Here is a 72,089-nt window from a genome sequence, read left to right as displayed (position 1 = left end):
TAGGGGGGGTACTGTTTCACTAAGTAATCTATGTGCTTCTGCTCTATAACAGACTCTACGCTATCTACATACGTCTCGTTAGCTTTAGTCATTTTCTAGGAGTAATCGGATGAATACTAACCTTTAAATGGTGGCCGGAATGTTTGATTTTTGATCGGAATTCAAATTGGCAGCGTAACGAGGAAGCTTGATGAAAGAAAGTGGAAGTGAGCTGCAAAATGGGCTATTTATAGGGAAGATTGAGGGTCATGGGATGGAGTGGTGTGATCATGGCTGTACACGTGTAAATCAATCGACGGGTAGCATTTTATTTACGCGCGTGGATGCCAGTTGGGTATGATTACATATACGCGCGTGGTTGGCACGCGCCTGCCACACTGCCACTTTATGTCATGTCAGCCGAATGGGCTTCTACGATTGTGACAGGCATTTATGGCATCGAGACGCACGCGGAATATTAAAGGCTAGCCGTTTTCTTGTTTTTTCTTATTCGCTTAATAGTTTGATATCATACGCCTCGCGCCATATAGCATCAAACTGGGGGGACATAATGATACCGCAACCCGCAGGCGCACCACATATGTATGCGGGCAATCATTATTGTGCGTATGCGTGTTCTTGTGTGCGGTATGCGGCGTGCGACTGCCTTTGTTCCCGGTACGGCGGTTGCTTAACTGTCAAGTAAATATCTTTTCCATAATTATATCCGTGATTCGGGGGAGTCAGTTATGGATGAGATTATCATGATCTGGGACGGTTCTAGAATTAGGGTTTGCCTATAAATACAAACCCTAATCATCATTCACCACAGACGGCACATTACGTAACCATCACATACGATACACATTACGTAAAACAGCATCATTCAGCATCTTTTCAAGGTTAACAGGTTAGTCTTTTGTAAGCTAGTACCTACGACCTTATTTGGGGCCTCTTGATTGACGACCGTTATCGGAGGTGGACTTAATCACTTGGCCACCCCACTGACATCATCATGTCGGCCAGGGTTATTCACGGTAGCCGGACCGGAGAGCCACGTTCTAAGATCTTTAAACCCCTCTTTATGTATTGAGCATGCATATTAAACCCTACGGTTAAAATATGTATGATCAGCCATGATGGTGGCAGTTTGTCTATTATTGAAAACACTGAAATAGATTCATCCATTTTAAGATTATGTTGTGTAAATTGTCCCAAAATTCGAAGAATTTCGTGGAACTGTTCCATAACAGGCCTTGAATTCACCGTTTTGTAAATATTGAAATTACTCACAAGAAACTTCTTGCTTGAAGCATCTTCGGCCACGTATTTGGATTCAAGTGAATCCCATAATTCATTTGCAGTTTCTACAAATTGGTAAACATCAAAATGAGCATCAGACATACCATTTAGAAAAAGCCACGACATATGAAGTCATCGTTATCCCATTTGTTTCTTCTCCTGATTTTTATCCACAGTTGAATCATCAGGAAGTTCTGGCATGGGGGTGGATAGAACATAAACAACCTTCAACGTACTTAACAGAAACCGCATCTTCCATTGCCATCTTCGAAAATTAACTCCTTCAAATTTCTCCACTTTTGCAAACTCGTTTGTCATCTCTTTTACCGTTTCCCCAGACATGATTATAAACAGAATACTTTATAGATTTGTTTAAAATGGGTATGAATTGACTGCCCGGATTGATTATTGAATCGTGTGTTCACTTTCTCTATAAAGTATTTCGACTCAACGATTGTCTCGGTTTCACGAAATCTTTACAGGGATAAGACAAGAATCCAATTAGTGTTTTTGGCAACGAAATCACTAATCAAATTATCAGAGAGATTGTGTGTATTTTCTGTTGGAGTGAATGAATGCAGAATGAACCAGAAACGTTCATAAAAATGTTATAGAAAACAGTTAGGAAATGAAAGGGTGTATCTCTTCATTTTGGCGGGAAAAACTGTTATACCCAAAAGGTATAACTATTCGCTGTAACTATTGGAATGCACCTTTTCTAACATTACATCACTTATGGATATTGACATCCTCTTGTGTGTATGCAATCCGGAAAACCTGTAATCACGTCTTACTCGCCCATTTATCCCATACAACTCACATTGTCTACACGCTTCCACTTTCTTGCACTTGATTAGTAGCACCTATAAATCGAGAGAGCTATTACTTAATCATTAAAAACTTACTTTAACTTCACAATTACTAAGAGAATTAAACTCACAAGAGTCAACCTCCTATACAAATGCCGCTTCCTTCTTTTAACACATATAAGTCTTTCAAAACTTCACTTACTTTTTACTTATAAAGTTATCATAAATCTAAATCTAATCTTACTATTTTCATAAAACTAGAAATGAAGTTTACGCTTCATTTCTCTAACAATCTTTTTACAATCAACAAGGTGATCTTCTAAACCTTTCTTTAATCCACTAAAATCAGCATCATTTACAAAAATTCTTTCATAAAGACATTTCATCATAACAGTTGATGTGCAACCTAATTACATTCTTAAACATCAATATATAACTAACTCCTCTTATACTATTTTTTTACAAATTACTTAACAAATCATAATCCAATCAATCTATGAACTAATGGACTTGGTTTCATACCAAAATCCATTAACATATATAAACTTCAATTAATATACATCAACTATCAAAATCATCATTTACATAAAATTAGAAAGACAACTTGCTATAACCCTTTCACCATCAAAACCCATCACCATTAACCATATTTTTCCCCAAAACAACATAAACATTAAATTTAAGGGAAAATGGCACCAAAATGCATTGAACTTTCATCAAAATCCTATTGTATGCATTCAACTTTCAAAAGTTCTATTGTATGCATTCAACTTTGTATTTTCTCCTATTGTATGCATTTGACTTGTTATAAAATGTAAACTTCCAGTCACCTAGTAGACAAAATTACATTATTAGTCGCTGATGTTTATCAAATAATTACATACTAGTTATTTATGTTTATTTTTGAGGCTATTGGTCCCTCATTTTAACCTTTCATCTTCTTCAACAATTTCATCCTTTTAATTCAATTTATCCTTTAGTCACATGCATGCCAAATAATTCCTTTTAGAAAGCACGTGACATGTTTCTATTGCAAGCAAAAAGTTGCGATTAAATTGATTCACAAAATCACAAATGATCAAATTGATTCACAAAATGATCAAATTGATTCACAAAATCGACTGCATCTGATTCATTATCCCCAACCTTTGACTTCATGAATTCGAACTCGAAACTTCGAATTAGGATCTGTAACTTTGCAGATAGATTCATGAGATGGATCCTAACACTTCTGCAATTTTACTTTTCTCTATAACTTTCTGAATCGATCCGGAGGCCAAAACGGTTAATGATAAACACGAACGAAGAACACGATTCGATCTGTGATGAATTTGTTGTTGTTAATCGATCCTGATGATTTGCGATGGTTAGGATTTAGTAAAGGATCACAAATCTGTACATAATTTATTGTTTGAACATCACATGAAGAATTTGATAATTTTGAGTTCAAGTTGATGAAGATAAACACACTGTACGGAAATGAAAAACTGAATTTAAACGTGAATTGAAGCCGTCTCCTAACATTCATCCAGCTCCATGTCAGTCATCTGCATAGACGGCTTAGGCGGCATCACCGCCTCCAACGCCTTACACTGTTTCGGAGACAATGAATATGGGAAATCAACTGTAAATTGGATGTACAGCTTACCCTTCATGAATGGCTATGTATTAGAAATTGCTTGTTTTGCTATGTATTTATCAATGAATTTGATATCCTTCATTTGGTTTGTTAGAGTTTGATTTGGATTTGAGGTTTGTTGAAGAGTTTAAGATGATGATGTTTTACTCATCAATTATGTTTGTTGAATTTTTGGAAATTAAAATTGCATCTAAACCATTGAAGATTCAATTTTAGACTTAACGAAAAAATTTAACGAGTGTTAAGTCAAGGGACAAACCAGGTAAAGAAACCAAATAGTAACCGGTAACCGGATACAAAGGTGACAGGATGCATACAATAGGAGAAAATAGAAAGTTGAATGTGTGACGACCCGGAAATTTCCGACCAAATTTGAACTTAATCTTTATATGTTTCTGACACGATAAGCAAAGTATGTTATATTAAGTCTCAAAAAGTTTGAATTGTTGTCATACATTCAATTGACCTTAGACTGCTCCCGACGATTCACGCACAATTAATTGTAAATAGATATGTGTGTATGTATATATAAATAATCATTCGAAATATAATTTGAAGTATTATATGTTGATGTTATTAAAAATTAATAAAATAAGAATAGGTTATTATAATAATTATTATTTAAAATATATCTCTATATATAAATAAAATATATTAAAAATAAATATTAAATGATTGTAATACTCGCTTGATGTTTCGATTGATATTAAGCAAGTTAAATTCAAAATTATGTAATTTTAAAATAAACGGTGATACGAAAATGAGTTCTATAAATTTTAGGCTTATTAAAAATGTATTTAGGAACTATTTGTTAAGTTTTAACACTTTTTATATTTTACCCAGAATTGAGAGGGACATTTGATGTAATTTTTATTAACAAATTAAGGATCGAATTTTATACCATAATGACTGAAATAAATAAAGTTAATTACTGTAAAGTTTTGAGATTCTTACGAAGACTTTTATCCGCCACCGATCAACAACGATGTATGAAACAATACCCGTATAATTAGGATGTCGACTGAATAACACCAAAAGTCTGATGACTTTACTATAAGTCACTAATTGGAATTCACTGTGCTAGTACACGTCTTAGTTCATTCAAATAATAATTAATTATTATTATATTAATTATATATATAAAAATTATACAGATTCCAATTTCTTTGTGCATCACTATCTTCTCTTGTAGGGTTGTCTGCTAGATTTAACAGGTGGATTCCATAGTCATTAAAAACAAAATCAATGTTGAATTTAAATCACAAAATGTACGAAATCTGTTACACATCATTTTCTTCCTTTTATTTTTCTTGACTTCTTGTTTGATCCGTGATAGAAGTTATTAAAGGGGAATCCATTGTTTCTTCCTTGTCTCCCATCAACAAATCTATCATAGTATACATATATATGCAGAAGGATAGATAGTTCAATCAACACCTTGTTTTCCTTACGAGAATCGGGAATCGCCACCCTACATTCTCTTCCATGTTTCTTCTCGTTGATAAGTACTATCACCTACAAAACCTATTGTTTCGGTTTTCTAGTTCGAACCACCGGCTACCACTTCCAACCGCCACCTTCATCCTCCATTTAATCACCACTTGCATTATCTTTTATAATAAAACCCACATCACCCATGACCAACACCTCCACCACTTTATCACCATCATAACCATACACCACCAAGCCCACTTTGATTTTTATTCGAAGTATCATCAAAACCCTTTGTTGATTTACCACTGCTTTTCTTTTTCTCGTTTCTGTTTCTGTTGTATACACAAGCCAGACAAGGAAAAACGCTACCAAACTTGCAGGTTTTTTTTTTTTATCCTGTTGAACAATAATGAAATTTAAATGATAGAACATGTTTAAATATTGTCAACTTGATACATGGGGTAATATGCAAAGCATTTTAAAAATGCTGGTGGGACTAAATATAGAAATGATGGCCGACCAATTTGGAGTAGTTTAAGGGATATTATATTTTTTTTTTCTTCCTTTTCTTCTATCCGATGCTTTTTTTTTATGAACAAACACTAGTGGGCTGCAATAATTTTCGTTAATATATAGAACTAAAGCTGCGTGATTTTGTTTTAAGATTGGCCGAACTCCATTGCAAAGTTCATGTTGGACTACGTTTTATTATTTTTCCTTGGGCCGAGATGTTAGGCAAAAAAAAAATAATAATGATGAAGATACATAAATGTTATGGATATTGGAGATGACGAAGAAGGACGATGAAGGTATATGAATCGTGAAAATGATGTTAGGTGATAAGATGGTTATGATATTAGATGATGATTAGATTATGAGTTGATACGGTAACGAGATGATTAGTGATAAAGTTAGGAGGATAATGATCTTGATATATGATAAACGATGATGATGATGATTATGAAAGATTTCAGTTATGTTTGATGATGATATAAATGATGATGATGAGCTACTACGTTTGTTGTTTTGCTCGCTACTATTTTTCTGTTTTTGTTTACGAATGAAATGAAGATGATGACTCACATAATCAAGTCAAAGATATCAAGGTGATAATAATGCAATGAAGGATGTTTTGTTAATGATACAGTAAAATAATTGATGAAGGTTCAGTGATGGATATGTGACAAGATGATGATCGTATGATGTTGTGTTGTTGGAACAAATAACCATGATGAAGAAGAAGTTTACACATATAGATGTAGGGTATGAATTTACACAGAAATGAGATTCAGAGTAGATGGTTGGGCGTTTGGTCGGGTTAGCATGAGGTCGGGAGTTCGAGCCCTGTTTAGGGCATTTCTTTTTGGGAAAGCCTTTTGAAACCTTTGAGGTAGTAGACTTATATTTCATTATTATTATTATTATTATTATTATTATTATTATTATTATTATTATTATTATTATTATTATTATTATTATTACTATATTGCTATTATCAATACTACTATTAAAATTATTACCAATATAACTATAAAAATTAGTCATGTAAAAACATACTTAACAAAATTATATTAATATTTTTATTTCTTTAAAGTATACAAAATAAATACATTTAATTAAGTTACTAAGGAAACACCTAATCTACTAAGATAACACTTATAATATATAAATCTGTTCGATTACAGTTATACGTGTTAATATATATAGGTTCGTGAATCCGATGGCAACCCTGCATTGTTCAATGTCGTTATATGTATTTTTACTACAAAATACATTACTGTGAGTTTCATTACTCCCCTTTTAAATGCTTTTACAATATATATTTTTGGGACTGAGAATGCATGCGCTTTTATAAATGTTTTTACGAAATAGACACAAGTAATCAAAACTACATTATATGGTTGAATGATCGAAATCGAATATGCCCCTTTTTATTAAGTCTGGTAATCTAAGAATTAGGGAACAGACACCTTAATTGAAACGAACTCTAAAGATAGATCTATCGGGCCCAACAAGCCCCATCCAAAGTACCGGATGTTTTAGTACTTCGAAACTTATATCATGTCCGAAGGAGGATCCCGGAATGATGGGGATATTCTTATATGCATATTGTTAATGTCGGTTACCAGGTGTTCAATCCATATGAATGATTATTTTGTCTCTATGCATGGGACGTATATTTTTTTTATGAGAACTGAATATGGAAATCTTGTGGTCTATTAAAATTATGAAATGATTATTTATGTTAAACTAATGAACTCACCAACCTTTTGGCTGACACTTTAAAGCATGTTTATTCTCAGGTATGAAAGAAATCTTCCGCTGTGCATTTGCTCATTTTAAAGATATTACTTGGAGTCATTCATGACACATTTCAAAAGACGTTGCATTCGAGTCATTGAGTTCATCAAGATTATTATTAAGTTAATTATAGTTAGATATATTATGAAATGGTATGCATGCCGTCAACTTTCAATGTAATGAAAGATTGTCTTTTCAAAAACGAATGCAATGTTTGTAAAATGTATCATATAGAGGTCAAGTACCTCGCGATGAAATCAACTGTTGTGAATCGTTTATAATCGATATGGACTTCGTCCGGATGGATTAGGACGGGTCCTTTCAGTTGGTATCAGAGCGGTGGTCGTAGCGAACCAGGTCTGCATTAGGGTGTCTAACTGATAAGTCGTTAGGATGCTTTAGTGAGTCTGGACTTCGACCGTGTCTGCATGTCAAAAGTTTTGCTTATCATTTTTGTCGAAAATCATCTGCTTATCATCCTTAGAAAATTACATGCTCGTTATTCTTAGTCTAGACACGTTTTACTGCATTGACTGCATAAATAGTGTATAGACAAAAATTCATATCTTAGTGTATCTGACAATTCATATCTTAGCGTATCTGTTACTGTAGATCTTGCCTGATATCTTCCGTAAATTTCTCCGTAATTTAAGGGAACCTGGTACTATATATCTATGCATATTATGCATTGAGAATACCATCCAACTATCAATTGCTGTCACTAAACTCTTCATACCAAAAATCTTTTCTGAGATCGCGTAAGATGGCCTCTACGAACCAACCAAGTTCATCTGACTCCGAAGATAGCGTGACAGGAGCATACCAACCAATCAACTACCGTGATTACTGGAGAAAATGGGGGTGGGTTCGCGACATACTCACCCTATGGAGAAGGGAAGAAGGTACTCCATATCATGAATCGAATCTACCACCTAACCTTGGAGTACTCGACCCGCTCACTGGCGAACCTGTTCGCAACACCGTTTATACCCTTTTTGCCAGAATTTTTCGTCTTGAGACTACCATTAATGGAACTAGAAAAGATATCCAATCTCTACCTCACATTGATAACCAACCAGGGTTAGTAGAAGAAGTTAAAGAACTCCGAGCTCGAGTGTTAACTTTAGAGAGCACGGTACACAGTTTGCAAACACCAGCAGTATCACCAACACCAGTCACATCACCAACCTTAGCACCAACAACACTAGTACCACCAACAACAACATCCGCATCACCAGCTTCGACATCTCATTCTATACCCCAAGTATAATCATCGTTCTACGTATCGTTCTATCTATTTTATTTTCGTTCGACATGGCGATTATGTAATCTCTAATGTTTTAGAAATTATATATTCTTGTTCTAATGATAAATCAAATGAGATCAATATCACATTAACTCATTAAATTCATGATTACATCTGAAGAAAATATATACGTATATATGTTTTCATAAAGATTGTAATTAAAAATTCTTTTGTACAAACTGTTAATGGCGAAAATATTTTAACGGGTAGGTAATACCCGAGGAGTATTTAGATTTCACATTAATAAGTTACACTGTACATTCTTCGGAATTGATTCAACGATCATTTACTATCCTATTTACAACCACCGATTTACGTATCCGTTCACCAAAGAATAACTATTTTCATTCAAATTCAATTTCATATTTGGATTTTGATCTATCAGAATCCAACAAGTGGCATAATGAAGAAATAATGGACACAATAAAAATTGATTAGAAACAGACTAATTGACAATATGAAATTTTGTTAAGAAACCACGCTAACAAAATCCTAGCTAACTGTTCCTAGCTAACTGTTAATTCCATATTACATTTTATTTATCGCAATTTATTTTATCGCAATTTTAATTCTCGCAATTTTATTTATCGTTATTTAATTTCTGTTATTTACTTTACGCATTTTATTTATCGTCATTTAATTTCTGTATTTATTTTACGCACTTTAAATATCGGGACACGTATACAAAGTTTTGACATATCATATCGACACATCTATATATATTATTTGGAATCACCATAGACACTCTATATGCAGTAATGATCGAGTTCTCTATACAGGGTTGAGATTGATTCTATAATAATATATATACTTTGAGTTGTGATCGAGTCTGAGACATGTTCACGGGTCACGATACGTATTAATTAATTCGAATATTATATATTAAATTATATATGAATTATTGGACTGTCAACTATGGACTAATAACATTGGACAATTAAAATGAATTAAAATATTGATTATAATATATGAAACTAAATAATTCTTCAAGTTTGCCACTTGATTTCATCTTAAATCCCATTTGTATCTTAATGATTACAATCTGCGTTCAAACCTTTCATAATTCTTGAAAATACCTCAACTGAGAGGATGAACCAACCGCACTTCATCTACAGAAGAAAAGATTGATGTATATAGTTATGCACCTGAAAACACTCGGAACTTGAGTAAACGTTTAACACGTATCTGTACTAACTCTTTTGGAGTTGTTATTACCGAAAATAATTTTACAATCCCTCTCCAAATTAGCCAATTTTGTCACAGCTTTAACAAGTCAACTTCGACTTTTCACTCGGATTAGCTTATTATAACCCTGATATATAATTTGTCTTTCATCATCGATACCGGGAAAACCGTTTATATATCACCACGTTAGCAGTAAATTTACCAACAACTCCGTTGATCTTTGACTTTCCGAAAAATCACTATATTCAGTGAAACCCTATTATTTACTCATTTACACCTTATAACGAGAATACTATACCAACTACCGGGAATTAGCAATCAGTATTTTGAAATCTCGTAGCATTTCTACATCAATAGTTATATGTATACATATGACAATTATCTCCTAGAATTATGATCTTCAATTCTGAAATTTTGAAAAGGCACCCAGTTTACGAATTGATACTCTGAATGTTGAAAAAGCTGAATGAAGCAGCAGAACTGTAGGCAACCGTAAAAGACATTAGTCGTCGGAAGTTTAAGGATAAAGAATAATATGTTGGAAAAGTTCAGAAACGTTGGAACTGGAAAACGGATAGAGTTAACCATGAAGGAGACCAAGGACAAATACAAGGACCATACCCTATATTCAAAGAATCCAGTTAATTCTGGATCCGTTGAAATCTTTAGAGAATATCTTGCTCCGAAGTCATGTTAAAATCTTGCGGAAAAATCTTTCTCCATCATCCATCGATATTAGAAATTCCAAGATATCATTGTATCTTTCATTATAAATATCCTCCATATTTCTGAAGATATTTTCATAACTATTTTATCTGACATCATTAATCTCTTCCTGATATCAGTGTTACATCATATAGAAACTGTAGTTTCTATATTCTGTAAACTTTCGAGCTTAAAATATGAATGTTATTGAAGTAATGTTGGGAACTGATGCATGAGATAGTATAATATAATGACACTTGATCAACGTGATTATATTACAGTAAGTCATGCTGAGTTTCTAAATGGAACATGATGATTCACAGATTATAACGTCATCATGTGTCATGTTACATAACTCTTTCATTTTGATTAACTTCTGAACATATCAAGAAAATATATTCTTGATACTTCTATTCTCAGTGATTCTGGTAATTTGACAAATCAAATCGTGCTATAACGTTCTTTCATGTTTAAAACATTAAAAACTCCATATCTACGAATTCTGGACCATTACCAGAGATGTCCAATCATAAAAAGAAGAAACGAAGGGACAAAGCATCAAAAGAAATAGAAAATTGGAGTATAAATCGCAGCAAAATGGGAGAGAGCATTAACTGTGGATGACAATGATTATAGAAAACGGAAGCAGCGATTTCGAAATATAAGAGAAAATATAAAGCCCGATAACAACACGAAGGTTGCAAATCGTGAATATTAATACGAGTAGCAATATAAAGACACGGTATAATTAAGAATAGCATCATCCCAAGGTAATAATAGAAGTAAACAGATTCTTCTGATGGAAGATTGAAAAGAAGGATGACAGGAATGATAATTAGGAAAATATCAAGGATTAGAACTGGATTAAGTATTTTCACAATCTTTTGGATGTATGAAATAAGAAGGAAAGTATAGGAATGGTGAGAATAATGGAACGGGAGAGCTAAATTTATAATGAAAATATCAGACAGAGTAATCGAGACAGATCGTCGTATTTAATTATAGAGATCTTAATTTCCTTATTCACCGAAGAATCAAATCTTTTAGATTTCGAAGATTTTCTTTAAAACTCCTTGAATTCATGGATTTAACAGTGACTACGTCAAAAGTTAAGACGACCCTTTATTTAACTCATTCCACTCTTTTGTAATAGCTTCATTCGTACTCTTCGAATAATCGAATTGTTTTATCCATATTACTCAATGATGATAAAACTCAATTTATCAACTCATATTCGTCATGAAATTTTTTTTTATTGTTAGCCATGACGACCTAACTCAAATTTCGGTACGAAATTTCTTTAACGGGTAGGTACTGTGACGACCCGGAAATTTCCGACCAAATTTGAACTTAATCTTTATATGTTTCTGACACGATAAGCAAAGTATGTTATATTAAGTCTCAAAAAGTTTGAATTGTTGTCATACATTCAATTGACCTTAGACTGCTCCCGACGATTCACGCACAATTAATTGTAAATAGATATGTGTGTATGTATATATAAATAATCATTCAAAATATAATTTGAAGTATTATATGTTGATGTTATTAAAAATTAATAAAATAAGAATAGGTTATTATAATAATTATTATTTAAAATATATCTCTATATATAAATAAAATATATTAAAAATAAATATTAAATGATTGTAATACTCGCTTGATGTTTCGATTGATATTAAGCAAGTTAAATTCAAAATTATGTAATTTTAAAATAAACGGTGATACGAAAATGAGTTCTATAAATTTTAGGCTTATTAAAAATGTATTTAGGAACTATTTGTTAAGTTTTAACACTTTTTATATTTTACCCAGAATTGAGAGGGACATTTGATGTAATTTTTATTAACAAATTAAGGATCGAATTTTTATACCATAATGACTGAAATAAATAAAGTTAATTACTGTAAAGTTTTGAGATTCTTACGAAGACTTTTATCCGCCACCGATCAACAACGATGTATGAAACAATACCCGTATAATTAGGATGTCGACTGAATAACACCAAAAGTCTGATGGCTTTACTATAAGTCACTAATTGGAATTCACTGTGCTAGTACACGTCTTAGTTCATTCAAATAATAATTAATTATTATTATATTAATTATATATATAAAAATTATACAGATTCCAATTTCTTTGTGCATCACTATCTTCTCTTGTAGGGTTGTCTGCTAGATTTAACAGGTGGATTCCATAGTCATTAAAAACAAAATCAATGTTGAATTTAAATCACAAAATGTACGAAATCTGTTACACATCATTTTCTTCCTTTTATTTTTCTTGACTTCTTGTTTGATCCGTGATAGAAGTTATTAAAGGGGAATCCATTGTTTCTTCCTTGTCTCCCATCAACAAATCTATCATAGTATACATATATTATACATATATATGCAGAAGGATAGATAGTTCAATCAACACCTTGTTTTCCTTACGAGAATCGGGAATCGCCACCCTACATTCTCTTCCATGTTTCTTCTCGTTGATAAGTACTATCACCTACAAAACCTATTGTTTCGGTTTTCTAGTTCGAACCACCGGCTACCACTTCCAACCGCCACCTTCATCCTCCATTTAATCACCACTTGCATTATCTTTTATAATAAAACCCACATCACCCATGACCAACACCTCCACCACTTTATCACCATCATAACCATACACCACCAAGCCCACTTTGATTTTTATTCGAAGTATCATCAAAACCCTTTGTTGATTTACCACTGCTTTTCTTTTTCTCGTTTCTGTTTCTGTTGTATACACAAGCCAGACAAGGAAAAACGCTACCAAACTTGCAGTTTTTTTTTTTATCCTGTTGAACAATAATGAAATTTAAATGATAGAACATGTTTAAATATTGTCAACTTGATACATGGGGTAATATGCAAAGCATTTTAAAAATGCTGGTGGGACTAAATATAGAAACGATGGCCGACCAATTTGGAGTAGTTTAAGGGATATTATATTTTTTTTTATTCCTTTTCTTCTATCCGATGCATTTTTTTTTTTATGAACAAACACTAGTGGGCTGCAATAATTTTCGTTAATATATAGAACTAAAGCTGCGTGATTTTGTTTTAAGATTGGCCGAACTCCATTGCAAAGTTCATGTTGGACTACGTTTTATTATTTTTCCTTGGGCCGAGATGTTAGGCAAAAAAAAAAAAAAAATAATGATGAAGATACATAAATGTTATGGATATTGGAGATGACGAAGAAGGACGATGAAGGTATATGAATCGTGAAAATGATGTTAGGTGATAAGATGGTTATGATATTAGATGATGATTAGATTATGAGTTGATACGGTAACGAGATGATTAGTGATAAAGTTAGGAGGATAATGATCTTGATACATGATAAACGATCATGATGATGATTATGAAAGATTTCAGTTATGTTTGATGATGATATAGATGATGATGATGAGCTACTACGTTTGTTGTTTTGCTCGCTACTATTTTTCTGTTTTTGTTTACGAATGAAATGAAGATGATGACTCACATAATCAAGTCAAAGATATCAAGGTGATAATAATGCAATGAAGGATGTTTTGTTAATGATACAGTAAAATAATTGATGAAGGTTCAGTGATGGATATGTGACAAGATGATGATCGTATGATGTTGTGTTGTTGGAACAAATAACCATGATGAAGAAGAAGTTTACACATATAGATGTAGGGTATGAATTTACACAGAAATGAGATTCAGAGTAGATGGTTGGGCGTTTGGTCGGGTTAGCATGAGGTCGGGAGTTCGAGCCCTGTTTAGGGCATTTCTTTTTGGGAAAGCCTTTTGAAACCTTTGAGGTAGTAGACTTATATTTCATTATTATTATTATTATTATTATTATTATTATTATTATTATTATTATTATTATTATTATTATTATTATTATTATTATTATTATTATTATTATTATAATAATAATAAACTTAAAAGTTTTAAAACTTACAAAAAATTAGTGGGAAGCCTAGAGACAATCTGGGCCCCCACACCTCTAGCAATAGCAAAACCTATCCTAGTAAAAATATGAGCAGCAGCACCGGCACCAATATCTTGCGCCATCGAACTCTTCTGAACCCGCTTAAGCAAAGAAACAGCCTCCTTCTCTAATTCCCCAAGGGAAGAAAATGAGAAAGGAATGAAACCATAACCAATCGCCTGACAGCAAGATTCGTACTTGACCCGCTTCCGACGAGCTGCCTCAACCACAGCACGTCCAGGGACAAAGTCAGAAAGCCCAGACTGTGTCAAAGGAGAAGACCCTGTCAAGTCAACACAGACATCGCGACCACAATCCCAGGAATAAAGTAACACATCTGCAGGTCTGAGGGCCCTGTCGTTCCCTCCAGACAACCCAATGTCAACCTCCTTTCTGGCAGAAATCCCAGATCGATAACAAACATCAACAAGGGAATCCCGAACAATATTATGTCGATGCTTAATACCCACCATACCAGCACAAGACACCGCGTGATCCCCGAAAATATCCCCAGTAAAAACCCTTGAACAGGCAGAGCATGCCGTCGAGATAGAGAACAATGGAACACCTAACCGGTAGCACAACACACATCGGTAAGTCTTTGCGTTCATCGTCTGACCCAACCCCAAAATAGGGACTGCCCTTAGCCAAGCAGAGGTGTGAACACCCTGCTGTGATTTCCATAAGGACGATTGTCGGGGAGATAACGAAAAAGTGGATTCTGCAGAAGCGGTAACCTTTGTGAAATAAACATCTGCCAATTTCTTCATGAGTATTGGGGCAGCGACCTCACTCGGATTACCTAAAATATCAAACCCAACCGTATTATTAAACAGACCCAATGCATCTTCAAAAGCATGACCAAGACCAACAATACCCGCATGACGTAGGAGCTTGGTCTGCAACCCAGCAGTCTGTAACCGAGAAGCCAGAAAAGCATAATGACTAACATCTCCCGCCGAATAAACACCAAGCCCTCCAAAAGCAAATGGCAAGGTGGCAAGCCGCCACTGCCAATCACCAAACCCAGGCCCTGAAGCAGTAACAATACGCTCCAAGGAAGATCGAAGGGCTCCATCGAAAGAGCGTTGAGCCGCCTCTAATATACTAGGAGGACAAGTACGCAAGGTAAAGTAGAGTTTAGAAACTCCCGTACATGCCCTAAGCAACAACAACTCACACTGAGGATCATCAAGCTTAGCAACCTTATCCATAAGCGCAATGGACTTAGTCACCCTTTGCATCACCAGTTCACTACTAAAACCAGGATCGGAACTTGCGGGGGCCCCCAGCAACTTAACACCATTTAAAGGCCGAGCAATATTAGGAGGAAAGACACCTACTTGCCTGCTGCGAGGGTCCTCCGTAGGCCAGAAAATTTCTGTTTTTTCAACGTTGAGATGTAGCCCAAAACGAGGCCCATCCTCCATAATCAAATGCAAAACCTTCCCCACCACCAAAGTGTCCCCAATAATAGTGCCATCATCCAAATACCACGCCTGAAGACAAACCTAAAAATTATCTCTGATTTTAGAAACCAAGGGTTGTAAGACCAAAGCAAAGGCAGCGGACCAAGGGGATCACCCTGTTGCACCCCTCGAGAAGACCATAGTGTGTGGTTCCCATAATACAATCTGGCTGGATTATAGTAGCAAAATTCAACCCACCGAGAAATGCTCGGAAAAAGGCGGCGAACTTCACGTAACATGACCGTACGATCAACTAGATTGAAGGCATTTTGAAAATCAACTAATAACATAGAGAGGCCAACATCAGAGCCACGATCCTCAATCAACCGATTCACAGCATGAAGAATTGCCTCACCACCTGAAGAAACACCAACACCAAATTGAAGACCATCGAAGTAACTTCCCAAAGACTGGCCAACCATAGCCGCGCCAACCTTCGAAACAAGACGTCGCCAAACAGTACCCACAGCTATAGGACGAAGACCACCGCCGGGCTTGACAAGCGGTGTGAGGGGAGCACTAGCTATATACTCTCCTAATTCCATAGGGCACCTTCCAGCTAGAAAGAGATTAACGACCCCGGTAATAGAGCCAACCAACTCATCCGAGACTGCCACAGCAGCACCACTCAAGCAATCCATAAGGTGTTGTGCACGTAAACCATCCCTACCACATGAAGTGCCCCGAGGGAAACTTTTAATCTGGCCCAAAACAACAGCAGAAGTCGTAACGAGGTGAAGGTGATCAACCGTCATATCAGGCAAGGATGGAGCTATAGAAGAAGGGTGCTTAGACAGCAAGTCCGCCAGAGTGGCGTCATTATAAGGAGCAACGCCTGATGAAGAAAGAACACGAGCAGCATCGGTGTAATGGCCATCACAAATCTTCCTACGACACTGCTTAATATTACGCTCTTCCAAATCAAGGACCTCATCATCAACCACTGACAACATAGGAGAATCCTCTGCCAAATACTCCCTCACAAGCTGTAAACTTCCACCCGCTGTCCCCCAAGAGCAAATAGCACGGGAAATATTCTCTTCCTGATGCCGACGCTTTATCGAAGACCTAGACTCACGACAACTCCGTGGCCGAAAGGTTTTAAGGGTACAAAGGGGTAACACCAACAAAGAGACCCAACTAGAAATGTCATCAGGCTTAGAGATCACCTTATCAAGAGCACCTTTCAAAACCCGAGAAAACCCCAAACGACACTTGGGAGGGATAGACTTAACCGTGCGAAACCCCTTAGAGAACAACCGATCAAGGAGAGCCACGTCAAAACCATCGTAATGATCACGTACCGAACCATCCTCAATACAAAGTCGAGCAGGAGAAGAGGGAGCTAGTGGCATGGAAAAATTATGAAGCACAAAACGAACTACACCATTTCCCTCATCGGGGGGCGACACATCCGGGCCCCTACCATGACGACACTTAGCACGTACCGTGTGTGTTTTGTAGCAAACACCACATAACCAAATCCCCATACGCCTAAAAGTAACATCAGCCTCAGTATAAACACCTAAATTATTATTATTATTATTACTATATTGCTATTATCAATACTACTATTAAAATTATTACCAATATAACTATAAAAATTAGTCATGTAAAAACATACTTAACAAAATTATATTAATATTTTTATTTCTTTAAAGTATACAAAATAAATACATTTAATTAAGTTACTAAGGAAACACCTAATCTACTAAGATAACACTTATAATATATAAATCTGTTCGATTACAGTTATACGTGTTAATATATATAGGTTCGTGAATCCGATGGCAACCCTGCATTGTTCAATGTCATTATATGTATTTTTACTACAAAATACATTACTGTGAGTTTCATTACTCCCCTTTTAAATGCTTTTACAATATATATTTTTGGGACTGAGAATGCATGCGCTTTTATAAATGTTTTTACGAAATAGACACAAGTAATCAAAACTACATTATATGGTTGAATGATCGAAATCGAATATGCCCCTTTTTATTAAGTCTGGTAATCTAAGAATTAGGGAACAGACACCTTAATTGAAACGAACTCTAAAGATAGATCTATCGGGCCCAACAAGCCCCATCCAAAGTACCGGATGTTTTAGTACTTCGAAACTTATATCATGTCCGAAGGAGGATCCCAGAATGATGGGGATATTCTTATATGCATATTGTTAATGTCGGTTACCAGGTGTTCAATCCATATGAATGATTATTTTGTCTCTATGCATGGGACGTATATTTTTTTATGAGAACTGAATATGGAAATCTTGTGGTCTATTAAAATTATGAAATGATTATTTATGTTAAACTAATGAACTCACCAACCTTTTGGTTGACACTTTAAAGCATGTTTATTCTCAGGTATGAAAGAAATCTTCCGCTGTGTATTTGCTCATTTTAAAGATATTACTTGGAGTCATTCATGACACATTTCAAAAGACGTTGCATTCGAGTCATCGAGTTCATCAAGATTATTATTAAGTTAATTATAGTTAGATATATTATGAAATGGTATGCATGCCGTCAACTTTCAATGTAATGAAAGATTGTCTTTTCAAAAACGAATGCAATGTTTGTAAAATGTATCATATAGAGGTCAAGTACCTCGCGATGAAATCAACTGTTGTGAATCGTTTATAATCGATATGGACTAAATCCGGATGGATTAGGACGGGTCCTTTCAGAATGCATACGATAGGACTTTTGAAAGTTGAATGCATACAATAGGATTTTGATGAAAGTTCAATGCATTTTGGTGCCATTTTCCCTAAATTTAAATATCTCAATTAAAAAGGGAAGGATTCTCACCAACAATCTTTAAAAATGGTGATGATGATGATAAAACTTCTCTTTGCTTCTTCACAAGCTTCATGCACTTTAATTTTTCCATTAAGCTTCAACTTCTCTCTCTATTCTCTAAGTAAGATGAGAGGAAATAGAACTATCCTGAATGAGAGAACTGAATTGTATTTCTTTATTTTGAGGCAGAAATCTCAGTTATATGTGCTTAACCATTCATATGTATAAATCTTCAAAATTGTTCAAATGCGCTCATCTCAAAATTGTTCAAATGCGCTCATCTCAAAATTGTTCATATGTACACACTGCTTACACATAAATATCAGAATATTCAAATGACCCGAAAATGTAACATAAGTTAACCAATTTGACAAGGTAACCTTCAATTTGTATAAGCTCGAAAAGGACTTCAATTTTATTTTTGCTCAAGAAAAGGATTACGTGTTCAAAAATTTTAAAATTGAAGTAATCTTATTCAAATTCATTAATATTCATTAGTCAAAAATACAAAGTTGATCCCTGAAATTTCTTAAAATTTTCATCCATCGTCCTCTTCATCATCTTCATGAGCAAAACCTCCATTAACAAACAAAACCTCCATTACTGTACTTATATAATGCAATCCAAAATCAAATCTTAAACCATCAATCCCTTCATCACTTTCATTCTTATCTTTATTCTCAAATTAAAACACATCTTTAACCCTACCTAAAAAAGTTAATAAAAAAAACTAAAAATTTATTACTTAATAAACATATATGGCTAAAACAATCCACGTAGTCTTCTAAAAGTTTGGTGATGTTAACAGTTTGATACCACAAGTCCAAAGTAATTTATTTGCTACACTCGATCGTTCCAAAACAGTGACAAAACTTAGAATAGATGATGAATAGTTTAGCGAGTTCATGATGAGCACAAAAATTAACTTGGCGATTTTGTTGTTTTCAGTCCTAGAATCCTTCACAAAAAGTGTTGCAAATCAAGTGTATAACACTCGAAAAACACAAAAAAAACCCATAAACATCAAGGATTTCTCGAATTCGATTTACGAACTTGCGGTTGACTTTTGATTTCGAACCTTTGACCTCAAAATTCATCCCCAGATAAGCAAATTAGAAGCTAAGACTTTGCATAGAGCTTCACGAGATGAATCTAACGAACTTTGCATTTTTACTTTTCTGAATATGATACTGAATCATTCCAGAGACCAAATCACCATAGCACATGAACAACGAACTTGATCTGATTCATCACGAATTTGTTGTTGTGAAGGCCTATGATGATTCTCGAACGTCAATTTATTGTTTAGGAATTATATTCATTATTCAGATCTCAATTTGAAGTTTCATCATTATTTTGTGATTTTGAAGCAAGATGAAGAGGATGATACAATAGAGTATCATCATCATTTTATGAACGAGCGACGTATTGAAAAGTGTTGTAAATCTATCACTTGATCATGAATTTGTGATTTTTGATTTTGAATTTCTGAGCTCAGATCATGTTTTGAATAATCAATTGTTAATTAAGATAATAAATAGGACTTTTGGTGCACTTTATTAGGAAACTTCAGGGACCGAACGTGTATTTTTGACTAACGATTGTTAATGAATTTGACGAAGCTTACCCCAATTTTAAAATTTTTGAACACGTAATCCTTTTATTGAGCAAAAATAAATATGAAATCTTTTTTGGGCTTATGCAAATTGGAGGTTACTTTGATTGTCAAATAGGGTAACTTATGTTACATTTTCGGGCAATTTGCCCTATTAGAATGTGTATGTATATACGATCAAATTTTTAGATATAAAAAATTAGTCAAAGTATTGTAAATGGTTATGAAACAACTAATCAGGGACGTCTTAGAACATGTGCAAAGGGTGCGATCGTACATGGTTCGAAAAATTTAAGGGGTCCAAAATTTTGTTAATCTTTTACAATTATATACTTTTAACCCAAAAAATTAGTGTTAGGGTTAAACAATAATTAACATTTAAGGACCCATTTCTATGCCTGCACAGGGCCCTCAGAAGTGTAAGACCCTGTTTCCATTTCATTTGATCGGGACGCCGTCCAGGATTCGGGACGCCGTCCAGCAAAGAAGAGCTGGACGTCGTCCAATATTTGGGACGCCGTCCAGTTGGCTTGTCGGGCCAGCTGTGATATTTTAGATTTTAAAGAGGGGCAAATTGGTATTTTCACATGTGGAACGAGTTAAGGCCACAAGATCAGTTCTAGGAGCATCATTTGCTCCAATATCACCCACACAAACCCTCTCATCTTGTTCTAGTGAGAGAGTAAGAGTTTAGAGAGAGAAAGCTTGATTTGCAGAAGAAGGAGTCGGATTCTCACCAAAGCTCGGGTTTTAAAGTTGTTCATCTCGCTCCTAGCTACGTTGTGGTAGTATTGGTAAGTTCAAACTCCGAATTTCATTTGGTTGATTTGATATTCAAGTTAAGGTTTTAGCTTGATTTGTTGTGAAACCCTTTTAGATGATGAAGTGGGTTTATGGTGACTAGTTATTCTTGTCACTTGGCGGGTTTTGGGTTGGTTGACGATTTGGCCTTGATTAGGCTTTGATCTTGAGTTTAATCACTAGGGTTAGTGATTATGGAAGTGTTGGAACACTTTTGGGTGTGTTTGGTTGACTAATTTTGAAATGGGTCAAAACTAGGGTTTGGTGTCAATTTGGGCAAGACGAGTGTTTAACACTTGTGTTTGGGTGTATTTGGCGTATTAGGACCATTGTCACTATTGTTAGTGATTATTGGTTAGTTTGGGCGCGTTTTGTGCTTGGAAGTGCATTTGGGTCGAATTTACACTAAGTGTCAAATGAGTTGGTTTGTAAGTCAACCCTAATTGTATTGTGTGTTTTGTGATAATGGAATAGGTACATTCCATCGGCGAGTTGCGGATTATTTCGGTGGCATTCATCAAGGCGACAAGGTGAGTGTTAATATCCTATGTGCATATGTATGTGTAGGATGGGTGCGGGTCGGGTGAAGTGGTTCTCGGTTATAGAGCTCACTTCACATATATGTGGATTTGATGGACTTGTGTATAGGTCCAATTGGCACGGTTGTGCGTTTTGGTTGACCACCTTTGGCGAGGTACACGTTTTGTGTGTACGTTATCACACGTGTTTGTGATGTGGAGTATATAACCCAATGGTGAAGGGTTGATATTGTTGTGATGTGGATAACCCCGATGTGGTGGATTTTATAATCCCGTGACCGTGGGGTTTGAGTTGGAGAAGTGGATCTCGTGTAGTTCGGATTCACGATGACGCGTGTAGTTTCGGTCATCTTATTGAATTGTGGAAGTGAATCTCGTGTAGTTCGGATTCACGATGACGCGTGTAGTTCGGTCATCTTATCGGAAGTGAGTCTCGTGTAGTTCGGATTCACGATGACGCGTGTAGTTCGGTCATCTTATTGAGGTAGTAATCTCGTGTGGTTTCGGATTACAAAGGCTCGTGTAGTTCGGCCAACCTCGATGTTGCGTTGTTGAATATAGTAGTCTCGTGTGTATACGGGTTTACTAAGGCTCGTGTAGTTCGGCCAATCTTCATCGTGGTAATCTTTTGGTTTCGGTATTCGGGTTAAGGGGTTAACCTTGGGCGGTTTACGCCTTGTTGTATATTGTCGTATTGTTGTGATGTAGCTAACCCTCCGGGTATAGCTCTTTTGGCGTTGTTCACATCGACGTTGGTGAACTTACTTTATTGTTGATGTTTAGCTTGTTGCTTAGTGATCGTACGGTATGCTTAGCTTAGCTCGCCTTTATGCTTGGATGCTCCGGTATGCGTTATTTGTTTAATTGTGTGGCGTGTCCATTTTATGCATATATAAGTATGTAGTATATTTTCACTCACTAAGCGTTAGCTTACCCTCTCGTTGTTTACATTTTTATAGATTGCTTGGATGCGGTGGCTCGGGTAAGCGTGGGGACTAGTGAGCTTGCGTAGTTTGCTTTAGAAGACTTGCTTTTGGTTCGATTAGGATTGGGTAGCGTATCCTCAATCCCATGCTCGGTCTATGTTTTGTATAAACAAAATTGGGTCGAAATGGTCACTTTGTGGTAATTTTGGTCGATGTGGGCCCGGTGTTGTAAAACTGGGTTTTATTATGGAAAACTCTTAGTTTTAATCATTATAACATATTGTGAAAGTGTTTTGGTTTAAAAGTGTCGGAAAGCGGGTTTTTCGCCCGTGTGTAATCGTTAAGCAGATTAGAATCTGGCAGACCATTTAGACGCCGTCCAAAGGGTTTGGACGCCGTCCAGTCCTTCAGAGATGGACGCCGTCCAGAAATCTGGACGCCGTCCAGATGTGCTGTTCCAGATTTTTTTTTATGGCACGTTTTTGGTCGGTTAATGGGTTGGGTTGTTACAAGTGGTATCAGAGCATGGTCTAAGGGATTTAGGCGACTTGAGATAGGTGCCTAGACTTAGATTTTTGTGTGTGCTTAATTTTGTGCGGGACTTGTAGGAGTACGGGTCGAAATAGGTTGTAGTTAGTGCCTTGTTTGTAGGTGGACTAACGTTTATATTAGTAATGCGGATATTATTAATATATTATTGTGTTGTGATAATAATTCTCGCGTGTGTTTATACCGCGTAGAATTTTGTTTGTGTTTGTTTATATCATCGAGCAATGCGGTCATTGTACTAACGAGTTGAGATGACGTGTGTGCGTAATAAGGATTTTCAAACCTTATTACGGGTGCAAATCGTGTCTAGCAAGTGATGTACGATGAGTGTTTAGCAAGATGGGGACGGTATTGTGTGTGTGCTTTATACGTTCGTGATCTAATCGCTTTTACATTCCTTAGAATGACGACGGGAAACGGGATCAAGACGAACGATCTAGAGTTTAACGCTAGAGTTGCGGCCACCGTTGCCGAGCAAATGAGTGCGTTTCGAGAAGAAATGGATAGGAAGTATTCCGAACTTCAAAGTAGTGGTGAAATGGAGCGTTGTCTTAAGAGCTTCATGAGGATTAACCCCCGATGTACGACGGGAAACCGGATCCTTTGATAAGCACAACTTGGATCTCGGATGTCGAAGGGTGTTTTCGCACTATTGAATGCCCTCCTGAGAAAAAGACGAGACTCGCTACTAGTTTGTTGCGGGGTAGGGCGAGGGATTGGTTGGATGGTAAGATTGATATTGTCGGTGGCGAAACTTTTATGGCTTTATCGTGGGACGAATTTAAGGAAGAATTCTTCGAGGAGTTCTGGACTTCAGTCGATTTGTGGGAGTTGCGTAATGAGTTGCGAAATTTGCGACAAGGATCTATGAATTTGAATACTCTCAAGACGACCTTTATGGCGAAGGCTCGTTTTTGCTCCGGAGTATTTAGGGAATGATCGTTTGTTGATAGGGGATTTCTATCGGACCTTGAATGATGACTTGAAGAGTAAAATTAGCCGAGGTCAAGCGAAATCGTTTGCGGAATTATTCGACTTGGCTAGAGGTTTCGAGTCGTATTCACGATCGAAGATGAGTGAACCTTCAAGTGAGAGAAGGGTTGTTTCGTATGGTGCTCCAAGTAAGAGGGCTAAGGGTCCGAGTGTGAGCACGGGTGGTACACGGACGGGTATATTGGATTCTAGTGCGCCTAGATGTTACAATTGTTGCGTAAGGGGTCACAAGTCTTGGGAATGTTCGGTGTCAAAGGGTGATGGTATGGTGTCCTTCATTTGCCAAGAAAAAGGACATCGTAAGTCGGAATGTCCCGAGTTAGCGGGGACGGGTGTGGCAAGGAGACGTTAAGGTACGTTTCATTTTAATAAATATGTCCTTTGATTATTTATTATGTGCCGTTGAGTTTGAGTTTATTAGATGCATTGTGTTGTGCATGTTATTGATATGGGTGACGTTCCTAATGGAAGTACCCTATGGTGACGTTTGATTGTTGGGCGAGGGGCGTAAGACTTGGTGCAACCAAGCATTCCTTAATATTTGGGAAATATTTCTACCAAGCCATGGGAATGGGTTTTGGTTTCGATTGTTAAGCGCGTGTTCGCTTTCGTGTTGAAGTTGATGAACCATGAGGTTCGTCGGGCGGATTGGAACCCGAAAGAGATCGAGTGTTTGATCTCGATGAATATTGGTAAAGGAGTCTAAGTGACGCGACATTAGGTGCCTCTTTCATACCTACTAGCGTGGTGTTCTACTCCGATTGTGTTGCGGTTACATTGTACTTAGGGTACCGAAGTGAAACCCATAGGTACATGAGTGATCAGGTGAAATTTGACAAACTAAAGCAATTGGATGATCGTGAGAGTATAGTTTGTGTAATTTGTGTTACACTTTTCGTTCGAAGTGTTTAAGAATAGGTTAAGATCCTCGGTATGCTCAAGGTTAGAGCAAGATATGGTGACGGGTCGTGTGAACCCAATTATTGGTAAAGTCTACCTTTGGTAGCATCGTACGGTCATACAAGATGCGGTTATGGAACGTAGTTCCAAGTGGGGGAGTTATACTCCCGCACGAGGAGGTTTTAGTGTGAAATTTCGGATGACGCTTTTAGTTGATCCGAAATTTGTGTTGGGACCTAGTTTTGGTCGATTTGTGGTAGCGTACAATTTCGGTTAAACTGTACTTATGATTTTGGATTTGAATTATCACCGATGTGGTAATGTGGTAAATCTCGTTGAGAGATAATGGACGTGTTTGGCGAGCAAGGTGAAATCCCTCGGTTAAGGGATGTGTGTGTCGGATTCTCTTCTAGAGAATTATTGTTTTGTACCTATTTTTGATATAGGTGGTTCTTGCTCGATTGTGTGAATGGTTAGTGGTATCCGTTAGGATTCACTATGGCGTAGCAGAGCGCGATGTTACGCTACTCGTTGTTCGAGGCCAAAAGGGCGTTGATTGGTGAAGCTTGACCTTCGGGGTCCGCTGACTTCATCATGGGAGTAGTGTTATATTGGTGAAGCATGACCTTCGGGGTCCGCTGACTTCATCATGGAGTAGTGTTATATTGGTGAAGCATAACCTTCAGGGTCCGCTGACTTCATCATGGGAGTAGTGTTATATTGGTGAAGCATGACCTTCGGGGTCCGCTGACTTCATCATGGGAGTGGTGTTATATCGGTGAAGCATGACCGTTGTCGGGGTCCGCTGACTTTATCCGGTGTTGAGATCGGGAAGTGGATCGCGTGTGTTTGCGGATTCACGATGACGCGTGTGGTTTCGGTCATCTTGTTGTGGAAGTGAGTCGCGTGTAGTTCGGATTCACAAATGACTCATGTGGTTTCGGTCATTGTATTGTGGAAGTGAGTCGCGTGTAGTTTGGATTCACAAATGACTCGTGTGGTTTCGGTCATAGTATTCAGGAGTGAGTCTCGTGTAGTTCGGATTCATAAGTGACGCGTGTGGTTGCGGTCATTCTTTTGGGATAGTGACTCTCGTGTAGTTCGGATTCACTAGGGTGCGTGTAGTTCGGCCAATCCCGATTGTTGTGCGGTGGAGGTGGTGAGTCGCGTGTGGTTGCGGATTCACTAAGGCGCATGTAGTTTTCGACCAGCCTTCGTGTTGTGTGATCTATCGGTTGTTTTATACACCGATGGTGGGGTCGTAAGGACCATGATGTTTGATCTATTGGTTGTTTTATACGCCAATAGTGGGGTCGCGAGGACCATGTTGTGTGATTAGTGATGCGATAGCCGTGTTTCGCTCACATGTGGTTACGGGTGCGACGATAGTCGGTGTACAATGTTGTACACCTTGAGATTTGCGTTGCCATAGTCGTTGGGTGCTATCAGTTTTAGCCGTTTGTTTATGATGTTACGGTAGTTGCGTATTGGTCGTGTTGCGCACTACAAAGGATGTTAAGTGGTAAGTGTTATCCGTAAGGGTTCGCTTTTGTTCGGTCTTCGTCGGTTTAGATGGTTGACCAAATGTTGGTATGTGGTTACTTTGGCATTGTACTTGGTAATGGTACGCTAGAGGGTTGATATCTCGGTTCGAGATTGGATGAGTTTTCCCGATGTGAGGGAATGAGGAAGGTTTTAGTGCTCGAATTGTGATTTGATAAATCGCGTGTGACGATTTTAGTTATTAAAGGTGATTCATTGGGAAGAGTTGCCTAGGAAAGTCGGATTTGGACTTGTGTTTGAGGACCGCTGAGTGAGGTCCGTTCTGGTAGGTGACGAAGATCACGAGGACGTGATCGATTCTAAGTGGGGGAGAGTTGTAAGACCCTGTTTCCATTTCAGTTGATCGGGACGCCGTCCAGGATTCGGGACGCCGTCCAGCAAAGAAGAGCTGGAAGCCGTCCAATATTTGGGACGCCGTCCAGTTGGCCTGTCGGGCCAGCTGTGATATTTTAGATTTTAAAGAGGGGCAAATTAGTATTTTCACATGTGGAACGAGTTAAGGCCACAAGATCAGTTCTAGGAGCATCATTTGTTCCACTATCACCCACACAAACCCTCTCATCTTGTTCTAGTAAGAGAGTAAGAGTTTAGAGAGAGAAAGCTTGATTTGGAGAAGAAGGAGTCGGATTCTCACCAAAGCTCGGGTTTTAAAGTTGTTCATCTCGCTCCTAGCTACGTTGTGGTAGTATTGGTAAGTTCAAACTCCGAATTTCATTTGTTTGATTTGATATTCAAGTTAAGGTTTTAGCTTGATTTGTTGTGAAACCCTTTTAGATGATGAAGTGGGTTTATGGTGACTAGTTATTCTTGTCACTTGGCGGGTTTTGGGTTGGTTGATGATTTGGCCTTGATTAGGCTTTGATCTTGAGTTTAATCACTAGGGTTAGTGATTATGGAAGTGTTAGAACACTTTTGGGTGTGTTTGGTTGACTAATTTTGAAATTGGTCAAAACTAGGGTTTGGTGTCAATTTGGGCAAGACGAGTGTTTAACACTTGTGTTTGGGTGCATTTGGCGTATTAGGACCATTGTCACTATTGTTAGTGATTATTGGTTAGTTTGGGCGCGTTTTATGCTTGGAAGTGCATTTGGGTCGAATTTACACTAAGTGTCAAATGAGTTGGTTTGTAAGTCAACCCTAATTGTATTGTGTGTTTTGTGATAATGGAATAGGTACATTCCATCGGCGAGTTGCGGATTATTTCGGTGGCATTCATCAAGGCGACAAGGTGAGTGTTAATATCCTATGTGCATATGTATGTGTAGGATGGGTGCGGGTCGGGTGAAGTGGTTCTCGGTTATAGAGCTCACTTCACATATATGTGGATTTGATGGACTTGTGTATAGGTCCAATTGGCACGGTTGTGCGTTTTGGTTGACCACCTTTGGCGAGGTACTCGTTTTGTGTGTACGTTATCACACGTGTTTGTGATGTGGAGTATATAACCCAATGGCGAAGGGTTGATATTGTTGTGATGTGGATAACCCCGATGTGGTGGATTTTATAATCCCGTGACCGTGGGGTTTGAATTGGAGAAGTGGATCTCGTGTAGTTCGGATTCACGATGACGCGTGTAGTTTCGGTCATCTTATTGAATTGTGGAAGTGAATCTCGTGTAGTTCGGATTCACGATGACGCGTGTAGTTCGGTCATCTTATCGGAAGTGAGTCTCGTGTAGTTCGGATTCACGATGACGCGTGTAGTTCGGTCATCTTATTGAGGTAGTAATCTCGTGTGGTTTCGGATTACTAAGGCTCGTGTAGTTCGGCCAACCTCGATGTTGCGTTGTTGAAGATAGTAGTCTCGTGTGTATGCGGGTTTACTAAGGCTCGTGTAGTTCGGCCAATCTTCATCTTGGTAATCTTTTGGTTTCGGTATTCGGGTTAAGGGGTTAACCTTGGGAGGTTTACGCCTTGTTGTATATTGTCGTATTGTTGTGATGTAGCTAACCCTCCGGGTGTAGCTCTTTTCGCGTTGTTCATATCGACGTTGGTGAACTTACTTTATTGTTGATGTTTAGCTTGTTGCTTAGTGATCTTACGGTATGCTTAGCTTAGCTCGCCTTTATGCTTGGATACTCCGGTATGCGGTATTTGTTTAATTGTGTGGCGTGTCCATTTTATGCATATATATGTATGTAGTATATTTTCACTCACTAAGTGTTAGCTTACCCTCTCGTTGTTTACATTTTTATAGATTGCTTGGATGCGGTGGCTCGGGTAAGCGTGGGGACTAGTGAGCTTGCGTAGTTTGCTTTAGAAGACTTGCTTTTGGTTCGATTAGGATTGGGTAGCGTATCGCCAATCCCATGCTCGGTCTATGTTTTGTATAAACTAAATTGGGTCGAAATGGTCAATTTGTGGTAATTTGGGTCGATGTAGGCCCGGTGTTGTAAAACTCGGTTTTATTATGGAAAACTCTTAGTTTTAATCATTATAACATATTGTGAAAGTGTTTTGGTTTAAAAGTGTCGGGAAGCAGGTTTTTCGCCCGTGTGTAATCGTTAAGCAGATCAGAATCTGGCAGACCATTTGGACGCCGTCCAAAGGGTTTGGACGCCGTCCAAAAGGTTTGGACGCCGTCCAGTCCTTCAGAGCTGGACGCCGTCCAGAAATCTGGACGCCGTCCAGAAATCTGGACGCCCTCCAGATGTGATGTTCCATAAAAAAAAAATTTTTATGGCACGTTTTTGGTCGGTTAACGGGTTGAGTTGTTACAAGAAGTAATGAGACGGTGAATTAATCATGTTCCGGAGAAAAGAAAAACTTTCTAATTATTTAAGTGTTTTTATGTTTCGTCACAATAACGTTTGAATACTCAAACAAAACTGACAAAATTGAATACTACGGACTATGGAGTAAAACAAAAGCCTTCGTAATGCAGTGCACTAAAAGTTAATTTAAGTTTTTTTTTTTTTTTTTTTTTTTTTTTTTTTTTTTTTTTTTTTTTTTTGTGGCGAAAAACAAAAAAAACTTTTATAACAAAAGGAGATTCATCTAAACGATTAAACATCCTAGAACATACAAACCGAACTACCGAGCTAACCTAAGAGAAAACTAACAAACCAAGCTCACAAAATAACACGAAAAAGCGAAACCAAAACTAGAAACAAAAACCGACCCTAACAATCGCAAAAAAGATGGGTATATTTAAATATATCATAATCGTAATAAAACAAAACAGATGGGTGTATTAATCATTTACTTGCAACTAGTGAAGAAACCTCTCTGCTTGGCCCCTAGAAAACCGCTAAGAAGACTAGTGCCAGTCAATGGATTGCAAAAGCAAACTCAAATTATAATTGTACAACTACTGGTTCTTGGAAACCAATGGTAGACCCTCCCTTTTAACGTTTCTTATATACGTATTCGGCGGAATTTGAACTCTGATATAAATGAGGCGGGTGTAAAAATTTAATAGTAAATATTTTCATTGTCAGCGGATTAATACAATAATAAAAACTTATTTTTTAATATAAGTTTCTTTTTTTTTGTTGTGTATAAATTTTTTTTATCCTTACCTCACTATATTCCCCATGCAAGTATCATAAACTCATAATATCAATTATCAAGGAAGAAGTTTCTAATGCCTATTTACTATAACCAAAAGTATATAATTTATTGTGGTTATAAGTATATGATATAAATTATACTTATATCATTTTAACACAAAGCGTTACTTACTGTTCACTCGTTTTTTTTTATTGACTTAATAAGAATTATTTTAGTAGATATATACTATTTAATGCAATTTGTATCAGTATTAATGTGCAGCTTGAATGGTTACTGTCTTAACTGTTACCAGCTGTTCCAGGGTTCGAATCCCCTATGTTTAAGAGGGGTAAAGCCGACCCTCTGGCGCCCCACACCGACCAGTCCCACAGCCAACATGTGAGAGAAAAATCGCGTAACCCATGCTTAAAAGGACATGGGGCTGGGATTGAACCCATGACTAACGCTTTATGTTGCATGTCCCTCAACCACTAAACTACCATCGCGTGGACATCCCCTTTATTTATATCATTTGAGTTCAAGATTTACTCTTCAAACTACTCAGTATGAAGAAATTTAAATGAAATTGTGTTTTTAAGTGCTTGTTTTGGAAGAAAGAAAAATGAAACGAATATAAAAATTTGGTCAAATTTTCTCTTAGACTAATTCCAACGCAGCGTCAAAAACATCTCCGTCAACTGATCTGGCCGTTTTTGACGACCCTGACGCCATTAACGAGGCATTAGATTTTGACGTGTTGAGGCGTCAGTTGAATATCCGAGGGAAGGAAGGAGGATCGTCAGGTACACGTGGAGACGTATGATAGGGCGGCGCGTTTGACTGATTTTAAACAGATATAAATCCGATGCAATTTTTTTTTATCTCGAAATTAATTCAAATTCAATTTATTTTATCTATATCTTCACATTCATCTTCTTCCTCATATTTATTATTAAATCATCAACATCTTCATCCTACATCTTTTAAAAAAACAATGACAAATTTAAATCAAGGTTAAATACTCCAAACGAATGGTCGATATACAATAGCCATATAGGTGGCGGTTCATCAAACCTGAATAATTATAAACAAATTCCATTGGTCGTACCTCAATTCCGTGCTTTGACACCCGAAAAGAAGACTTTTTTGCTCAGTTGGTCCCTCTATTATACCCCAAATCGCTAGTTTGGTCCCTCAGTTTTTAATTTGGCAATCAGCGTCCCTGAGTTATTTTAATTTTGCAATTGGCGTCCCTCCGTCAAATTTCTGTTAAAAAGCTCCGTTAACCTGGTCATGTGCAATGCATGTGAGGGTAAAATCGTCTTTTTACTAAAACAAGGGACCACCGGCGCAAAACTAAAACTGAGGGACCACTGGCGCAAAAATAAAAACATAGAATTTTTCTCTTTTTTTCTGTTCTTTTTTTTATTCTTTTTTTCTCTTTTTTTTTAATTTTTTCCTTTTTTTTCTTTTTTTTTAACTTTTTTTTTTTGTATCGAAACTTTTTTTAACTTTTTTTAATTCTTTTTTTTAACTTTTTTTTTGTATCGAAACTTTTTTTAACTTTTTTTTAATTCTTTTTTTTAACTTTTTTTTCTTGTTCGAAACTTTTTTTTAACTTTTTTTTTCTTGTTCAAAAAAAATTAATGCCATAGCCGAGACTCGAACCCGAGACCTCTCATTGACCCGACACCTCCCTAACCATCTGAACCATTCTGTTTTTCTGATTAAATGTGAGACCCGTAAATATATAACCCGTATTAATAATGTTTTTATTCCCTTCATCATTTTCTTCAAACCAATCGGCCCAAAACAATACTCAATCGTAATAATCAAAACGTTGAAATGGGTTTTAGGATTAACAAACAGAAACGATTTTACTGGAATGATCAAACACGAAAAGAAAGGAAACAAAAATAAAGAAACAGCAGAAGCAGAAGCTGTTCGTGAAAAAAAAATATAAACTCAAATCGTGTTTTTGAAATTAAAGCTGTTTTAACCCACGATTCCTAAACAAAATATGTTGCAAATCTTTTATAGAAACTTTCTGAATCATCAATTTCAACAGAAACACTAAAACAAATACGAATTTCGCGATGAACAAAACGTTTGACTTTTACAACCGAAACTTTGACTCGTAAATTCGACTTTGATAACAAAAATTGGAAGTTGATATTTTACAGGAAGTTTCACTAGAGGATTCCTAACAGGACTGCATTATTACTTTTTGAAAATTGAATCGAATTCGAGGTTTTGGCAAAATGGGTCAAGAACAGAGGTGTCGATGGAAAAAAAATATTCCTGTTTAAATTCGATAAAAAAATAACTATAATAATAATAATAATAATAATAATAATAATAATAATAATAATAATAATAATAATAATAATAATAGTAATAATAATAATAATAATAATAATAATAATAATAATAATAATAATAATAATAATAATAATAATAATAATAATAATGAAACCGGGTTGTCACATTTGTTGTATTATTTCGATAAAAAAAAGTTAAAAAAAAGAAGAAAAAAGGAAAAAAAAAGAATAAAAAAAGAACAGAAAAAAAAGAAAAGAAAAAAAAGAGAAAAATTCTATATTTTTATTTTTGCGCCAGTGGTCCCTCGGTTTTAGTTTTGCGCCGGTGGTCCCTTGTTTTAGTAAAAAGACGATTTTACCCTCACATGCATTGCACATGACCAGGTTAACGGAGCTTTTTAACAGAAATTTGACAGAGGGACGCCAATTGCAAAATTAAAATAACTCAGGGACGCTGATTGCCAAATTAAAAACCGAGGGACCAAACTAGCGATTTGAGGTATAATAGAGGGACCAACTGTGCAAAAAAGTCCGAAAAGAATGTACCTTGATAATTATAAGCACTTGGTCGATAACCTACCACCACCACCAAAACGACAAGAAGCCGACGACGAAACCGACAAAGACTAGTTAATTAGTTTAATTATGATAATTTCATTTTTAGTTTCTTTTTTTCAACTACTTTTATGTTTTTAATTATTGTTTTTTTCATGTACTTTTTTTTTTAACTTAGTCGTTGTATTTTTTTTATTCTAATGAATATTAAATAATTAGTTTTATTAAATATTGTATTTTTTTTAAAGCTGTTAGGATCACCCAGAAGAGACTTAACCACTCACGCGTTCATCTCCTACACAGTTATACCCGCCCCCCAACTGCGTGCTCAGGAGGAAACCCGCACCAATTTCTTATGGGGCATGGACGGTAAAACTCTCTCCCCTTTACCCCCCAACGCGATGTGAGAAAGGTGTCATGGGTGGAACTTCATGGCAAGCATGAAACTGTGGGTTAATATGTAGCCAACGGGGTTCGAACTCCTGACTTTCCCCAAAAGGAGGCATGCCACAATTTGACATTATAGGTTTATAGGGATCAAAATCTGACATTTCCACGTCACATGCAGATTTCACTTGTTGAACAAAAAGTGCAAATCTGCTGATGGGCGAAAAATGCCTTAATTACCCTAAACTAGTTAGGGTAAGAAATGTTTGTTCCACGGGAGTTTGTGGTTAAAAGCAAACAATTTTTAGGTTCAGGGTTGATTTGATTAAACTAATGTAATTAAACTAATTGAGAAGATTAAACTAAAAAGACTTGAACTTTAATGATTTAAAGCAAAGCGCATAAACAAAATATTAAAAACATAAAGTTGTTATCAATGGATTAAAAGCCTTTATTCCTTTTTAATCTCAATTAAGTATGCATTCATTTAAACAAGTATTATCCTATCAAGTTTTAATCAAATCTCATAGACAAGACTTCTTAAGTTCAGTAACACAATTATCTTGGGTACAAATTATGTAACTTAGACACTTTTCTTTATCCTTAATCTGATTAGATAAGTTGGATTAAACACAATATGTTAAATCACAATAATTTATCTTGCAATAATCAACAATCAATAAACTTGCATTAATCGTAACTTAATCGGTTTAGAAAAATCATAAACCAAAAGATATAAGCATTACAATATCATAAACCACATAAAACTTGAATGAATTAAACATACATTAATTATTCATGGAAAGAATAAAGAAAAGAGAATTAGCATTGCATGCTCATGATGATGAACATGATGAATCTTTGATGAACCATGATGAATGCGCCTTTGATCATTGAAAAGATGAGTGTTTTGATGTTAGGGTTTTTGTTTGTTGCTCAAAAACCGAGTTCTTGGATGATTAAATATAGAATTAGGAGTCTCCTTTATATAGGGAACAAGTATCTTGGCCCCTAAGTCAAAAATGCATAAAATTCGACCTATGGTCGTAATTTACGGCCTCCTATAAAAATCAAAGTTGTGTATCTTTGAAATATGAACGTATGAAATTTTGAATCACCTCAATCGGAGGTCGTATGATCAAGTTATGGACAAAATGGTGACAACTCGCAGGAGTCGACGTTTTTCAGTATTTTCAGCATCTTTTACATTCTTTTCGCGCATTCTCTTCAATACTCGATATACATGAAAATCAACAAAAACACTTCGTTTCAACCATTAAAATCACATAAACCCTTGTCATAAATAACCATTCCGACCATAAATTAGGAACCGACCATCTACCTGTGATGTCACAGGCAGAATTAAGAATGAGATGTGATCCTTACATACCACTTTTTGATTCATCTACACTTATGTTATTATTATACCCTTAATTATACTTAGAATAATAATATAAGTTCAACTCTTTAGATTAATTTAGGAGTATAACTGTGAATTTATGAGACAAATGTGTAGATGGATTAAAATTGATGTGCAAGAATCACCTTCTTTCATTATAAATAGTCTTATAGTCTCCTTCTATCTTGGAATGATTCCATTTCTTTTCACTTCTTCCCTCATCGCTTCTTGGAGGTACGCAAAAAATAAGTGAGGACTAGTTTGAACGTGAATGGTCCTGTAACTTTTATCTAAACTATTGTGTACGTTATAAGAATAAAAGATAGAAGATGGATGATGACAAGTGAAGAAGAAATAACAAGCAAACAACCCTATTATAATTTTCTTAAATATCATTCAGTACAAGTAGATCCAAACAAATTCAATGTCACCTAGAACATTGATCGCCCCGCTTGAATATTATGGATTTAAATACAATAACAACTTATAATTAATGTAGAGTTTATGATGAATAAAGTAACTTAGATGTTAAATATATCAACTCTCGTTTCCAAGTGCAAACTACTAGTAGAGAGCTTAACTGGCAGCTTCTTTTCGTCCAAAGAATGTATTAAAAATATCTGCTTGTCGCAAGACTATTCCGTCTTAAAAATAATAATATTATAATAATAATATATAAATATAAATATAAAATAAAAATATAATTAATGGTCAAGCTGGGTCTTCTGGCCTGCAATGGCTTCAAACATTAATTAAATATTACTAAAAACTATCACATTAGGACCATAGAATAGAATTAATTTGATCGTTCCTGATATAAATATTGAAGTTCATTCATTCATTTAGGGGTGATCATTCGGTTGGTTTTCGGTTTAATGGGTTTATTCGGTTTGGTTTTTTCGATTTTTAAGAATTTTTTTTAGAACCAATAACCGAACCAAAGTTGACAAAACCAAACCAATCCAACCAAATAAGAAATCGGCTTACACGGATTGGTTTTGGTTAAACCAAATTAAAACTTATAGATATAAAAATGTGTTTTTTTTTTTTAAAAAAAAAAAAACAACATATATTATTGATTAAACTACATGTATACTAAACTATAAGTGGTCCAAGAGTATACAAGTTGTATACTAAACTATATCAAATATCAATGAAGTAATGAACTATATAAAGTGATAAACACCATTGGAGGCATGGAGGTTGGAGCATAGTACCTATCATAATCAAAAAACGGGACAAGCAGTTCATCAACAACTTAGTTTTCAGCCTTCCAAGTATAAAAATTCACAACACAATTTATAGCAAAACAATCTTCACAAATATGGAATTGATTTTGGTTTGAGAGAAAAAATTGAACTGATTGATGAATAAAATTAGGTTAATTGGTATAATTGAGAAGATTTTGCCTTAGAGAGTTGACTGAGAAGAATCAGTAAAAATAATACGTACGCGGTTTGATTTTACACGGTATAAATATAAATTAATATAAATGTAAATAAATAAAATATTTAATATTTAATATATATACCATAAATAGATGTATATTTCGGTTTTTCGGTTTGAAACCAAATGTGTATTTTACAAACCAAATCCAAACCGTAAACCGTTAATAATTTCGGGTGAAACCAAATAACCAAACCAGAACCAAATAAGCCAAACCATTTTAACCAAATCCTTTTGGTTTGGTCGGTTTCATGGGCGAAACCATTTAATGCACACCCCTACATTCATTCATTCATAAATCATCATCATAATTATATATTTAATATTTCATCATGCATTTTCCACTAGTACTATTCCTCTTACCCATAATAATAACTCTCCTCTCTTTTTCTTTAATTTACATGTTGCTGCGAATATTTCCTCTTCAAATCATATTCTAACTCAAGGCTCATCAATCTCGGTTGAGAAACAAAATCATTTGGTTTCACCGAATCTCGTTTTTACAGCGGGGTTTCACCGGATCGGCCAAAATGCTTATTCATTTGCAATATGGTTTACCGAGCCCATATCCAACGGTAGTTACACAATTATTTGGATGGCAAATAGAGATGAACCTGTTAACGGAAAACAATCCAAGTTATCCTTGAAAAAAAATGGCAATCTTGTTCTAACAGATGCTGGACGCGAAATTTGGACGACCAACACCAAGTCCAGTTCGCCTTTGCAGTTGCAAATTCTTGATTCGGGTAACCTTGTTGTTACCCAATTAGACAAAAAATCATATCTTTGGCAAAGTTTTAATTTTCCAACTGATACCATCCTCCCTAATCAACCTTTTACCAAAGACACTGTCCTTATATCATCAAAAAGTTCAACTAACTATTCTTCGGGCTTTTACAAACTCTATTTTGACAACGATAACGTACTTAGACTTGTTTACACGGGTGATGAAGTAACGAGCGTTTATTGGCCAAGTCCATGGTTAGTTCCATGGGCAGCAGGAAGGACTACTTATAATAATAGTAGAATTGCTTCACTCGATACCGAAGGTCAATTTAAGTCAACGGACGATTTTAAGTTTACAACGTGCGATTATGGAATAAGTACTCTTCAAAGAAAACTGACACTCGATGTTGATGGAAATATAAGAGTTTATTCACTTACAAAAAGAAGATGGATTGTTTCATGGCAAGCAATTTCATTCACATGTACAATTCATGGGATTTGTGGCCCAAATAGCCTTTGTACATACAATTCAGAAATGGGAAGAAGTTGCTCATGCATGCAAGGGTATAAAGCCAAGAATCAATCTGATTTGTCATTTGGGTGTGAATCTACTTTTGACTTTAATAAGCATCTTGATTACTATGACTTCTTGAAGCTACCTTCGGTGGAGTTTTATGGATTTGATTCTTTGTACATACAAAACACCACTCTTAAAGAATGTCAGAAGTCATGCTTAGATGACCCTAGTTGCAAAGCTATCCAATACAACTATGATAGTGCTTTCAAATTCTTTGTATGCTATACTAAGAGATTGTTGTTCAACGGCATCTATAAAGGTACGCGTTTTAATACTTATCTAAAGCTACCTAAGATGGATGGTGTTGGTACATAAATCCCGAGTTCTATTACGTTTATTGTTCTATTTGTTATGTACTTGATATTTCAGTCATATATGTACGTGGACATTTATACTTTGTGTTTATGATGCTTAGTATAATGTCGTAAATAGGTCAAGCAGTCGGTTGGCTGCTCAAGACCATCGACCGATGGTAGGGACCATCGGTCGAGGGACTGTCACCATCGGCCGAAGGTCCCCGACCACCGGCCGATGGTCACTGTATTTAGTATAAATACGGGTTTCGTGGTTTTGTGTTAGGTTACACACCATAAACCCTTAGGCCGTCGTATTACTTGCTGTTAATCGTCCCAAAACCCTTACCAACCGAATACACAGTCTTAGGCATCGATTCTATCAATTATTCATTGGTTAATTCGATCCCGTTAGTCTAACACGTATTCGACTCATTGTAATTAGTGTTTCCGCCATTAATCTAGATACAACGTATGATCTAAGGTCCTAACTACATCTTCAAAGTGGTATCAGAGCGTTGTGTTGCTGATCCATACGTTTTTGAGTCGAATTTTTTGATTTTTGTGATTAGGGTTTGTGTCAAAACGGGTTTCAATTAAAAGGTTGGAACTTTTACGTTTAAATCCAGTGTTTTCGAGTGTTTTTGTGTTCAAAGGTGTTTTTGTGAAGTTTTCATCGGTTTTGTTTGAGTCCAGAACGTTAGAATCAATCAAAATTTGAGTTTTGGCCAAAAACCCTAGTTTTTTCTGCCCAGATACGTAAGAACTACCCTCGGCCGATCGTCATTGACCATCGACCGAGTGTCTTGACCTTCGACCGATAGTCACTCACACTCGACCGATCGTCTTAAGTTGAACCGGAGGACAGTTTGTGATAACCTTGAACCGTTTGTCTAGACCATCGACCGTTCGTCCTTAGACCATCGACCGATTGTCTCAGTCCTCCGACCGATCGTCTCAGTCCATCGGCCGATCCTCTTTTAATCCAGAATAATTTAATTAATCCATAATTAATCTCTTAATCAGTTAATAATGTCTGATACAAACGAGAAATTAACAAACGAATACAGTGCACTTGTTATTGCACCCGGAATCCAAAGACTATTATTAAGCGAAAGTGAATCAGGATCTAACAATAAAGTTCCGAGGCTTGAAAACTTAAAAGACTTTTTAGAATGGAAAGTTAGGTTTGTGATTTACCTTAATGGACAAGATTCTCGACTTTGGGAGTGTATTGAGACTCCTTTTGTTTGGCCATCAGGGGCTGACGGTGAACCTAAAGAAACTCATGATTTTGATCCCACAGAACGCGAAGGGTATAATCTTGAGTGTCGGTGTTATGCTCAGTTAACGCAAGCCTTGTCTAAGGAAATCTTCGGTCAGTTTAAGAATCGTTATAAGACGTGCTATACTCTTAGGCAGGCTATTGTGTCCGCAACTGAGGGTACTGCTACTTATAAAGCAACTAAAGGTAAAGTGTTGAAGGATGAGTGGAAGGTGTTTGCAGCCCTTCCAACAGAAACTTTGAGCCAGACCTTAGAAAGGTACAGGTTATTGGTTGCTGAGATGACGGATTATGGGATTGAGGTAAAAGATGATAAGGCAATAAAAGTCTTGGCACTTGGTCTTCCTGAGAAGTGGGATTATGAAGTAGAGAAGATCCAAAACCTATATGTTGCTTCTGCACGTCCTTTGACATTGACTGCATTTACTTCAAAGTTAATGGAGTAGGATATTCAGGTTGAGGCCAAAAGGAAAAGGCTTGGTACTGTAGCAGCCAATGTCACATCTAGTGCTTCTTCTTCTGGTCATGCTCCATTGCAGACAGCGTACATCACAGCAAATGCAAATCAGATATCTGCACCAAAGTCACAATCTGGTTACTTTAATGCCAAAATACAGAACTCTACAATTAAGATGATTGAGGACGTTCCGACTCAGCAGACTCAGATTCCACCTCAGACTCAGAGTCCTATGTTTCAAACTGAAAATATCAGGAAAAGATCTATTGAGTCCATTCAGGAGGACATGGCTTTAGCTGCTATCGTTGTTAACTCTTACAACGATATGATTAGTGGACAGGTTCTTAACAATCATCTCGAGAATGAAGATTATGATCAGATCGATGAAGATGAGCTAGAGAGGATGGACATTCTGTACTGTATGGGTAGCATTGTTAGGCGTGCAAGGAAGTATTTAAAGAGAACTGGTCAACGATCTTTGAGTTTAAACAGGGATTCTAAGTTTGGTTTTGACATGGCGAAGGTTAGATGTTACAACTGTGATGAACTTGGTCACTTCAAGAAGACTTGTACTAGACCACCAAAGGCTGGTTATCATGATCCTTTTCTTAGTACAACCATCTCAGTGACTCCCCAACACGTCATTGTTGAGAAGGAATCATCTGGTTCTGCTCAACCTAAAGCCTTAACTGGTTCCACAATATATCCTGATGAAGTTTGTGACTGGTCTATTCCAGTTGATGCTCAGAAAGCTAATGTTGTATTTGTGGGAAAGAGTCCGGCTGAAATTGAGGAAGAAAGAGTAGTTCGAAGAAGAGCAGGTTGTAAGGGTAAAGATAATCCAAACTGCACATGCTATGTGTGCAAGTGTGATGCAAGGTTAAAGAGAGCTGAGGAGCTTATGAAATGGTGTTTCAGAAAGAGGGTTAAGGAACAGCTGTATGATAAGTTCCGGAAAGACAAGGATTTGTCAGACATTGAGTTTACTACTGATCCATCCGATGAAGAAGAAGGTAAAAGTTGTCATGAGGGTACTTGGTTCAGAGAAGAGTTGGGTCATTTGCTCAACCGTGATTTTGTGAGTGGTGATAAGAAAGTTGTGACGGTTCAAAGTCAAGTTAGTTCAGATAATAGTGAGGGTAAGGAAGGTTATGAAGCTGATTATTCGGACATCACAAGTTCGGAGTACGAATCAGAGTCAGATGCAGAATCACAGGATGGAAGGAATAACTATGCTTTTATGGCTAATACTTCCAGTAACGATAAGGTATGTACTGATTCAATTTCTAAATGTGCTTATTGTTTTGGTTATGAACAGGAAATTGAAAGACTTGAATGCGTTATTTCTAAGCTAAGTGAAATACCTGTTACTTGTGAGACCTGCCCTAAACTTAGGACTGACCTTAAGAACCTAAGCTTAGAAAATCAGACCAACAAGAAGAACTATGAAGATGCCCTTTTCTACCTTAACAAACAGAAAGAATATGTTGAGGTGATTAAGTCTCTAGAAAACCAAATAGGTCACATGAAATCAACCATTAGAGATGATGAAAAGGTGATCACAATGTATTTGGGGAAAATAGAGACTCTTAAGGCTGAAAAGGATTCTTTTAAGTTAAAATATGAGTCTGAGAAAGCTAGAATAGATAACTGGCAGAGGATGTCTTATGTGACTCAGACTTTTAATCATCCTAAACGGGAGGGTCTGGGATATTCTGAGGTTGCACCACCTCTTATGGGTGAGTATGTTAATAAGCCCGTAGAGAAGTTTAAGGAACCAGTGGTGGAACCACCATATGGTAAACCTAAGGAGACCCCAGTAGTTAGTGCTAGTAAGGTTGTTGATTCTAAGAACCCTACAGAGGTTGTTTATGAGACTGAGTCTGATACTGACATAGACACTGAGAAAGATAGCAAACCATTTGTGCCAGTGACTAAGCCAGTTACGATTCTTAAGAATCCAAAACACAGTGAGAATAGGAGTGAGAGTCTTAAGACGCCGACAAAGAGTGTAGAAAGGCCCAAACAGAGTAAGAAAAAGACCACTTTGTCTACTCCTATTAAGTTTGTTAAAGAAAATAATTCAGGAAAACAGCAGGTTAGTGTTCCTAAGGTAGAACAACCACCTAAAGGTGGGAGTTCTAATTCTGAGAAAGTGTCCAAGTATGTTCTGCCTAGTCGGCGTCAGACTGTTGAAAAACAGGTTTTGACACCCCCTACGATTAGACAACGTACTGAACAGCCTAGGAGACAGTTTTCACCGATTAGACGTAGGTTGTTTAACGTTAATGATTTTGATAATGTTAACTGTTTCAAATGTGGGAGGCTGGGACACAGGGCTGTGGATTGTGGACCCATTAGACAGACACCCCGCAGGAAGATTGATCTCAGCCCAAATCGTTCTTTTTATAGAAGATCATCTTCTCCTGTGCACAATTCAAATGTGAAAGTAATTGATTCAAAGGTTTTTCAAACTAACGATTATTATAGAAAACCATTGCCTAAAAATACAGTTTGGAGACCAAAATCTGAGGTGAAGGGTGTTCAACGTCCTGCAGGTCCTTCGGGATCCAAGGGACAATGGGTGGAATTGCCAGTTGTTGGCATTGACGGGAAACCCACTGCCATTAGGGCATGGGTTGCCCTTTCTAACTAATCCTCTTACTTTAATGTGCAGGTCTCCTACAATCCACGCTGCAGTACATGGATTGTTGATAGTGGGGCGTCCAGGCACATGACAGGGAACTTGTCCTTACTTTCTAATGTGAAAACAGTGGATGGTGGACCGGTTTCTTTTGCTGGTAGTGAAGGAGGGTTTATTACTGCTCAAGGTGTAATCGCGAATGAAAATGTCAGCTTTGATAAGGTTAATTTTGTGGAGCAGATGTCAAACAATCTGCTTTCAGTCTCTCAGGTTGCTGACAAGAAGTATACAGTAGCATTTGATGATAAACAATGCTATATTTTGAAGAAAGAATTTGTTATTCCGGAAGACATGATTCTGATGACTGCTCCCAGATGCAAGGATCTCTATATCCTTGACATGCGTAAGGCTCATGTAAAGGAAGCTACTGGCCATCAGGCTTTCGTTTCTAAAGCTACTGAACAAGAGTCTATCATATGGCACAAGCGTATGGGTCATTTGAGTCTGAGGAAGATGAACAATCTAGTACACAATGGATTAGTTGATGGTGTTAATCTTAAAAGTTTTCATATTCCTGATGTGTGTCTTCCATGTAAACAGGGGAAACAAACGAAAAAGTCACATGCTACCAAAAAGCATCATTCTGTTAACATTCCTTTGGAGCTGTTGCATATGGATCTCTTTAGTCCAGTCAACTGTAAAACTCTCACAGGAGAATCCTATTGCTTGGTAGTTACTGATGAATATTCACGTTTTTCTTGGGTGGTGATGTTGAAGAATAAGTCGGATACTTTTGAGCATATTAAGGTGCTGATTCTAAAGCTCGAAAGTTTATATAAATTGAAAGTGAGAAAGATTCTTACTGATAATGGTACGGAGTTTAAGAACAATCAGATGCTGCAGTTTTGTAACGAAAAGGGGATACAACAGCAGTTCAGTCCTGCTTATACACCACAGTCAAATGGTGTTGCTGAGAGAAAGAACAGGACTTTGATTGAGACCGCAAGAACAATGTTAGCTGATTCATGTCTTCCGATTGCCTTCTGGGGTGAAGCTGTGAGTACAGCGTGTTATGTTATGAACAGAGTTCTCGTGGTGAAGCGTCATGGTAAAACTTGTTACGAGCTGCTGCATAAGAGAAAACCTAATATTAAACATTTCGAACCCTTTGGCGCACCTTGTACTATTTTGGTACGTGATGCTGGAGGAAAATTTAATTCAAAGGTTGTTTCTGGTATCTTCTTGGGTTACGGGAATCCGAACAAGCGGGTGTACAACAATGAGACAAAACGTCTGGAAGAACAGTTTGAAGTTGATATTCAGCGCAATGCACCGCCTCGTGTCAGTAAAGGTTATGCATGGCAGTTTGAGTATGATAAGCTTTTTGATTCATTCAATCTTCCACCAGGTGCTACAGAGGAAGAACTTCTGACTCAGATATTGTTTGATTCTCGGAATTCTTCAGAAAATGTTATCACTAATCCTACGCAGGTTCAGAATCCGGTTTCTAGCGTGCAACCAAGTCCACAAAGTGTTCAAGGTAATCTTGAGTCTAATGAGGACGGGGTAGTTGATACAGATGAAGATAGTGAGTTAGATGATGATGTGGAACGTACAGTATTGACAGAGAAACATCTGAATCCTCTATATAACCAACCATCTACTGTGACTGATCCAGAACAGATAGCAGATGCAGGAGGTGTACGGAGATCGAATCGTGTTATTCTGCCACCAAAGCGTCTGGCAGACTATTATGTGGATACAAGAGGACTGCCTAGTGTCAATCCTCCTCAAACTACTACATCTGGGGCATCCACGTCAGGAGTTATCTCTACATCCGAGGTTCCCGCGGTTACTGAAAATATGACTGCAGTTGAAGATGTTCAAAGTGAAAGTGCGAATTTGGTGACAGCTTTTTATTCATCATTGAACAAGACAGGGAGAGTGTTTGTTCATGCCCACTCGTGTTATGTGTGTCAAATCGAGCCGGAAGATGTATACGAAGCTTTAAAGTATGATGAGTGGGTAAGTGCTATGCAGGAAGAGCTGTTGCAATTTAAACATCTTAAGGTTTGGAGGTTAGTCAATCCACCGCATGGTTGTGTACCCTATGGTCTTCGTTGGGTTTTGAAGAATAAGAAAGATGAGCAGGGTATAGTGATTCGTAATAAAGCTAGATTGGTGGTTAAGGGATATCAGCAAATCCCGAAAATTGACTATGATGAGGTTTTTGCTCCAGTTGCGAGACTGGAGGCTATCAGGATTTTCTTGTCCTTCGCGTCCTATATGGGTTTCAAAGTTTATCAAATGGATGTGAAGAGTGCGTTTTTGTATGGTGAGATAAACGAGAAAGTGTTTGTTGAACAACCGCCTGGTTTTGAGGATCCGCATTTCCCAGAAAAGGTGTATCGACTAGAAAAGGCGCTATATGGTCTACACCAAGCTCCTAGAGCTTGGTATGCAACGTTGTCCAACTACATGCTTGAAAATGGTTTTCAGAGAGGTGTCATTGATCAGACACTTTTCATCAAGAAGAAAGGACAACATCTTATGTTAGTGCAGGTCTATGTTGATGATATTATTTTCGGGTCTACAGATCAGAGTATGGTTGATGAGTTCGAGAAGGTTATGCAACGGAAGTTTAAGATGAGTTCCATGGGAACTATTAAGTTTTTCTTAGGTTTGCAGGTAGCTCAAACGGATAAAGGCATCTTCTTACATCAGACGAAGTATGTTGCTGATATCCTTAAGCGCTTTCAGGTAGATACAGAGAGACCAGCTAAGACTCCGTTGTCGGTTAATCATGGGATTTCACCAGATAAGGAGGGTGCTCCAGTGGACCCTACTTTGTACAGGGCTATCATAGGTTCTCTAATGTACCTAACTGCTTCTAGACCAGATATAATGTTTGCGGTGTGCCTGTGTGCTCGTTATCAGGCAAACCCTAATGTTCATCATATGTTAGTGGTCAAGAAGATTATGAGGTATCTAAAAGATACTCTCAGCTTAGGGTTATGGTATCCGTGTGAGGATGGTTTTGATCTCACAACGTACAGTGATTCAGACTATGGAGGTTGCAAGAAAGATTTCAAGTCAACATCAGGAGGGTGTCAATTTCTTGGCAGCAAACTAGTAACCTGGCAGTGTAAGAAGCAGACAGCAGTGGCTCAGTCCACTTGTGAAGCAGAATATATTGCCGCGGCCAGCTGTACATCACAGGTTATCTGGATACAACAGCAACTACGTGACTATGGTTTGAAAATCTCTAACACCCCTATTTATGTTGATAATACTGCTGCCATAGCTGTCACTAAGAATCCCGTAAATCACTCTAAAACGAAACATATAGGGATTAAATACCATTTCATTAGAGATTGCTATGAGAAAAAGTTAATTGATGTAGTGCAAATTGACACTACAGCCCAAAGGGCTGATATCTTCACAAAAGCTTTTGATAAACCACGTTTTGAATTTCTATTAAATGAGATAGGTGTTAAGTTGCTTCAAGATGTAGTTCCTGAAACTGAAATTCCTGAAACTGAGGTTCCTGACACAGAGGAATCTAAGCCTGAGACTGAGTTGTGAATGGTTAGAAACTGCTTGTAGAGTTTGAATAGTTTTGCATGATAGCTTCTAGATCATTTGCATTTTTCGTTTGCATGATAGATTAGTTTTTACTGAAATTTGCATGTTTGCTTATGTTTTTAGATAGTTTTATGCTTTTGTACAGAGAAAATCAAAAAGCCATAAAAATTGAAAAACCAGAAAAACAAATAAAAATTAGAAAAAAATAGAAAATCCATAAAAAGTGAAAAATCAGAAAATGAGTTGCTTGTTATGTTTGTGGGGAAGTGATTGCAATACTGAACTGACATGTAAGTTGTGAAAAACAAGTAATACAGGATGATTGATAATATGTTGGTAAACTTTATTGATCTAATTCTAGATAGAGATGATCACACTAATAACGCGTAAATATCATGATGAGGAAATCGTGGAAAGGTTTACAGCGGTTGAGGGTAGTCACCTACTTATCACTGAATATGTACCGAGAAATGATTGAACAGAAACTCGACAGACGGTTGAGGTCTCCCCTACTACGATTTATACTCGGTAGCAAAAGGATAATTTTGTGAGTCCCTAAGGTGAGCATATTTTGTCTAGGATGCATACTTGTTTCTATTTACCTTTATTACTTGGACCGAAATCCAACAACATACATATCGGGTACTCAAAGGGAGGTGTTTTCTCTAAAAGGGTTGAGAAGTGCAGTTTTGTATCACAGACACAGAATGATTTTTAAAAGGCAACATCATCGGGTTCTAGATTTCCACATACGAAGATTGGTTTTCCGTGCAGTTATAACAAATGTCAAAGACAGTGGTGCGTCATCATTATGTTTAGTTGTAATCATTTATTTATTTATTTTGTTTATGTATTGTAAGGAGAAAATGCAACATCAGAAAATCCAAAAAAAAAAAAAATAAAAAAAATAAAATTTGCAAGTTATGGATTGTTTATGTTAATTTATGTATTTATTTCAATATGTAAATAACATGATGCACTACATAGCTGCAAGAGAATCATGGATCAAGAATTGAACAGAGTTTCAGAGATTTCTCGATTATCAATGTTTGAGACAACATACATTCCAATCGGAGACTTATTTGAACAATTTCGTTATCTACATCCGAGGGGGAGAATTTATCAGATCATCAGATATAGAGAACTTAAATCATTTAGTTCACATCTCAATTAGTGAACTTCACATCTTTTGTCTCTGTGATATGGGATTGTGCCTATTGACCTGGATAGAGGGAATATCTTCTGGAAGGTATCTTAGCGTTCCATCACTCAAATATATATATCACTTCCATCCATCCAACACCATACATCATACTATTTCCGTTTAAGTATGGAGTTTATAGCGGCCGGTATGCGTCCTTAACAGAGTATGCAATAAATTTGAGATTAACAATGTTATCTGAAACGAAAGGTATAAGTTTAAGGTAGAAGCCAAAGGCTGACAGGGTTGCTAGAAACATCGTGAGATGGTTCTGTTCAATAGAATCGAAAGTACATTGATGTGATAAGAGGACAGCGTCAACAGGTTTGTGCTCAATTGTTCTACACGAGAAATCGTGCGATCTCAAACGAGGACTGACTTTGTGATGTAAATCTGACATTGAAAAATGTTAAAGTAATTAATCTAACGTGATCATCGAAGTCTAGGGTGAAAGTTGATGAATGTTTATTGATATATTTGAAGGTTGTTCTGTATATGCTTTAATGAATAAGTTCGTGAATGAACTATGGAATAACATGTCAATATAGTTCAGTTCTGATCCCCGAATCAAAAAGATTCAATCAATTTTATATGCCAACTCACAAAAAGATATGTTATTCTTCTAAAAATGTGACTGATGATAAGCTGTATTATTTGTTCCTATGCTGATAACATCATGAATTTGTTAATGTTAATGCTTTATGAAACTGATGTTAAAGGTTTATTATCCACAGATCTAAAAGGTTAAATGTTACTGATTATATCTGTTATTATATTGCTGATCATGATACACTTGATCTTGTACAGTTATTTGCTTTGTGTATTTGCATGAGCATGCATTTCTGAATTAGTTTGCATTCATGTGTTAGTTGCATGTGCATTTATATTTCATCTTTTAAGTCCACAACTCAGTTCTGGGTAAGGTTTACTGTGAAAGGAACCTTAGGTTTCTTATTGCTTTGAATATAAGTTGTTTTGAGCTTAAAGGAACAAAGCGTGATGTTTTTTTTTTTTTATTGTGGAGATCAGTCCCAGGGGGAGTTAGTGTAAATGGGTAAAAGTCTGATATTGAAAAGTGTTAAGTTTTAAAAGTTTTCACATGTCAGACCACCGGCCGACAATCTTTACATCCGGCCGATGGACTCAGACCCTTGCCCGAGTGTCAAGACCATCGGGCCGACGGACTTGACCATCGGCCGATGGTCACTGACAGGGTATAAAAGGACCCAGCGACGAACGGGTCAGTCACTCTGGCCAAAATTGTGTGATTTTACCCTAATTTTCTGAAGTTAAGGAGAAAGGTGTTGATCCAGTTTTTATTATTCATCTTTTCTTTGTGATCTTAGCGCCGTAAACAAGGTAACATAACTCTTAATCGTTTGTTTGTAATCAATGATTTAGTGTTCGAAGTATAAACTTTAAATCGGATGTGTTTTATTTGAGATCTGTTGAAATTGATGTTTGATGTATGATAAACGGCCCCTTTGACATCTGTTATAACAGGAATTTGAACTAGAAACGTCAAATCGGACGATTTGATCAATTTCGGGTCACAGATCTGATGAACTACCTCCGGCCGAGGGTCTCTGACCATCGACCGATGGTGTCCATCGATCGGCCGGACATCTTGTCACTCGGCCGAAGGTCGTTATTTGACCAGTGTGTGTATGTGGTTAGACCATCTGCCGTAGGTCTAGACCAACGGACCGATGGTCTCCACCATCGACCGATGGTCATTCTATTGGACCGATGGTAGATTATTTTGATTAATTTTAATTGAATGATTGGTCTCTGATAATTTCTGTGATGCCCATCTAATGCTTGTGCTTGTAGTTTGTATTAGAATGTCAGGTGGCTCATTTGTTGGTCAATGGATGTTCAACATCGACCGTAGGAGAATCCTAGCTAGATATCGACCAATCTTAGTAGAACAAAAGGTCATTGCAACTCGACCGACTTATAGTCCTTGGGAACAGATTGGGTGTAAGGCTTTCATAGATATTGGGGATTATTACTGTCCTGCTCTACTTAGAGAATTTTACGCCAATGTTGCTATAGAGGATGGTAAGAAGAAGTTTGTACACTCGGGTCTATTTAATCAACAGTATAGGTGGACTTTAGAGGAATTCTCAAACCTGTTAAACGTTCCTCATACTGAGGTTAAGATACTGTACCCTAGTAAAGATATCAGAAAGATTCCCAGTAGATTCAGATTGTCAGATGTTATTGTTAGGATATGCAAGCCAGAGAAGGTAGTGTATACTGGTAGAGTTGAGGTTAGTGATGAAGATATCTTGCCACAATATGAGATACATTTGAGAATCATCAAAAGAAATGTGACTTTTAGGAGAGAAGGATATCATTTGCTGTCTGGTACTGAAGTCTTGTTTCTATATTGCCTACTAGAGGGTATTCAAGTGAATGTGGGACACTTGCTCATTCATGTGATGAAAGATTTTCTTGAATCAGAAGAACCATTCCCATATGCAGCTTTACTGTATAACTTGTTTGAGAAACTTGGTGTGATTCAACATGAAGAAAAGTTAGTGCCAGAGGATCCCATAATGGGATGATTGATTCTGATGTTATGTTTATGTTTGATTATTTTCAGATTATTGTGTAATTTGATAATGCTAGCCTGTTAGCATTGATACGGTATCTTATGTCTGTAATGATCTAACTTTGAACATGTGATTATGTAACCGTGATCGTATTAATTTGATATGTTCTGTGATGATAAATCAATGATACTTAATTAATCATGAATTTAACGCTGATTAAGAATTGTGTTTGCAGTTTTTGTTAATCATGTTAGGTGCACAAATGGATCAAGAACAAGCTGTCCACAGTTCTGAGACTGAATCATCAGGAGGACCCACATCTGCTAGTCTTCCAGGGTTGAAGGCGAGCCCTAACTCTAATCTGATGGCGTGTCTAAAGGACAAAGGTCCAAATGCTAGCAAGTACAAGACTGTGATTGAATTCTTGAAGCGTTCAAGGATATTTCCTGCGGTGTCAATGCCATGTACTGCTTACTATTCTCATCAGAGAGAATTCTGGGCTAACGCTAGAGTGGAAACTGTTGATAATAAGCCTGTGATAGTAAGTCGAGTATGTGATCAAGAGGTTAAGATATCTGAGTATACTATTCGGAACACGTTTTTGTTTGAGGATGATGAGAAAATGCCCAAGAGACTGTCGAAGACTAAGATTACTGGATGTGTGCTGAGATGTGAGTATGCTGGTGATATTACACGTGCTACGATCAAAAGAAGCGGATTCACTCCACCGTACAGATATCTGTCTTTAGTGATTGTTAAGTGTTTGAGTACGTTACAAGGCGGATTTGATGAGCCGAGTGAGATTTATCAGGGAATGTTTGCTGCCTTGATTCTGAAAGCTGATTTCAATTTTTTGGGTGTTATCTTTGATCTGTTGATGGAGAATGTTACGAGCCAACAATACTTGATTTATCCGAGGTTCCTGCAGATAATGATTAATGCTCAAACTATGGATCTACCAAGATCAAAGAAGGACGTCATCGAGCTGAAACATATGACTGATCTTACGTTTAATCGTTTAAATCATAAGAAGAGTGCTAGTGATGGAAAGCTGGTGTGTCATCTTGCGAGGGAAGATTATCAATGTCCACCAGGCAAGAAGTGGAGGAATGAGAACAGTCTATCTGGTCATGAGCCTGATTTTGAGCTAGCAAATAGTGATGAAGAGGTTGATTAGCCGATGAATACTCAGGGTACAGGTGGTTCTGGTACTGGAGGTTTGGCTGATGAGCCCGTTGATGTTAATACTGGTACTGGTGAAGAAGCTCCTAGAGGTGAGAGGAGACGTCTGGTAGAAGATGAAGGTTCTCAGGTTTCTACAAAGATGAGACCGAGCAAGAGGTTTAAGTTGGTTTTGAAGAATCCAGGTGGTTCTGCTACAGGTGCTACACAAAGAACTGCACCTACTCAAGCACAAAGTCAACAACATCAACAAAGTCAGCCACGGCAACAAACTCAACCGCAACATCAATCACCGCCAATTGTTCAACAATTGTCTCAAGAGACTGTGTCTACTCCAACTCCGGAGGCACCACATACAGGAGAAGAAGGAGGAGTTAGTTCATCTGCGCTTCAGAATCTGAATGATTTGTATGTTCAAGCTATGGCTGATACTCTGAGAATGAAGAAGGATATGGATGCGAAAGTGGAGGAGTTGAGAGAAGAGAATCGTGTGAAAACTGAGGATGTTACTAGGTTGAGAACTCAGGTTGATTTGTTACAGAAGAAAGTTGGTGATCAATCATTGTTGTTAACTGCTGCAAAGAAAGAAGCTTCTGAAGCTAGAAAGGTGGCAGAGTCGGCTTTGGCTAAGATTACTGCTTGGGAAGAGAAGTTCGATCTGGTTGAATTGCCAGAGGGAGAAACTGATGTTCAAATGGTGGTGGCTCCTGGTACTTCAAAAGAAACAGCACTGTCAGTAATTCCTTTACAAATTGATTATAGTTTTAGTGAATTCTTGTCTAAACAGGATGAGCTCAAGCATTCTGTTATTTATGATGATTTAGAGGAGGGGGAGATCCCTCACAACTTCACCAGAGCTGAGCTGGATGAGCTGGTGCGTCTAGAGCAAGAAGAAGCTAAAGCTGCTGACGCACAGTCCGATGATCCTCCATCAGAGGATGATTCTTTTGGCCCTGAGATTTCTAAGGATATCGATGATGGGGAAGTTGATGGTTTAATGGAAGATGTTACTTTTGAAGAATATCCTACGTATATGAATGATAGGAATGAAGATCTTCCTGGTTTTGAGGAGTTGTTTAGAACAGATGACGAAGTTTTGAATCGAAGGTGTAAAGAGAAAGAGAGAACTGAGGTTTTGCCTGAAGGGTTCTTGCCAGTCAAGTATAATGACGAGGTTGCTGCGAAGTTAGAAGCTGACTGGCGTGATATTTTGAGGATTCGAAAGTATTGTGAAAAACCGAAGCTTGAGCCAAAGTATTTGAAGATGATAAATTTGAGGAAAGGTGCGAAAGGAAGGATCTTGGCCTGGGCATACATTGAAGAATTCAACATGTTTGCAATTAAACGAGAGTTTGGAGTTGACTACATCAAACATGGTCATGAGTTCAAGTCACTGCCGTATTTTGAGCTTATGCAGATTGCCAGGTTAAAGATGTTGTATTGTGGAATGAACGATCGCTCATCATTGTTGGTTAAGAAAGTTCGAATTGCGTACAATTCGAATAACTGGAAGGATTTTAGACCACAGTATCCGAGGATTAAGTACAGGGTTGATCCTATTAGTGGAGTATCTCGACAAATTTTGAAGTATAAGCCGGCAAAGACTATGAAGAAGGTTCCGTTAAGAAAATTGCCGCAGAATTGGAGTCAGAGATTTCGTTGGTGGTTTTATGATGATCATTCTGAGGAAGCTGTGATTGTTTTAGATAAGCTGAAGGAAGATGATATCGATTGTATTTGTGTGTTGGATCCGATCTGGTTAAGGAACTGTACCGAAGCTGATATTTTTACTTTGTACTATAACCGTATGCTTTATCGTCGTGAAAACAGGGTACAGGCTGAACAGTATGTTAAAGTGGCTAAGCTGTGCTACTTGAACAACATGGTGATCGATCCGTATGATGACTGAAGACTTATGGAATAGAACTAGGTCTTAGGGGGAGTTTGTTGGTACATAAATCCCGAGTTCTATTTACGTTTATTGTTCTATTTGTTATGTACTTGATATTTCAGTCATATATGTACGTGGACATTTATACTTTGTGTTTATGATGCTTAGTATAATGTCGTAAATAGGTCAAGCAGTCGGTTGGCTGCTCAAGACCATCGACCGATGGTAGGGACCATCGGTCGAGGGACTGTCACCATCGGCCGAAGGTCCCCGACCACCGGCCGATGGTCACTGTATTTAGTATAAATACGGGTTTCGTGGTTTTGTGTTAGGTTACACACCATAAACCCTTAGGCTGTCGTATTACTTGCTGCTAATCGTCCCAAAACCCTTACCAACCGAATACACAGTCTTAGGCATCGATTCTATCAATTATTCATTGGTTAATTCGATCCCGTTAGTCTAACACGTATTTGACTCATTCTAATTAGTGTTTCCGCCATTAATCTAGATACAACGTATGATCTAAGGTCCTAACTACATCTTCAGATGGCTTATCATATGATCAAAAGCTTGTCAATGAGTCTCGCTTGGAATGCACGAGTTCTATAATCGAGTTGCAACGAACGTATGCCAAAAATGGTGGAAATGGATCTATAAAGTTCATGTTGTGGTTTAGTATCATCATTGGTATAATTGAAGCTACATGCTTTATATTGTTCGATTATATTACCAAACAACCGTCAGGTGCAACAACTCAATCTTACCTTGCAATTGTTACCGGATTCAGAAGGTTTACATACGATGAGATAATGAAGGCGACTCATAAATTTAAAGATGAGGTTGGAAGAGGTGGTGGTGGTGTTGTATACAAAGGCTTACTTCCTGATAATCGAGTGGTAGCAATTAAGGTACTCCATGAGGCTACGCAGGGAGAAGCTGAGTTTCTAGCGGAGATGAGCACAATCGGGAGGATTAATCATAAGAACTTGATCGAAACATATGGTTATTGTGCCGAAGGAAAGCATAGGATCTTGGTGTTTGAGTACATGGAGAATGGTTCGTTAGCTGAGAAGTTAGGTACTGACGAGCTAGATTGGACAAAGATGTTAGAAATCGCGACTGTGTAGCAAAAGGGCTATCTTACCTACATGAAGAATGCTTGGAGTGGGTTTTGCATTGTGATGTTAAACCACATAACATATTATTAGATGTGGATTATAACCCAAAAGTGGCTGATTTTGGCTTGTCTAAACTATTCCATCAAGATGTAGCACACAATTCCGTCTTTTCTAGAATAAGAGGGACAAGAGGGTATATGGCTCCTGAATGGGTCTTTAATCTTCCAATTACATCAAAAGTGGACGTCTATAGCTACGGAATGGTGGTGCTAGAAATGATAACGGGGCGGAGTGCCACTTGTGATCTAGTAACCAACCATAATGAATCCAGTGATGCAAAGATGATGGAGTGCCACTTGTGGAGCAAAAAAGACTCGTAAGTTGGGTGAGAGAGAAGCTCGAAAAGGCTAGTGTAGATGCAAAGATGATGGAGATAATGAATCCAGTGATGGGGGGTGAATACGATAAAGTTCAAATGAAAAATCTTTTGAAAGTGGCTCTACAATGCGTTGAGGAAGATAAAGATGCAAGACCAACTATGAGTGAGGTAGTGAAAATACTTCGCAACCCAGACATGGATGATTAGTCTACCGATTTTCTATTTCGTAGCAATTTAATTGATTAGTATTTCTTTTTGTATCGTCTTAATTAGATATCTGTTTTGTTTTTATAGATACATAATAAAAACAAGTAAAATTCATTATACACTTAATTTAGGCATGTAAGACAAAAAAAAAGTAAGGTAAAATTAAAAATAAAAAGGTAAAGTTACGATATTTATTAAATTGCGTATTTTTTTTATATGTGACAATGTAATTGAAACGAAAAAAGTATTAGTGTAAGATTTGTATATATTTGAATTTGTGAAGCTACACAAAGTTTATTAAAAGGAGGTGAAATCAATACAATTTAACCAACAGAGTTTGCTTACATTGTTAAACGCCTTTAATAACTAAGAAGCACAAACTACAAATAACATGATTCGCCGAATTCAGTAGCAGACTAGTACTATTAGATAAAAGTAAAAATCTTGTGTATGGACTTTGGAATTGCACTATATCAAGCTCGTTCCTTTCTTGAGTCAGTGAGCAATTTCAAACATTTCCATTTTGACGTTCGATTTCCCTTTTCAAGATGTCCCCGAGCAAGAAAACAATGAGAGCTTAGGTGAAGGCTCAAATAGCTTAGTTGTTAGTAGAAAGACTCTATATGGGATGTTGGCCTATTTTGTGCTAACTATTTACGCCCACAATGTCACTGATATACCCAATGTAGTCAAGTTTTTACATGTCGTTAGGCGTAAGGACAATCTAAGGTAAATCAGATAGAATTTAATATTTGCAAGGTTGGGTCTAAATCAACTCTCTATATTTATCCTAAGGTTAATGGTGGAAAGTGTGACATATGGTCGTTCTTTTAAACTGACTAAATTGAAATAGATGTGTAAGATCCTAAAATTTCAGCACAAAGGTGCGGCGCACCTTTAGCTGGTGCGGCGCACCACGTCTAAAATTTGTTGGGGCAGTTCTGTGATATCTTGTAAATAAGAAGGGTATTTTGGTCTTTCAAGCTATGACAGGTTGATGTGCGAGCGGAGGTGTACGAAATATACTATATTTTTACTACGAAATACGATACATATTACACAAGTTTTAATTATTTATTTACAAATGGGATGCTAAAACACTATAGGCAATGTACCTAATCGTAGAGTAGTATAGTTTTTAGTAAGTCTGGTTCGTTCCACAGAGACGACTTATTTTACACTATATTTTTAAACAACCATATTTGTACAAAATATATATAATTATTATTAGTAATAATATATAAAAGGGAGTTTACCGTTTAATGACTGGTTTGTCGATTTTATATTTTAATTCAAGAGTAAAGTAAATGACGATATTTAAAAAACGATAAAATAAATAACAATAATTAAAATGACAATAAATAAAAGTACGAGGAAATATAAAATAAAATATATTATGCTTATTTAAACTTCCGTAAGCATGATGTTTAACGTTTTGATTTTAATTTATTACTCTGGGTTAATTGTCCTTTGTCCTTGTTTATTTGATATGTCTATCTGGTTTTTGTCCATAATAGTCCATCGGTCATAAATATAAAGTGCAAGTGTCCTCGTCAAATTACCCTTATACCCGAAGTCAAATATTCCAACTAATTAAGGATTTAAACTATGACGCAGTTATCACTTCTTTCAACAATTACACCAGTTATCACTGTATGTAATCCACCCCTGTTTTGATTAGATATGAATATTAATTTACCCACTTGATCAGTTTGAATAATCAATTACCCAACCCGAATAATTAGTTAAATGATTATAATAGATTCCGTATGAACGTCACTAAATAGGACAACCATAATCATTATTAATTATTAGGTTAATTAATTTGAAGATAGGTTCGACAGACTCCAATGAGTTGTCACTCAATTAGACAATACCCCCATCTATTAATAACCCATAGTCCAATTTCCACAAGTGTCGGTCTTTTGCCCAAACCTTAATTATGGTCCAAAGTTTAATAACCCCGTCTTAATATTTAGTCCAACATCATGATTACTTCGGCTCAAATAAGCATAATAATAACTTAGTTACGAGACATTAATTTAAAATGGAGAACATAACTTACAATGATTATTTATCGCGTAGCTTTACACGGACAAAGTTCCGACTTTAAAACCCGTAAATAACCATTACATTAACTAAACTAATCTAATATTAAACTAGACTAATATATATATATTATAAATTATATAGAGAGTAAGAGATATGTGATGGTGTGTCCTCTGAATGCTGAATTTCCTCCGTATTTATAGCCAAATATTGGCACTGTAGTACTTTGATTGTTAGGTGATAATAATTGCAACTTGTTGATTTTAGTGGATGCCATGAATTTCAAACGTAGCAATCTTTCATGTGATTCTTTATTTATTATATTTTTATATTATATTGATTATTATATTATATTATTATTATGAATTATATATATATTATATTATATTCATGTGCATAGTTGACTTGTAATTTTTGGTCCGTTGCGTTGCGCGTTGATATCTTGTACGCTGAGATATCTTGTACTTTGCGTTTCGCGGTTCGTACTCTTGTAATTTTTAGACGTTTCTCATCAATAAATTGAACCACTTGGATTGTATCTTGTACATTTGAGCTTTTTGGTCATTTGCGTCTTCAAATCGTTGTTTTCTTCTTTTGTCTTCACACTTATTTATTTAAACGATTATTACATAAAAATAAAACAATAGTAACTAAAAGTTTTACATATTGGAAGGATATTGATACTAAATATATGTTCATTTAGAGCACTATCAAATATCCCCACACTTGAACGTTGCTTGTCCTCAAGCAATACAGAACTTGAAATTAAATCACACTTCACTCATATCACTTTTTTATTCTCACACTTTATACATCAGTGATTTTGATACGTCGATATAAACAATGATAGTAACGATGTAGTTTACAGTCCCACATGACTATGAAAATTTAGATCCTTTAAGGAAATTGGATCTTTATGAAAACATTTGATCTTTTGAAAATTCAAGCTAGATTTTATCCTAGACAAGTTTTCCGAAATAACCCTTCACCGGTGTTGCAAAATGTTTTTGTGGGTTTTGTGGGTTTCATATTTTCAATTTTTAGCTCAAAATTTGTGGTTTTGTGTCACCCACTTGCTAACTGAAAGGACCCGTTCATATACATTATAAACGATTCACAATAGTTGATTACATTGCGAGGTATTTGACCTCTATAGGATACATTTTACAAACATTGCATTCGTTTTTAAAAGACAATCTTTCTTTACATAAAAAATTGACAGGCATGCATACCATTTCATAATATCCACTATCCAACTATAAATTGATTTAATAATAATCTTTGATGAACTCAATGACTCGAATGCAACGTTCTTCGAAATATGCTATGAAAGACTCCAAGTAATATCTTTAAAATGAGCAAATGCACAGCGGAAGATTTCTTTAACACCTGAGAATAAACATGCTTTAAAGTGTCAACCAAAAGGTTGGTGAGTTCATTAGTTTATCATAATCATTTATTTCCATCATTTTAATAGACCACAAGAATTTCATTTCCAGTTCTCATAAATATATGTCCCATGCATAGAGATAAAAAATAATCATTCATATGGTGAACACCTGGTAACCGACATTAACTAGATACATATAAGAATATCCCCTATCATTCCGGGATCCTCCTTCGGACATGATATAAATTTCGAAGTACTAAAGCATCCGGTACTTTGGATGGGGTTTGTTAGGCCCAATAGATCTATCTTTAGGATTCGGGTCAATTAGGGTGTCTGTTCCCTAATTCTTAGATTACCAGACTTTAATAAAAAAGGGGCATGTTCGATTTCGATAATTCAACCATAGAATGTAGTTTCAATTACTTGTGTCTATTTCATCAAACATTTATAAAAGTGCATGTATTCTCAGTCCCAAAAATATAAAGGGTAAAAAGGCAAATGAAACTCACCATACTGTATTTCGTAGTAAGAATACATATAACGTCATTGAACAAGTGCAAGGTTGGCCTCGGATTCACGAACCTAAATTAATTATATATATTTATGTGTTGGTCAATATTTGTCTAACAAATTAGGTCAAGTCATAGTGTACCACAATCCTAATGCTCAAGACTAATATGCAAAACTCAACAAAAGTAAATTTGACTCAAAATAATTTCTAAAAATCTATACATGATTAATATATAGTTTAAATATCGTCGTTTTATATTTTTAAATATTTTTAAAAGATTTATTAGAGTAAATAATATAATTTATTTATTAATAAATAAAATTTTATATTATATTTATATAATAAAATATACTTTTATATATATTAAGTAATAAAATTTATAGGGTTCATTTAATATTATAAAGATAATATGATAGGTATTATTAAAGTAAGTTATTACACGTAGTAAAATATGTTTGTATCAAATATTTATTTGATAAAATAATATCTATAATGATAGTAAGTAAAAGTTGTATTATTTTGTAATAATAATTATTATTATAAGAATATCAATATTTATAATTACTAAGATGACATTATGGTAAAACGATAATTCTAATTATGATAACTTTAATATTTACGATAATTTTTAATATTATCTTTAAAATAATAATTCTATTTAAAATAATAATAATAATGATATTTTATAGTAACAATGACATTCTTATTAAAATGATAATTTTTGTTAAAATGATAGTTTTAATACTAACGATAATTTTAATAATAATAGTAATGATAAAAATAATAAGAACGATAATTTTATCTAAATCAATATCTTATAATATTTTAATTTCATCATGATACTCTTACCCATTATTTACTAATCGTTTCATTTAATTGCTTTTAATCGTCTTTTATATCGTGTTCGTAATAATGATAATAATAGTAATCAAAATAATTAGGTGTTACAAATATTTGTTTTAATTACACTAATATTAATAATGATAGTTACTATAACATTATTAACGATAATACTAATAATTATCTTAATGATAATATAGTAATAATAATATTAACAATAACAATAACCATTTTTAAATAATGATATATATATTAATAATGATAATAATAATAATAATACCAATAATAATAATAATAACAATAATAATTGGATAATAATAATAATAATACTAATTATAACTTTAACGATAATAACGATAGTAATAATAAAAAAAATAACAATTTTTTTAATGATAAATCCTTTTATTGATAAAAATAATAATAATAATAAGATAAAACTAGAACGGCAATAATAACGACGATAATAATAATCATTTTTAATAATAATACAAAAATTCGATGGACTATAACTTCAAATCCGTTCATCGAAATCATTCGATATCTAAATGAAAAGTTCTTAATTTTTCGCTAGCTTTCCAACGACATGCATATATTATACCTTATCTCAGTCGCATATATAACTAATTCAGGATTCAACATAACCTAACTAAAGGCAATATCAAAAGTACAAACATGCATAATCCTATATACTCGAGCACTAGTCAGGGATACACTATTAGTATGTAAAAGTTTAATTATGAGTACTCACGTATCAATATTGAGATTCAATATTGCAGGAAAGGTACGTAGACGCAACGGAGATGATAAACACTATATTGACCTCACGAGCATACCCATGAACCATACCCAATCACCTCCATAGCTATAACCCATAATTTCCTTAATCCAATCCCATTCGAAAAACAATTTCGAAATCACTCGGACAGCACTCTGACATAATATTTTATGTATACTAATAATATCTTGAAATAATACGGAGTAAATATATATATGTAAATCGATTGAGAGAGTTTAGAGAAAAATATTTTCAAGTTTCTATGAAATAATGAAACCTATTGAATTCTATTTATAATAGATTTTTGAATTATTAAAGTAAATTATTAAAGTATGAATTATTAAAGTGAATTATTAAAGTATGAATTATTAAAGTGAATTATTAAAGTATGAATTATTAAAGTGAATTATTAAAGTATGAATTATTAAAGTGAATTATTAAAGTTAAAGTAAAGTAAAAATAAAGTAAAGGTAAAGTTTAAGTATAGTAAAAGTATAAAACTATGTACGTATAATACGCGTATAAATATATATAATATTAATTTAAATCGTTATATATATTTAATAAAATAAAATATAAATATCGTTATCTTTATCATACTGGTTAAGTAATGAGTTTTCAAAAGTGGTTCTAGATATTTATAAAAGTTATATACGTTTTAATAATAAAGTTCTTTTTAAACTGAAAATGTTTTTGTACGTTTGAAACTAAATCAAATAAATATAATAATTTTGTTTTCCAAAACCAAATATATTTTTAAGAATCATTTTGTTTAAAGGTTAAAATAATAGAAATCGTTATATCATAAAATGTTTTAGAAAAGTAGAATCATATATATTCATAATAGGTTTCAAGTTTTTAAATTACAGTTTGTTGGTGAAGCATGAGATAAAGTTCAAAGGTTAAATAAACGTATGAAATCATCTTAATGAAAAATGTCGAGTTACTTAACTTGTCGATATCCAACATCTAAGTTATTTACACTTCACGTTCTTACTTATAAATCACTTTACTATTTTCCAAATGTTGTCAAAAAGAATAGATTTCTTAAATCACAGTGGACCTCATAACATAGACCCGTAATCATATCATAATGTATCTGATAAATCAATTATTTGATATTATCTTCTAATTCCATCGATAAACATATTGAAACAAATACGTTCATGTAAAGTATTATACGTTTAATACTTTATTAATATTCTCAAGTTATAATATATATATATACATATATATACATATTTATTTATATATAATGGTTCGTGAATCGTCGGAATTTGGTCGAGGTTATAAGGAATGTATGAACACAATTTAAAATTCTTGAGATTTAACTTAACAAACTTTGCTTATCGTGTCGAAATAATATAAAGATAAAGTTTAAATTTGGTTGGAAATTTTTGGGTTGTCACAGTACCTACCCGTTAAAGAAATTTCGTCCCGAAATTTGAGTGGAAAAGTCGTGAATGATAATAAGTATGTTTTCATGATGCATACCGGCTGAAAATTAGAGTTTTATCATCAGCGAATAATTTGAATAAACAATCCATTTATATGAAGAGTACGAATGAAGCTAACATAGAAGAGTGAAATGAGTAAGTGTAGATTCATCTTATCATTTGACGTAGATATGATTGATTTCCAGATTTCAAGGGATTTGAAGAAAATCTTTGTAATAAGATTTGATTCTCCGGTAACAAAAGGAATTAGGATCCGTTTTAAATGCGATCGTCCATTTTAATTGTTCCGTCGGAGATTTTCTTATAAATTCACCTCCTTCATTTTCTTACAACTCACACCTTCTTTTGATGCATTTTATGCAAGTCCCTAGACATCTACCCACGTCCATTGCAGGTACAACAGTTTACAGGCCACCATGATTGTTCGTTATTATCCTATCTGTGTTTGTATGTGGTTATAGCAACTGCAGGAACGAGATTTAGATGTTTGACTATGTTAGACTTAGTCAGACGTCCGAGTGAAGCCTCACTCGTACGGCTGATAGGCTTATACGCACGGTTGATATTGAGCTAAGTCACAATTACAACCTAAATGAGAAGACACGAGTGAGTGATCACCCGTACGGCTGATGAAGCCAACTCGTATGTGTGATGGATGAATCGTACGGGTGAGTCAACAGCAGGGGTATATAAAGTCTTATGTTCTTCATTTTTAGGTTAAGCCTCTCATTTGTTACACACACTCAGATCTGGTGAGCTCCTCCGATTCTCTCTCAACCCAAATCACCCAGGTGGTGAATAATAGCTCTAGGTGTTGATCTAATCACACTTGATTTAGTTGTGGTATGACTAAATTAATCACAAAGAGCTTAACCTATTCACTAGAGGGTTTGATTCACTTATTCCGTCATTGTGTGAGTTAAATCTGTTGATTTCTAAGTTCCTAGTCATGTTTCATCACCTTCTATTCTTTCCCCCTCAACTCATATTTTAAAGTATTCATCAATATGCTCCATCCAGTTCTGATTCTTGATATACTTATAACTTTCATATCGGTCATTCTTCTTTTTCATCTACCGTCGGAAGAATCTATTTACTTCTACTATACTCTTGGGTTTATAGTGTTTCTAGTTCTCCCGTGTCTTTATATTGCTATATGCATCGATATATATGGTTTATAATTTTTGGTTTGTCGTTGGGCTTTATATCTTCCCTTATATTTCAAAGTCTCTGTTTCTATCTTCTTTAACCATTGTCATCCACAGTTAATGCTCTCTTTTATTTGCTGCAATTTATACCCCAATTTCTATTTCGGAGTTTTGTCCTTTCGTTTCTTCTTCTTGCGATTAAGCACCGCTTGTAATGGTCCAGAATTCACAGATATGAATTTCGGAATGAACATTGTTAATGTTCTAGGAAGTAAATTGTGATGGCACGATCTTGACTTGTCAAATTACTAGAATACCTTGGAAAAGGCCGAATCATCAAGAAATATTTTCTTGATATTTTAGAGGTTAAATAGAATACAAGAGTCGTATAACATGGCACATAATGATGTTATGATCTGTGAATCATCACGTTCCATTTAGAAACTCAGCATGAATTACTGTAATATAATCACGTTGATCAAGTGTCATTATATTATACTAACTCATGCTTCAGTTTCCAACACTACTTCAAAAACATTCATATTTTAAACTCAAAGGTTTACAGAGTATAGGAACTAAACAGTTTCCTTTTTGATGTAATACAGATAGTGCAAAGAGATAAATGATTCCAGATAAGAATAGTTATGGAAATATCTTCAGAAATATGGAGGATATTTATAATGAAAGATACGATGATATCTTAGAATTTCTAATATCAAATGATGATGAAGAATATTGTCTGTAAGGGTTTAGTGTCAGGAGCAAGGTATTCATTAATGACTTCAGCAGACACTGAATCATTTGGATTCTTTGAAGGCAGGTTCAGTCTTTGTGATTTGTCCACAGCCTCCTTCATACTTTGCTCAATCCGTTTTCCAGTTCCAAAACTTCTCTATTTCCGAGCTTTGTTAATACACTAATCTTTATCATCAAACTTTTTACTGCTAAGGTCGTTTACAGTTTTTGTTGCTTCATCAGCATTTCGAGAACTAGTTCGCGGTTCAGAGTGTTTTTCAGAAACTTCACATTCGAAGTATGTAAGCCTTGGAAATAGACGTTATGTATAACTGTTGGCGTCAACATGCTGTGAGATTTCAAAATACTGATTGCTAACTCCCAATGATTCGTATGACAATTCTCGTTACAAGAGGCAGATGAGTAAATAATGAGGTTTCGATAAATATAAAGATTCTTCGGAATGCCCAAGATCAGTGAAGTTGTTGGTAAGTTTATTGCTAATGTGGTGGAATATGAAAGGTTCTCCGGTAACAAAAGGGTAATCACATATATCAAAATTATGATAAGGCTACCCCGAATGAAAAAATCGAAGTTGTCTTGCTGGAGCTGTGATATAATTTGCTACTTTGCAAAGGAATTGCAAGGTTATTTTTTGCTAATAAATGCCAAAAGATCTGATACAGATATGTGTTGAATTATGACTTTGGTTTCGAGAACTTTTTAAGTACATAACTGTGGGTAATATGTGGTTGGATCATCATCTCGATTGCTCATTATTTGAAGTGTCTTCAGAGATTTTCGAAGGGTTTGAACACAGATTGTAATTGTTTGTATACGTTTGATGTTCTAACACACTTTTGAAGTCAAAGTATAGCTTTGAAAGATGTAGGAATCTAAAAGTGATGGTACCGGTTATATCTCGAATTGAATTCTGAGATTTTAAAATCAGAATATGTAATTGGGTTTGAATGAGTATGGTTGTTTTGATTTCTATGAAAGAATGTATATTATTGTGAAAGTAGGAAGTATAATTGATAATTTGCTTGATCTGATTCGAAGAATGTAACATATTAATTGTGAATTTATATATATATCTCTCGGGTATTACCTACCCGTTAAAAAATTTTCACAATTAATATTTTGTACATAAGAATTTTATTACAGTCTTTATGAAAATATATATGTATATATTCTCCTCAGATGTAACATAGATTTTAATGATTTAATACTAAATTAAACTCATTCGATTTACGGTTGGAACTAGAATTGAATAATTCCTTGAAGGCTTTAGAGGTTACATAAGTATTTCTTCAATAATATTGAAATTATGAATCAATACTTCGTTATTTGTTGAGATGTGATGTTGGTTTTCGTTAAATTCTTGTGAACTTCTCAAAGTACGAATGATGTTATCTGAAAAGTTTCGGTTACATCAATGATGAAGTGTAAAATCAAATATATACTTGATTTATTAGGAATTGGAATTTGTTGAATTGAGACAGAGATTGTAGTTAACGATGGTTAAGTCGCGGGCGAGGGACGTACATTATTGCATATTTGTAATATGAATTAACCGAGTAGTTAAGATTCACACACAATAGCTTAGCACGGAAAGATTTATTTTTTATTTCAAAATATATATATATATATATAATATATATATAATTTCTTCAGAGGGAATGAGTTAATTCTTCATAACTTGTTGATACAATATACATGTTATTGATTCGTAATGATGTCCACAGTGATTCTTGAACTGACGGAGTTTGTGATATTATAGGTGTTGTTGATTCTGATGTTGACTGTACTGACGATGCTGGTGGCGTTGACGGTATTGTTGATGCTGTTGGTAAAACAAGTTTAACTTGTTAATCACACACCATTTTTGTCAGGGTTTCTACTCTTCCTTCTATCATTTTGGTTCGCTTAACTGATTTATGTTTAGGGCTAGATTAGATAATCTCTAAGACTTTAGAGATTATATAATCGCCGCGGAATGTTTCTCCAATGAAGTTATGAATTAATACTTCGTCAGTTATTGTTGTTGGTACTCCTTGGTATCTATGGTGCGTATGACGTTGATGCTCGTGGGACAGATTGTGAAGTTGAGGTTTACAACGCGGTCGTGGTTGGAGGTGGTAATGGTACTGTTGGCGTTGATGATGGTGGTACTGGTTATGCTGCTGGTGTTTGTAATCTCTGCACCATATTCTCCAAAGCCACTACTCGAGCGCGAAGTTCGTTGACTTCTTCTATTATTCCAGGATGATTGTCGGTCGGAATGAGAGGATAAATAAAATCTAGAATTTGATATAGTATATAATCGTGACGAGATACCTTGGAAATGAGAGAGAAAATGGTGTCTCGAACAGGTTCGCCGGTAAATGCTTCAGGTTCTTCGCCAAGAGGGCAATGTGGTGGATGGAAAGGATCGCCTTCTTCTTGTTTCCAATGATTGAGGAGGCTACGAACCCATCCCCAATTCATCCAGAATAGGTGATGACTGATTGGTTGATCCATTCCGGTCACACTGCTTTCGGAGCTTGAGTGAGATTCCATTTCGGAATCCGAGTGACTTGAACTGATGACAAATTCCATTTCGTACGATTGGATAAAGGATTTTCGATATAAAATGATTTTTCGGCTATCGGGTGGTATTCTATTTACATAGGATATCTATATATAGAGATCAAAAGATTTCATAGATTACGGAGGAATTTGCGGGGTATGTCAGGCAAAGTTTAAAGTAACAGATACGATAAGATATGATTTAGCAGATACGCTAAGATATGAATTTTGTCTATACACTACTCATGCAATTAATGTAGCAAGACGTGTCTAGACTAATAATAATAAGCAGGTAATTTCCTATGGATGATAAGCAGATGATTTCCGACTAGAAATGATAAGCAAAACTTTTGACATGCAGACACGGTCGAAGTCCAGACTCACTAATGCATCCTAACGACTTATCAGTTAGACACACTAATGCAGACCTGGTTCGCTAAGACCACCGCTCTGATACCAACTGAAAGGACCCGTTCATATACATTATAAACGATTCACAATAGTTGATTACATTGCGAGGTATTTGACCTCTATATGATACATTTTACAAACATTGCATTCGTTTTTAAAAGACAATCTTTCTTTACATCAAAAATTGACAGGCATGCATACCATTTCATAATATCCACTATCCAACTATAAATTGATTTAATAATAATCTTTGATGAACTCAATGACTCGAATGCAACGTTCTTCGAAATATGCTATGAAAGACTCCAAGTAATATCTTTAAAATGAGCAAATGCACAGCGGAAGATTTCTTTAACACCTGAGAATAAACATGCTTTAAAGTGTCAACCAAAAGGTTGGTGAGTTCATTAGTTTATCATAATCATTTATTTCCATCATTTTAATAGACCACAAGAATTTCATTTCCAGTTCTCATAAATATACGTCCCATGCATAGAGACAAAAAATAATCATTCATATGGTGAACACCTGGTAACCGACATTAACTAGATACATATAAGAATATCCCCTATCATTCCGGGATCCTCCTTCGGACATGATATAAATTTCGAAGTACTAAAGCATCCGGTACTTTGGATGGGGTTTGTTAGGCCCAATAGATCTATCTTTAGGATTCGCGTCAATTAGGGTGTCTGTTCCCTAATTCTTAGATTACCAGACTTTAATAAAAAAGGGGCATGTTCGATTTCGATAATTCAACCATAGAATGTAGTTTCAATTACTTGTGTCTATTTCATCAAACATTTATAAAAGTGCATGTATTCTCAGTCCCAAAAATATAAAGGGTAAAAAGGCAAATGAAACTCACCATACTGTATTTCGTAGTAAAAATACATATAACGTCATTGAACAAGTGCAAGGTTGGCCTCGAATTCACGAACCTAAATTAATTATATATATTTATGTGTTGGTCAATATTTGTCTAATAAATTAGGTCAAGTCATAGTGTACCACAATCCTAATGCTCGAGACTAATATGCAAAATCAACAAAAGTAAATTTGACTCAAAATAATTTCCAAAAATCTATACATGATTAATATATAGTTTAAATATCGTCATTTTATATTTTTAAATATTTTTAAAAGATTTATTAGAGTAAATAATATAATTTATTTTTAATAAATAAAATTTTATATTATATTTATATAATAAAATATACTTTTATATATATTAAGTAATAAAATTTATAGGGTTCATTTAATATTATAAAGATAATATGATAGGTATTATTAAAGTAAGTTATTACACGTAGTAAAATATGTTTGTATCAAATATTTATTTGATAAAATAATATCTATAATGATAGTAAGTAAAAGTTGTATTATTTTGTAATAATAATTATTATTATAAGAATATCAATATTTATAATTACTAAGATGACATTATGGTAAAACGATAATTCTAATTATGATAACTTTAATATTTACGATAATTTTTAATATTATCTTTAAAATAATAATTCTATTTAAAATAATAATAATAATGATATTTTATAGTAACAATGACATTCTTATTAAAATGATAATTTTTGTTAAAATGATAGTTTTAATACTAACGATAATTTTAATAATAATAGTAATGATAAAAATAATAAGAACGATAATTTTATCTAAATCAATATCTTATAATATTTTAATTTCATCATGATACTCTTACCCATTATTTTCTAATCGTTTCGTTTAATTGCTTTTAATCGTCTTTTATATCGTGTTCGTAATAATGATAATAATAGTAATCAAAATAATTAGGTGTTACAAATATTTGTTTTAATTACACTAATATTAATAATGATAGTAACTATAACATTATTAACGATAATACTAATAATTATCTTAATGATAATATAGTAATAATAATATTAACAATAACAATAACCATTTTTAAATAATGATATATATATATATTAATAATGATAATAATAATAATAATACCAATAATAATAATAATAATAATAATAATTGGATAATAATAATAATAATACTAATTATAACTTTAACGATAATAACGATAGTAATAATAAAAAAATAACAATTTTTTAATGATAAATCCTTTTATTGATATAAATAATAATAATAATAAGATAAAACTAGAACGGCAATAATAACGACGATAATAATAATCATTTTTAATAATAATACAAAAATTCGATGGACTATAACTTCAAATCCGTTCATCGAAATCATTCGATATCTAAATGAAAAGTTCTTAATTTTTCGCTAGCTTTCCAACGACATGCATATATTATACCTTATCTCAGTCGCATATATAACTAATTTAGGATTCAACATAACCTAACTAAAGGCAATATCAAAAGTACAAACATGCATAATCCTATATACTCGAGCACTAGTCAGGAATACACTATTAGTATGTAAAAGTTAAATTATGAGTACTCACGTATCAATATTGAGATTCAATATTGCAGGAAAGGTACGTAGACGCAACGGAGATGATAAACACTATATTGACCTCACGAGCATACCCATGAACCATACCCAATCACCTCCATAGCTATAACCTATAATTTCCTTAATCCAATCCCATTCGAAAAACAATTTCGAAATCACTCGGACAGCACTCTGACGTAATATTTTATGTATACTAATAATATCTTGAAATAATACGGAGTAAATATATATATATGTAAATCGATTGAGAGAGTTTAGAGAAAAATATTTTCAAGTTTCTATGAAATAATGAAACCTATTGAATTCTATTTATAATAGATTTTTGAATTATTAAAGTGAATTATTAAAGTATGAATTATTAAAGTGAATTATTAAAGTATGAATTATTAAAGTGAATTATTAAAGTATGAATTATTAAAGTGAATTATTAAAGTATGAATTATTAAAGTGAATTATTAAAGTTAAAGTAAAGTAAAAATAAAGTAAAGGTAAAGTTTAAGTATAGTAAAAGTATAAAACTATGTACGTATAATACGCGTATAAATATATATAATATTAATTTAAATCGTTATATATATTTAATAAAATAAAATATAAATATCGTTATCTTTATCATACTGGTTAAGTAATGAGTTTTCAAAAGTGGTTCTAGATATTTATAAAAGTTATATACGTTTTAATAATAAAGTTTTTTTTAAACTGAAAACGTTTTTGTACGTTTGAAACTAAATCAAATAAATATAATAATTTTGTTTTCCAAAACCAAATATATTTTTAAGAATCATTTTGTTTAAAGGTTAACATAATAGAAATCGTTATATCATAAAATGTTTTAGAAAAGTAGAATCATATATATTCATAATAGGTTTCAAGTTTTTAAATTACAGTTTATTGGTGAAGCATGAGATAAAGTTCAAAGGTTAAATAAACGTATGAAATCATCTTGATGAAAAATGTCGAGTTACTTAACTTGTCGATATCCAACATCTAAGTTATTTACACTTCACGTTCTTACTTATAAATCACTTTACTATTTTCCAAATGTTGTCAAAAAGAATAGATTTCTTAAATCACAGTGGACCTCATAACATAGACCCGTAATCATATCATAATGTATCTGATAAATCAATTATTTGATATTATCTTCTAATTCCATCGATAAACATATTGAAACAAATACGTTCATGTAAAGTATTATACGTTTAATACTTTATTAATATTCTCAAGTTATAATATATATATATACATATATATACATATTTATTTATATATAATGGTTCGTGAATCGTCGAAATTTGGTCGAGGTTATAAGGAATGTATGAACACAATTTAAAATTCTTGAGATTTAACTTAACAAACTTTGCTTATCGTGTCGAAATAATATAAAGATAAAGTTTAAATTTGGTTAGAAATTTTCGGGTTGTCACACTAACCTTGTATTAGGAAAGCAACACGTCCAGTATACTTGCTCCGTATATTACCTTTCAGTAAACTACCGTCCGGTTGTAAAGGAAAGCGTTGAACAAGCAACTATTAAGGCAATGTCTAATGACATGCAGATGTTTCATAGTCTACAACGTGTCGGATGCAATTACTATCCTTTGTAGGAGCAATAGTAAAGATCACCCTATAATTTTTCGGTCTAGTACAAGGTCCTGTCTTCGACCATGCTATGCAACCACCGTTCTTACGGTTGACACCCGATTTGGTTCAGGTGACCTAATGAATTGTGATGAATTCTCAGAATTTTACGTTCAATGGTAATGAACGCATTGAAAATGGGTTTTCAGAAAACAAATCGGTTTTATTTTTGATCAAAATATTTTCTCGTACAAACTTGAGTTTAGATATCATCGAATTCAATGAGTTTGTAATTCTCAATCTTTAAGGTCAATCTCAAGGATTGAGTAATATCAGGCTTAAAAGCTGATTTTTAATCTTTTAAGGAGATTATCCTTTCTAGGGGTCTGATTCATTAGTCTTATCAAGCTAATTTACACGGCGCCTCCCCATTTTATGAGACAGATCCTCTCATGGTTAGGATAAGTCTGACCACATGACAACCCTGTTTGATGTTGAGGTCCGTGGATTTCCAGCTGATTTTCGAGAAAACTTTTCAAGGTTTTTCGTAGACTCTACAACTGGTCTGGATGACAACTTCCTGACCTAAATCAAGAAGCGCATTTCTTTTTCAGAAGACTTTACTTCCTTTTAATGATGGAATTGATTCATCGTGTAGATCCATCTTTCTTTCATATTTATTACAATAAACCGGGTAAAACAGTTAATTTAGTCCAAAACAAAAGCACCTGCAATAACTTTACAAAAACATATGATAGAAAGTTTTTAATTGAATAACTTGGTACATTCTCCCTACACTTGACTTTTTATGCGTCTTTTTATATCTTAATAAATAAATTCAAGCGTTTTAGTTTTTTCTCAATTTATGTCCTCTTTTTAGGGTAACAATAATTTCGGCATTATCACCTAGTTTTATCGTCCATAAATATATATAAACATGATTTTGAATTCATTTAGTTGAAATTTTTTCAAATTTTCATAAAATTTAGAAAATAAACCAAGTATAAACCCGAGAGAATTTATAACCCTTCCCCACACTTGAGATCATGCAATGCCCTCATTTGCATGAAATCAGACTATAATTATAAATTCATGAGGGTGATTAGTGTAGAAAAATGATTAAAAATACCCAGTTTGTAATTACAAAGCTCGTCGAATGATAGATGGCGCGCCTCATCGTTCATTACTTTTGTTATTTTATCACACATGTTTTTCTTAAAAAATGGTTGCTTTTCTGAACTGTTTGCCAATCTTTGAAAATACGTCTTTTACCCTAACTCATCATACATTTTTATTAACGAGTTATGTACTAACCCAAACTCCGAATTTAACGTTAAGTGGGGTTAGACTTCCCCATACTTAGCTGACGACATGTGAAGTCGGTAGAATAAGTTCCACGAATTAAAATAGTGAGTCAGTTATTTACATCTCGGGTGGTGTATAATATATCAATATGTTTAAAGTTTAGACCCACCCGATCGTCACTACTTAATTCTTTTTTAAGTGTAGCTTTTAGTAAATGGATATGTCTCTTTTTTGGTTCTTGGTCAAATGGATCGATATACACCGACATACATATTTCTATAGGGTGGACAATTCCTAACATTTCCTTCCGTTCATTCTAGAGATCAAAGG

At 35.1% G+C, this 72,089-nt stretch overlaps 1 protein-coding gene across 1 annotated transcript; it reads left to right on the top strand.

Annotated features, from left to right (window-relative positions):
- The first annotated feature begins 36,720 nt into the window (after window positions 1-36,720).
- Window positions 36,721-54,689, top strand: LOC139857848 (putative receptor protein kinase ZmPK1). Its single transcript, XM_071846687.1, has 2 exons — window positions 36,721-37,970; window positions 53,360-54,689. The coding sequence occupies exons 1-2, from the start codon at window positions 37,004-37,006 to the stop codon at window positions 53,938-53,940; spliced, it is 1,548 nt and encodes a 515-aa protein (XP_071702788.1). The 5' UTR covers window positions 36,721-37,003; the 3' UTR covers window positions 53,941-54,689.
- The last annotated feature ends 17,400 nt before the right edge of the window (window positions 54,690-72,089 follow it).

This window comes from Rutidosis leptorrhynchoides, chromosome 7 (assembly GCF_046630445.1).
Source record: "Rutidosis leptorrhynchoides isolate AG116_Rl617_1_P2 chromosome 7, CSIRO_AGI_Rlap_v1, whole genome shotgun sequence".
Lineage (NCBI taxonomy): Eukaryota > Viridiplantae > Streptophyta > Magnoliopsida > Asterales > Asteraceae > Rutidosis > Rutidosis leptorrhynchoides.
Note: the sequence above shows the minus strand (reverse complement) of the source record. Positions and strands in the feature narration are given on the sequence as shown.

Coding starts and splice junctions, on each gene's coding strand:
- LOC139857848 (XM_071846687.1), top strand. CDS start 37,004: ATGGCAAATAGAGATGAACCTGTTAACGGAAAACAATCCAAGTTATCC. Junction 37,971..53,359: donor GTTCAACGGCATCTATAAAG/GTACGCGTTTTA, acceptor CTACATCTTCAG/ATGGCTTATCATATGATCAA.